This window comes from Notolabrus celidotus, chromosome 23, assembly GCF_009762535.1.
Source record: "Notolabrus celidotus isolate fNotCel1 chromosome 23, fNotCel1.pri, whole genome shotgun sequence".
Classification (NCBI taxonomy): domain Eukaryota; kingdom Metazoa; phylum Chordata; class Actinopteri; order Labriformes; family Labridae; genus Notolabrus; species Notolabrus celidotus.
In genome coordinates, this window is record NC_048294.1 from 1,890,266 (window position 1) to 1,962,354 (window position 72,089).

Sequence of the window (72,089 nt, forward strand, 5' to 3'; positions counted from 1 at the left end):
GGTGCAAATACCTCAAATATCCTGAAGCATTTGTCGACTCGGCCTTGAAGCTTGGGGTTTGCGTCGGGCCAAAGTGGAGAAGGGTTCCATGTGAACATGTTCACGTCAGGGAGGCGAACCCCCGCCTACCTCTACCCTTTCAGAGTTGGGACGCTGTCCCTCAGGCTCGAGGGGCCACGTTCAGACTCACACGGCCCAAAATGAGGCAACGAGAGTGGGTAAAATACCTCCACGATGACCCATGGAGGAAAAGCGTTTTTCCTCTCCAAATTCAAAGTCTTTTCCTCCAGGCTTGAGGGACCACGTTCAGACTCACACGGCCCAAAATGAGGCAACGAGAGTGGGTAAAATACCTCCACGATGACCCATGGAGGAAAAGCGTTTCTCCTCTCCAAATTCGTAGTCTTTTCCTCCAGGCTCGAGGGGCCATGTCCAAACTCACAGGGCCGAAAATGAGGCACCGAGAGCGGGTAAAATACCTCTGCGATGACCCATGGAGGAAAAGCGTTTTTCCTCTCCAAATTCAAAGTCTTTTCCTCCAGGCTCCAGGGGCCACGTCCAAACTCACACGACCGAAAATGAGGCACCAAGAGCGGGTAAAATATCTCCACGATGACCCACGGAGGAAAAGCGTTTCTCCTCTCCAAATTCAAAGTCTTTTCCTCCAGGCTCGAGGGGCCACGTCCGAACTCACACAGCCGAAAATGAGGTCAACCTATAGTTCAGTATGTTCAAGTTGTATATGGTTATGTTCAGTCATGTACAGACAAAATTTTGGAAAAAATAACATGGTTCCTTTTGCTGAGGAAGACTGTGTAGAACTACTTTTTTTCCCCTCAAAAAAAATACTCAGGAATCGTTAGGAGGATTGATAAGGACTTGGATTGATAAGCAGGATTGATAATGGCATTGACATTGATAAAATCTTATCAATTTCCACCCCTAATTAACATACAGCACTATTTAAATTTAGATATAATACAATACATAACCGATACAATACAATACGTAATATCAAATCAATCAATCTTTATTTATAAAGCGCCAAATCCCAACAAATGTTCTCCTCAGACTCTTTCCAAACAGAGCAGGTCTAGACCGTACTCTATGTTCTATTATTAACAAAGACCCAACATCAAGACCGGATCAGATCCAGTCCCATCTTCCAGACAGGACTCAGTCTGATCTCATCTTAATCCATCATGAGCAGATCACTTTGCAGCATTTAGCAAGTTACAGTGGCAAGGACAAACTTCCTTTAACAGGCAGAAACCTCCAGCAGGACCAGACTCATGCTAGAGAGATGATCGTGGTGACACAGATAGTAGTAGTTATAGCAGATGAGACAAGATACAATACATTATGATACATGATATGATACAAAGTTGTTGTTGTTGTTATATTTAGCTCTTGCAAAAATGTTTGTTACATTATTTTAAACAGGTGCAAACAATCACCTGCAGAGATATTGCACTGTAACCACATTGAAGCTTCGTGTAACTTAACATAATGCTATCATCTGCATACAACATGATAATGATAAAGATGGAAGCCTTTGCGTTTTCTTGCACATGATACAAACTTAAAATTTACATTTCATCGCTTGAACCATGACCATGAAAGTATTTGCATCGTCATGATCTCCCTGGTGGAGGTTAGAACACCCGGAGGTTCTGTACAGTGAGGTCTATAAGAAGATAAGGAAAAGTTGTTGTGCTGTGTTTTGAAGGTTACACAGTTTGTTATCCTGAAATGTCTCAGAATGATACATGAGCTCGTTTTTAAAGCGGCTACCATCAAAGAAGACGAATGTTTGGCTCCAAGGTTTTTTTTTACTGCTTTGATAAGAACATGAGGCTCATTTATTTCAAGAAAAGGGACAATTAAATCCTAACTCTCTGTCTTCTCTCTCTCTTCTTCAGTTTGTGGCTCAGCCGAACTGTCAGCAGCTCTTGGCCACGCTGTGGTACGACGGCTTCCCGGGCTGGAGGAGACGACACTGGGCGGTCAAGCTGGTCACCTGCTTCATCATCGGACTCCTCTTTCCTGTCTTCTCTCTGGTACGAAAGGGAAGGAAGGAGGGGTGGGGGGATTTTTATATAAAAAGGAATAAGAGAAAAGGGAGGAAAGACACTTCCCAAAAAACACCTAACAAAGAGACGAAACAGCAAGAAAGGAAGGATTATGACAGCTCCAATATTTTTTACCACCTTACATTAAAAAAAAAAAGATAAAACAGGAGTGTTGAAAAATGGAGAATTGTCTGAAATAGGGAAATATCTTCAGAATCAGAAACTCTTTACTCATCCCGGGGGAAATTCAGTCGTCACAGCTGCTCTTATACTCAATGTAACAGGAAGACTATTTATAGAACATGGGAGGGAAAGAAGAAATAAAGAAGAAGTTAAACTGTTTCATACAGAGATTTTAAAAAGTAACGTATACAAAGAGAAATTTGCCCATAGCAGCATAACTAGGACCTGGTCTAAGCCTGAGTCAGTCCTCACTGTAAGCTTTATCAAAAAAGAGATTTTAACTCTACTCCCAAAAGTAAATGACAGTGTTTGCCCTCTGGATCCTGGTTAGTACGGGATTCCAAAGGAGAAGGGTCTGGTTCTTGAAGGGCCTACCTACCATACTACTTTTGGAGACTTCAGCAAGCCCACATTTTTAGAGACCAGATGATGGGAAAATAAACCAGACTAAAGAGAGTTATCTGTGCTATTTTTTGAGGAAACTAATTGCCTCAAAGTTTCCCCTCTAAGCCTATAGCAGCATAACTAGGGCCTGGCCTAAGCCTGAGTCAGTCCTCACTGTAAGCTTTATCAAAAAGGAAACTCTGCTCCCAAAAGTACAGGGACAATGTCTGCCCCCTGGACCCTGGCTAGTACATGATTCCAAAGGAGAAGGGTCTCGTTCTTGAAGGGCCTACCTCCCATACTACTTTTGGAGACTCCAGCAAGCCCACATGTTTAGAGACCAGATGATGCGAACATAAACCAGACGAAAAAGAGTTATCCTTGCTTTATTATGAGGAAACTTATCAGCTCAAAGTTTCCCCTCTAAGCCTATAGCAGCATAATAAGCACAATAAGGGTCTAGTCTAAGCCTGAGTCATACCTCACTGTAAGCTTTTTAAAAAAGGAAAGTTTGAACACTACTTCCAAAATACAGGGACAATGTCTGCCCCCTGGACCCTGGCTGGTGCAGGATTCCAAAGGAGAAGGGTCTGGTTCTAGAAGGTGCCGACCTCCCATACTACTTTTGGAGACTCCAGAAAGCCCAAATTTTTAGAGACCAGATGATGGGAAAATAAACCAGACTAAAGAGAGTTATCTGTGCTATTTTTTGAGGAAACTAATTGCCTCAAAGTTTCCCCTCTAAGCCTATAGCAGCATAACTAGGGCCTGGTCTAAGCCTGAGTCAGTCCTCACTGTAAGCTTTATCAAAAAGGAAACTCTGCTCCCAAAAGTACAGGGACAATGTCTGCCCCCTGGACCCTGGCTGGTACATGATTCCAAAGGAGAAGGGTCTCGTTCTTGAAGGGCCTACCTCCCATACTACTTTTGGAGACTCCAGCAAGCCCACATGTTTAGAGACCAGATGATGCGAACATAAACCAGACGAAAAAGAGTTATCCCTGCTTTATTATGAGGAAACTTATCAGCTCAAAGTTTCCCCTCTAAGCCTATAGCAGCATAATAAGCACAATAAGGGTCTAGTCTAAGCCTGAGTCATACCTCACTGTAAGCTTTTTAAAAAAGGAAAGTTTGAACACTACTTCCAAAATACAGGGACAATGTCTGCCCCCTGGACCCTGGCTGGTGCAGGATTCCAAAGGAGAAGGGTCTGGTTCTAGAAGGTGCCGACCTCCCATACTACTTTTGGAGACTCCAGAAAGCCCACATATTTAGAGACCAGATGATGGGAACAGAAACCAGACTAAAGAGAGTTATCTGTGCTATTTTTTGAGGAAACTAATTGCCTCAAAGTTTCTCCTCTAAGCCTATAGCAGCATAACTAGGGACTGGTCTAAGCCTGAGTCAGTCTTCACTGTAAGCTTTATCAAAAAGGAAAATCTGGTCCCAGAAGTAAAGGATAGTGTCTGAACCTTGACCCTGGCTGGTACGGGATTCCAAAGGGAAAGGGTCGAGTTCTTGAAGGGCTTACTTCCCATACTACTTTTGGACACTCCAGCAAGCACACATATTTAGAGACCAGATGATGGGAACAGAAACCAGATTAAAGAAAAATATCTCCGCTTTATTATGAGGAAACTAATCAGCTCAATATTTCCATTCTAAGCCTATAGCAGCATAATAAGGTTCTAGTCTAAGCCTGAGTCAGTCCTCACTGTAAGCTTTATCAAAAAGGAAAATCTGGTCCCAGAAGTAAAGGATAGTGTCTGAACCTTGACCCTGGCTGGTACGGGATTCCAAAGGGAAAGGGTCGAGTTCTTGAAGGGCTTACTTCCCATACTACTTTTGGACACTCCAGCAAGCCCACATATTTAGAGACCAGATGATGGGAACAGAAACCAGATTAAAGAAAAATATCTCCGCTTTATTATGAGGAAACTAATCAGCTCAATATTTCCATTCTAAGCCTATAGCAGCATAATAAGGTTCTAGTCTAAGCCTGAGTCAGTCCTCACTGTAAGCTTTATCAAAAAGGAAAATCTGGTCTCAAAAGTAAAGGATAGTGTCTGAACCTTGACCCTGGCTGGTACGGGATTCCAAAGGAGAAGTTTCTCGTTCTTGAAGGGCTTACTTCCCATACTACTTTTGGACACTCCAGTAAGCCCAAATTTTTAGAGATCTTTTTTTTTCCCCCGAGTAATGATGCCGAACAGATTTGATAGGAGGTGAACATTGTGGACTTAACAAACAATGAAGATGGGAACATAAACCAGACTAAAGAGAGTTATCTCTTTATTATGACGTAACTAATTGGCTCTAAGCCCATAGCAGCATAACTAAGAGCTGGTCTAAGCCTGAGTCAGTCCTCACTGTAAACTTGATCAAAAAGGAAAGTTTAAATCTACTCCCAAAAGTAAACGACAGTGTTTGCTTCCTGGAACCTAGTTGGTACAGGATTCCAAAGGAGAAGGGCCTGGTTCTTGAAGGTCCTACCTCCCATACTACTTTTGGAGACTCCAGCAAGCCCATATTTGTAGAGACCATTTTTTTCGTGGAATATTACAGAACAATAGGTGATGGGAGGTGAACATTGTGGGCTTGCCAAACAATGAAGATGGGAACATAAACCAGAACAAAGAGAGTTATCTCTGCTTTAGTTTCCCCTCAGTTAAGTCGGTCAGGATTTTATGACACGCCCTCCCTCTCGTCTTCAATGTTACTTTTAACTCTCTCTCTCTTTTTACCTTCCTTTTAAAGCTATATTTTATGCCATCATAACAGCAATAACAGGGCCAATGAAAATAATGAACCAGCTCTGATAGAAGATCTCAAACAGGATGAACCTTTAAACACGGCCTCTTTTCTTCTTCTGTTTGTTTTTCAAGTTAGAATTCTCATGGGACATTAGAGCCAAAGATGACAGTTTAAAATCTCTGTCTGTTTTTGATTAAAAAAGAAAACCTTCATTGTTCATTGGAGGTTATATAACATCTCAATCCTGAAAGAAGAGAGTCCCACTTTGTCTTTGTTGTTCCTTTTTGTTGAGGCAGCTTTCCTTCCCGTTTATCAGATCGCCTTTTTTAAGCCGCTTTGTTCCCTTCCTCTTTCCGGTTAGTGTTTTTGTTCCTTGTCTCAAAGAGGATGTCGTTACAGATGATTTATGTTCTAATGAATCCCTCCGCCTGCTCCTCAGATCTACCTGTTGGCTCCTAAAAGCGCCGTGGGTCGCTTCATCAAGAAGCCCTTCATCAAGTTCATCTGTCACACAGCGTCCTACCTGACCTTCCTCTTCCTCCTGCTGCTGGCCTCTCAGCACATCGCCCGCACCAACCTGCACATGCAGGGACCCCCACCCACCATCGTCGAGTGGATGATCCTGCCATGGGTGCTGGGTATGTACAAAATCTAAACCCTATACTAATACGCAGTTTTTTGTCTCTCTGTTGCATTCTGGTCATTGGAGAGTGCTTTAAGTACTACAGCTGAGAGCATGCTGATGAATTCTAAGGAATAAATGTACATGAAATTAATATTTCATGTACATTTGAGATGAGAGGGAAATGGTGGAATTACATTACCGACCATGTTATTCAAAAACAGTGCTAGACAAGCCTCAGTAAGCACATCTTTATATGTGAAGCAGGCTGAGGGGTAAAGTTTGGAAGATTTTGAGCAAATTTGGGGCAAATTTGGGGCGTGGCTTAGGGGGTGATTAAGCCACGCCCACAAATATATACTATCCCTCTCTCCACTATCATCTCTCTCTCTCTTCATCTCCCTCTATCCCTCTCTCCAACACGGTCTCAGCAGATGTGTGTCTAACATGAGTCTGGTCCTGCTGGAGGTTTCTGCCTGTTAAAGGAAGTTTGTCCTTGCCACTGTAACTTGCTAAATGCTGCAAAGTGCTCTGCTCTTGGTGGATTAAGATGACATCAGACTGAGTCCTGTCTGTAAGATGGGACTGGATCTGATCCGGTCTTGATGTTGGGCCTTTGTTAGTAATAGAACACAGAGTACATACAGTCTAGACCTGCTCTGTTTGGAAAGAGTCTGAGGAGAACATTTGTTGGGGTTCGGCGTTTCATAAATAAAGATTGATTGATATTGCTCCTCTAGGATCCTGTGTTAAGATTAGGGTGTGTTATGCTCTTAGTGGCAAATTAAACCTCCAAACTCCTAACTTTTATTCAGAGGACTGACCTCATTTCTTTCTAAATCCAAAACCAGAAACCACAAAGAACTTCTTCCAACAGCCATAAAGTGGGTTTTATAGTCACCTTAGAGTTTGGCCTTATCTTGATTAAGGTTCCGTTATTGGCTTGTACCAAGCGGCAAACTCCAGAGTTGATAATTAAGTCAATGCAGCTGTGCAAAAAAACGCAGTTCCCTGAGTGGCCACTTCTTCCCCGAGCAGTATGGGAGTTGTTAGGAAGCTCAAGGCCCAACTCAGCTCCACCTCTTCTTCTGTTTCTGGATTGATCCAGAGTTAGGATGAGTCAGCATTTCCACATTGGTGACGCCATCTTTGGGCTCAAAACAACAACCATGTTTTAAACGGTCTGGTCCTCAAATAGAATCCTCTGGTCTTATCTAAAGTCCAATTGGACAAACTGTCTACACCAGAGCTTCAATCAAACATTAACCACTGGAAAATAAGAGAGAACACTTACCTTGAATGATTTTTGGGGGCTGAATCATCAAGAAAACTTTATATATCTTATAAAGTTTATATATATATTAGACTTACTAGACTTATGTTATTTAAGAACACAACGTCTGTTTGGGATGAAATATAAACTTTTGTTGTTGTTTGTATTTTGGTTTCTTCCCTCCCTCCTTTTTTTCATTTTATTTTACTTTATTTTTTTGTTGAATCTTGATCTTTTTAGGGAGCCTTTTTTAACATCTGGCAAGGGACTATGTATGTAAACTAGGCTTTTGGCTAATTCTGGCATATTTACATAAGTGTTCATTAATATGCACGGTCCTTTTAAATGAAAAAATAGAATAAATAAATGAATAAAAATAGAATTTAGGGTGGAATTTATAATTTAGAGTTCTAGGATTTGTTAGATTTGCACTGGATGAAGACAACACCTGAGATTATAACAAATAACTGCACCTCTCCAGGTGAAATCCGCCCTTTGCAATCCCTCATTATTATTGTAAATGAATTACAATCCTCATAAGGTCATTGTCCAGACCCGGCTGTACTGTGATAGAAAACAAACGCCTCTCAGAGACGGTGCAAACAACCAGATTTAAATCTAATGAAAAAAAGAAAGGTGTCAGTTTGGGTCTCTTTTCAGTTTGATCGCTGCTCATCAAGAAGACTCGGAGTGTGTCTTCACCAGCGTGTGTGTTCATGTGTGTGTGTGACGGGGGTGTTTGTGTGGTTGGATGCTTGTGAGTGTGTGTGGAGGAGGTGGATGTGTGTGTGCGTGGGTGCACGGCTGTGGGTGTAAGAAAAAAAAAAAAAAAAAGAGAGTGATTACATCTCCATATTCTCTCTCTGAGCTGACAGCAATCATTTCCAAATCCGAACCATCACACGCCATAATCACTTGGAAAAACACAAAACCATCTGTTCTGCTTCTCGGTCTCTTCGGCGCTCTCGTCTCATCCCTCCTTCATCTCGGAAACACATTAAGCTACAAAACGCTTTGGATGAAAAGAAAAGACTCTCTCCGTCAGCTGTTTGAGCGGGATAAAAATAAGAGCATGGACCGCTTTTGTTGCACTTGTTCTCTTTGTCTCAAAAGGACAGTATATGTGTGTGTGTATATCTATATATATATATTTAAAATAACATAAAGTCCAGGAGCCCTCTTAGCCTATAGCAGTATAACTAGGGCCTGGTCCAAGCCTGAGTCAGTCCTCACTGTAAGCTTTATCAAAAAGGAAAGTTTTAGCTCTACTCCCAAAAGTGGTGCCAACCTCCCATACTACTTTTGGAGACTCCAGAAAGCCCAAATTTTTAGAGACCAGATGATGGGAAAGTAAACCAGACTAAAGAGAGTTATCTGTGCTATTTTTTGAGGAAACTAATTGCCTCAAAGTTTCTCCTCTAAGCCTATAGCAGCATAACTAGGGCCTGGTCTAAGCCTGAGTCAGTCCTCACTGTAAGCTTTATCAAAAAGGAAACTCTGCTCCCAAAAGTACAGGGACAATGTCTGCCTCCTGGACCCTGACTGGTACAGAATTCCAAAGGAGAAGGGACTGGTTCTTGAAGGGCCTACCTCCCATACTACTTTCTGAGACTCCTTTAAGGATTTGATTTTGGGCTAAGCTTTGTTGACTTACCAAACAATGAAAATGACAACAGAGTGAATTGAGCTAGGGCCTGGTCTAAGCCTGATACGGCCCGTATAAGGAAAGATTTCCAACTCTACTTCCAAACATAAAAGAAAATGTCTGCCTTCTGGACCCTGACTGGTCCAGGATTCCAAAGGAGAAGGGTCTCGTTATTTAAGGGCCTACCTACCATAGTACTTTTGGAGACTCCTTTTAGGATTTGATTTTGGGTTAAGCATTGCGGACTTACCAAACAGTGAAAATGACAACAGGGTGAATCAAGCCAGGGCCTGGTCTAAGCCCGAGTTAGTCCTTCCAGAAAGCTCAAGAAAGAAAGTTTTAACTCTACTTCCACAACTAAAAGAAAGTGTCTGCCTCCCTAGATCCTGGCTGGTACAGGATTCCAAAAGAGAAGGGTCTGGTTCTTGAAGGGCCTACCTCCCATACTACTTTTGGAGACTCCAGGAAGCCCAAACTTTTAGAGACCAGATGATGGGAACAGAAACCAGACTAAAGACAGTTATCCCTGCTTTATTATGAGGAAACTAATCAGATCAAAGTTTCCCCTCTAAGCCTATAACAGCATAATAAGGGTCTAGTCTAAGCCTGAGTCAGTCCCCACTGTAAGCTTTATCAAAAAGGAAAGTTTTAACTCTACTCCCAAAAGTAAAAGAAAGTGTCTGCCTCCCTGGATCCTGGCTGGTACAGGATTCCAAAGGAGAAGGGACTGGTTATTGTAGGGTCTACCTCCCATAGTACTTTTTGAGACTCCTTTAAGGATTTGATTTTGGGTTAAGAATTGTGGACTTAACAAACAATGAAAATGACAACTGGGTGAAATGAGCGAGGGCCTGATCTAAGCCTGAGTCAGTCCTTACTGTAAGCTTTATCAAGAAGGAAAGTTTTAAGTTTTAACTCTACCCCTGAGATTAAAAGACAGTGCCTGCCTCTAAGACCCTGACTGGTACAGAATTCCAAAGGAGAAGGGTCTTATTATTGAAGGGTCTATCTCCCATACTACTTTGGGAGACTCCAGGGGGTCCATATTTTTGGAGACCTATGTTTTAGAGCAAAAGTACAGAACAGATTTGAAGGGGGTGAGCATTGTGGACTTATCAAACAATGAAAATGACAACTGGTTGAATTGAGCTAGGGCCTGGTCTAAGTCTGAGTCAGTCCTCACTGTAAGCTTTATCAAAAAGGAAAGATTTTCAACTCTGCTCCAAAAAGTAAAATAAAGTGTCGGCAGCCTGGACCATCTCTGGTACAGGATTCCAAAGGAGAAGGGACTGGTTTTTGAAGGGCCTACCTCCCATACTACTTTTGGACTTACTTTCCAGCAAGCCCATATTTTTAGAGACCAATGTTTTCGAGGGAATAAGAGGGAACTGAAAGCTTTTTAGGATTTGATGGGGGCTGAACATTGTGGAATTACTAAACAATGAAGATGAGAACTTGATCTGCAAAAACACTCTTAAGAGGGAAACAGAATCAGGTTTAGAGTGTATGGATAGTAGAGTCCTTACTTTAACATATCTTTTTCCTATGGCAGCATTTGTTCATAACCATGGTCACAGGTGTGACATTGGAAATATAACCATATTAGCAGACAGAGGGAGAATACATGAATTATTATTATTATCATTCATATTTTTAGGAATCAGCTGCTTAAAATAAACACGTTGGCACTGACGAGATTGGTGAGCTATAACCGTGTGTACATGTAAATAACTTTCACTGAATGTGTGTTTGTGTTTCAGGTTTCATCTGGGCAGAGATCAAAGAGATGTGGGACGGGGGATTCACAGAGTACATCCACGACTGGTGGAACCTCATGGACTTCGCCATGAACTCGCTCTACCTGGCCACCATATCTCTGAAGATCGTGGCGTACGTTAAGGTAAAGGTTTCGTCGTGAATTAGTGGCTATGATACTTTGTTTACCAAATGAAGTAGTTTTCTTTTACGCTGGTTGCAACTCAAACGAAAGACAAAGAAGAAGCAGCAAAAGCAGCAGAAGAAGACGCTGTGAGAACCAGCTAGCTAGCTCGTCTTTGTCGCTTCTACTGCAGAGTACTGTACCCATGCAAGGAAGACGTGAGTTAGATTTGAAGTTTCTGTCGTGCCTATTGTGACTATTTTTGATGATAATACCTGTGAAGTGAAAATCAGACATCATGGCAGCTCTTTTAAATATCTTATCATGAATATATTTGAATTTGAACGCCGTCATCAGAGCGCTGAGAGCCTGAATCAGAGAGCTGAACACAGCCACACAAAGAGCTCTGATACCAGACGATGACAAAACAACCGGTTAGTGTCTTTCATGAGTGTTTTGATTTCAAAAAGTGACCTGTAAACATCAGCTGTGACCTTCGACCTTTCCTCACAACAAACCCGGAGCCCGTGAGGGTCACGGCATTCAGCCGGCGAGCGTCACTTTGATGCTTTAATGCAGTCGTTTCTCACTTTCACAGCACAGCTCTCAGCTTTAATGACACTTCTTTAGCTGCACGCTCTGCATACATGCAGGATATGTTTATTTATGAGGAGTGAAGGGTGAAACACACACACACACACACACACGCACGCACACACATACACACATATACCAGACGGCAGGGCCATCTGCAGCAGCTGTGAGTCACTGATGGTGGCGGGTGGCCCTCCTACACAGGTCCCACATTCACACAGCTTTATGAGCACACAGACATGTAGATACAGACACACACAACTGTATCCTCACAAGTCGACAGGAAGTAAAACAAATCTACACACACACACACACACACACACACACACACACACAGAGAAAGAAGCAGTCGTCGGCACTTCAAATTGGACTGTTTTTGTCTTTTTACTTGAAATATTAATCAACATTTTAAATTCCTCTGGAGGGCTGGCAGCTCAAGTTCTGCCCCGTCATTGTGCGTGTGTGCGTGTGTGTGTGTGTGTGCGTGTGTGTGTGTGTGTGTGTGTGTGAGAGAGAAAGAGAGAAGATAAGGCGAATGCATCTGAGAGAAGGTGCGACAGTCTATAAATTAATGAGTGTGCATCTGTGTGCATGTTTCTGTTTCTAGCTGCACCCTGTGTGTGTGTGTGTGTGTGTGCATGTGTGTGCGTGTGTGTGTGTCTAACAGAGGCAGAGTTAACAAGACAGACGTCCTGTGGAAGTCTAATGGCTGAATTTTGAATGAGGATGAAGCCGAGCATGAGACAACCGAAGGAGAGAGAGAGAGAGAGAGAGAGACAGGAGGATGGATAACATGAATAAAGCACAGTCAGAAACAGAGCATGCTGGGAAAATTAGCTTTATGGAGAGGTGGAAAATGGAAGTTGGGGAAGAGTCAGAGGAACACAAAGTGACAGAGGAGAGAGGGATGATTAGAGTCGTATATTAGGTTAGATTGTTAGGGGGAAAAAAAGAAGTTGAAGGTCGAGAAAACAGGAAAAACTGAACCGTGAAAAGAAGAAGTGAAAGATCAGCTGAAGGCTCGAGGGGGATTCAGAGGATGAGAGGGAGCTGTCACAGAATCAGGAGGTTTATCTTTTGAGGGACACTCCAACATCTTTTGAGGATTTCAAAGATGGAAGGAAACACAGAAAACGTCAGTAATCGTCCTTGTCGGGTTGAAAGCACCCAAAAGAACAACGTCTCAAAGAACTCTCACTAATGGAAGTTCAGTTATCAGAACCATTTGTGAGTTTGTCCTCCAGATTTGGAGTGACTACTGGGCTGTGATGAAACTGACTGTGAGGGTTTGACATGGAGCAAAAAGTTTGGACAGTAAAATAAACAGAAAAGTCAAAATAAAATACAGAATTTTGAAAATGAATAAATAGATACATACAAAGTAAATTATTTAAAATTAAGTAATTTTTAAAAAGTTACATTTATGTATAAAATAATTACAAATAAAATAATGATACACTTTAAAGAAAAGAATTTAAATTAACAAATACAAATAATTGAAATAATAATGATTAAGATAATAGAAATGTAATAGAAATATTTTCAATAAGCATTAAAAAAAATTCAAAAATAAAAGCAAAAATGAATAAATATGTAAAATTGATAAATAAAAATGGTTAAAATTGAAATAATAGAAAAGTAATAGATATAGATACAATAAACTTTAAATAAAAATAAAAGTTAATGATTAGATGCTTACTACAATTAAAATAAAAATAAATAAGTGCATTTAATTATTAAAATAAAAAAGAAACATTTATCAATAATTGAAATTATAGAGAAGTAATAGAAATATTTGCAATACACTTAATTAAAAATAAAAGAATACATACTCAAATTTCAATTAAAATAAATGCATAAATAAGTTTAATTCATATATTTTAAAAAAAATTCATTCAAGTAATAGAAATAGATACAGTACACTTCAAAGGAAAATAAAAATAGATTAACAAAAATAAGAAAATAATTTAAATTAACAATAATTAAGATTATATAAATGTAATGGAAATAGATTTTATATTTCTTTTAATTTAAATTCAAATCAAATAAATAAGTTAAATTTAATAAATAAAAACAGTTAGAAAAAATTATAATTTAAATTAAAGACAAGTTATAGAAATGTGTTTTTTAGAGAGATGAAAAATGGAAGACACATCCAATCACTCTTGTCTTGTTAAAAAGGGGTTTTGAGGGACCAAGAAAGTTTGGACAGTAAAATAACATTCATAACAACGTCATTTTTGTGCTAAGCTAGGCTAACATCCAGCATCTTTGAGTCCTCTTTTAGAAAAGAACAAACTGCGAGAGGCTCAGCGTGTGTGCAGACGTGTGTTCCTTTCTCACCTCACTTTTCCTTCTCTAGGTGGTCTCTGTAGCGGACGAACAATAAGCTCATTCTTCTCCTCCTCTCTCCTCCCTCCAGTACAACTCCTCTCGGCCCCGGGAGGAGTGGGAGATGTGGCACCCCACGCTGATAGCCGAGGCTTTGTTCGCCATCGCCAACATCTTCAGCTCCCTCAGACTCATCTCCCTCTTCACCGCCAACTCTCACCTCGGGCCTCTGCAGATCTCACTGGGTAGGATGCTGCTGGACATCCTCAAGTTTCTCTTCATTTACTGTCTGGTGAGTGACGCAGGTCTGGTGTTAACTTTATAAAGCAGCTTTGGTTTGGACCGCCCACACGATGCATGTCTTACCTTGAAGCATTAACTTAAAGATCCAGTCTTATACAGGTATTGTTGCTGAAGAAGCTGGTTCCAAGACAAGTTACACTCCTGCAATGTTATGTTGTGATGCTAGCAACTGTGTCCATTTTTTGGGGGTGTTATGAAGAGTTTTGCAACCTACAGAGGATACCCCCAAAAACTGACATAATTAAAAAATGCCCCGGGTCAAGTTGACCCAGGAACATTAATGCTGTCCCTAAGAAACGAACATAACAGAAGGGTTAAATATGCCCCGGGTCAAGTTGACCCAGGAACATTATTGCTGTCCCTAAGAAAGAAACATAACACCGGGTCAAGTTGACCCAGGAACATTATTGCTGTTCCTAAGAAACGAACATAACAGCGGGTCAAGTTCACCCAGGAACATTATTGCTGTCCCTATGAAACAAACATAACAGGAGGGTTAAATATGCCCGGGGTCAAGTTGACCCATGAACATTATTGCTGTCCCTAAGAAACAAATATAACACCGGGTCAAGCTGACCCAGGAACATTATTGCTGTCCCTATGAAACAAACATAACAGGAGGGTTAAATATGCCCGGGTTCAAGTTGACCCATGAACATTATTGCTGTTCCTAAGTAACAAACATAACACCGGGTCAAGTTGACCCAGGAACATTATTGCTGTTCCTAAGAAACGAACATAACAGCGGGTCAAGTTGACCCAGGAACATTATTGCTGTCCCTAAGAAACAAAAATAACACCGGGTCAAGTTGACCCAGGAACATTATTGCTGTTCCTAAGAAACGAACATAACAGCGGGTCAAGTTGACCCAGGAACATTATTGCTGTCCCTAAGAAACAAAAATAACACCGGGTCAAGTTGACCCAGGAACATTATTGCTGTTCCTAAGAAACGAACATAACAGCGGGTCAAGTTGACCCAGGAACATTATTGCTGTCCCTAAGAAACAAAAATAACACCGGGTCAAGTTGACCCAGGAACGTTATTGCTGTTCCTAAGAAACGAACATAACACCGGGTCAATTTGACCCAGGAACATTATTGCTGTCCCTAAGAAACAAACATAACACCGGGTCAAGTTGACCCAGAAACATTATTCCGGTCCCTAAGAAAGAAACATAACACCGGGTCAAGTTGACCCAGGAACATTATTGCTGTCCCTAAGAAACAAACATAACACCGGGTCAAGTTGACCCAGGAACATTTTTGCTGTCTCTAGGAAACGAACATAACAGGAGGGTTAAATATGTCCTGGGTCAAGTTGACCCAGGAACATTATTGCTGTCCCTATGAAACAAACATAACAGGAGGGTTAAATATGCCCCGGGTCAAGTTGACCCATGAACATTATTGCTGTCCCTAAGAAACAGACATAACACTGGGTCAAGTTGACCCAAGAACATTATTGCTGTCCCTAAGTAACGAACATAACAGGAGGGTTAAAAAAGTCATCTTCAGGATCCAACAGAGTGAACCCTCTGCATGCTGAATCCATCCTTCATGGAAGAAGGACAAATTCATTCAAACCTCATTAGCTTCTTCTCAAGGGAACCCCCCAACTTACAGCACAATCCACATGAGAACTGTTCAGCTCCCTGAAGTCCTTAAACTCAGTCCCACAGCGAGCTGCGTGGTCTCTGGAGCCGCTTTATGTAACACTGTTCTGCCTGTACCCTGTCAAGAAGAAGAGCAAGCTTTGCCCTGCAGGAGCAGAAGGTCAAGCCCTGCAACTAAATGTAATGTCAGATCTACAGTGATCCAACAGCTCCGTTTCAAATCGCACAAAGCATCTCAAACGATTCCTAAAGTTTGGTCTGTTTGACCCACAATCATTCAAACTCTAAGATGGTCAGTGTGAGGATTTAATGGGACTTCATGTGTGTCCTGTGTAGGTCCTGCTCGCGTTCGCTAACGGTCTGAACCAGCTGTACTTCTACTACGAGACCAAGGCCTCAGAAGAGCTCAACAACTGCAAAGGCATCCGCTGTGAGAGGCAGAACAACGCCTTCTCAACGTGAGTACCATCCGCTATATAAACTCTATGTCCAGGTTTGGGTACTTTTTACTGTCATCTCTTTTAGGCTCTGAATGATGCTTACCAAAGTTGTATATCACAGACTTGCAGACGAGGAAAAGTGTGAGCAGAGTTTTGGGATTGATGCAAATGGCTGTACCCGTGCAGGGAACAAAATCAACATATTGTAGTTTCTTGGGATTCAAACTTTCAGTTATATGCTGCTCAGTCATTTTTGTGACTCCTGCTGAGTCCTGAAACGTCTATAAAAGATGTGTTTTGAATCCTGTGGTCTGAAAATCCCCAAAGTGTGCTTTAACTATGAACTGCACCTGCTTAAATTGGCAAGTATGATCCTCTGCTTTTAAATAACTCTTTTTATATAGTTCTGACTCTGCTGTTCATTTATGTGGATGACTCTCAGTTTTGGAAACACAGAGTGTGCTTCCAGTTTTCTCTCATTGAACAATTGTTTAGTTTGAGTCCATTGGATGGGGATGGTCCAACATTCTACTGAAGTTCAGACTGAGTTATTTCTGCCTCAAAAGCAAGGACTGTCATGAAATTTAGTACAAACATTTATATCTATCTGGGGATGCTGCTCACTGAATTTGGTGATTCTCTCATGTTTCCTCTTCCTATAGTAGCAGATTGAAGTTGTGTTTCTTGGCGATAGACGATCCCAACCAGTAGGGTTCAGCAGGTGTTGTGCGTCATATTGCCCTCCATGTTTGTTTGTTTTTTGGAGTCACCTCTGATGTCATGATGTCATGTCTGTGAAGTCATTCCCACAAAAATTGAGTGTGTAGTCTAACAGTCTTGTGTGTGTGTGTGTGTGTGTGTGTGTGTGTGTGTGTGTGTGTGTGTATGTGTGTGTGTGTGTGTTCAGAGGATTGTAATGTTAAAAAGAAGTTTCAACTTTCCTTGAACTCTCTCACTCAGTTAAGATCCAAACGTCATCTAGTGTGTTACAATTTGTCTCAAACCACCGTAGCTGTAGACAGTCATGTTACTTTATTCAGTGTTAAAACTTACATTTTTCTTTAATTTCTCTAATGTGACTTTTTTTGTTCTTTTAAACTAGTTTTTTAAAATCTGTTTTATTACACTCAGCCAACAAAACACAAAACAACAATGCAGCCATTACACTCAGAGGCAGATCTTATGCATAAATATTTCATTAAAAATGAATAAATGAATAAATACGTCCATGGTTCTAAAGAGAGAGTAAAAATAAAATTCAAAATTTTAAATAAAGATATAAATACATACAAAATGAATAAATACAAATTAAATAAATCAATAAAAACACACTTTAAAGAAAAAGAAAAATTTTATTAAAAAATAAGTTCAATTAGTAAATACAAATAATATAAATACTATTAATTTCAATAATAGAAATGTTATGGAAAAAGATTCAATAAGCTTTTGAAAAATAAAGAAATACATACTAATATTAAAATATTTAAATAAGTTAAATTAATAAATACAAATAATGCAACTATTAATGATTAAAAGAAAAGAAATAGAAATAGATACATTGAACTGTATTTTTATTATTTTAATCATTATTATTTAAACCACTGATTTAACATGTATTTATTTATCTTATTTATAAAAATTAAGTATTTATTTATCTATTTATTTCTTGTGTTCATATGATCTAGTACTCTTCCTTATTTTTAACTTTTCTTTCCACTCTTGCCTATTTTATTAATTTTCTTTAACTTTTAAGTATTTTATTTATAATCATGCCTTTTTTAATTTTACCATTGCTGTTGTTTTCTGTCTCTCTGTTATTCTGTGAAGCACTTTGGACTGCATGTTTTTATGTATGAAAGGTGCTATATAAATAAAGTTGAGTTGAGTTTAGAGTTAAACTTTAAATAAAAATAAATTAATACATAAATAATTGAAATAAAATTGAATAATATTGTACAGTGTATAACAAATCAGTCCATCAGAAAGTCAACTGTAAAGAGAAGAAGCAACAGGTGCCCCCTCATCTGGAATGCATTAGTTTTTAACCTTGACCTCACAGTGATACTCTCTATATTAAAAAATGTTAAAAACAAACAGAGGAGATCTTCCTGTGAGGAAACGTAACGTTTGTACTTCTTTATTGAAAATAACGTCAAAAGTTTTGTCTCCAGATGAACTCTGAAGTTTGAAATATGAAGTGTTTGGCTTTTTGCAAACATCCATTTAGATGGTGTTCAGATCGATGACTGAATATTTTACTACCCACAGAAGTAGTGTGTGTGTGTGTGTGCGTCTGTGTGTGTGTGTGTGTATGTGTAGCTGCATCCACGATTAGTCAAACCTTCACACACACATACAGACCTGGCTGTAATGCGCCGTTGCACCACATAATGATATGGAAACGATTCTGGGTGTGGAGCAGCTCCGGCTCGCTCAGAGGACACGGGGAATATTAATCTGACGTTTTTTTTGTGTGAGAGACGGGAAAATTTGCAAAATTGGAAAGTCAGTCGAAGGTTTTGCTTATTAAGAGGCAAAGTTTGAAATATGGGAGCTCTGCACACACACAGGAACACACACTTACGCTGATGGAGGTGAAGTGAGAGCCAAGCCGAGTCGGTGGGCTGAATATTGATGAGTCCAGAGGTTTGTTTTAGATAATAGCCGTATTGATTTGTGATCGATCCCATTACACTAAAGCGCTCCGGACAATGGGAGCAGTGTGAGGAGAATCCATCCCAAACTAAAGATCACACTTCTAACTTTGAGCTGTGTTTGTGTTTAGAGAAAGAGGCAATAAGTGTTTTTGTTAAATACATAATTATCAGAGATGATCATGTAGGTGTATGTGTTTATGGCTTTAACACTGAATAGGAAGAAGATATTTAGAGATGTTTTATTGAACCAGAACTTTGCATAATTTTCACCATGAGCAGAAAGTTGTTGGAAGGTCAGACTGTGACTTTTCTTAAGAAATTAAAGAACATATAATATCCGTTTTATTTTAAAGGGGACATATCACGCTTTTTTCATCAACATATATTGGTCTAAGAGGTCCCCAAAACATGTCTTTAAAGTTTATGCTCAAAAAAACACTTTGAAATCAGATTTTGGCATGTCTGAAAAGTCCTCTTCTTCATTCCTCATCAGAACACTCTGTTTTCCCTCTGACCACGCCCCTCCGGAAGTGGATGTGCCTCGGCTCTCCAGCACGTTGATCTAATGTTTACATGTTGGCTGAATATACACGGCTGCTCACAGATCGCGTTACTTCAACCCTCTGAATCTGATCCTGACGGAGAGGCGCCTGCAGCAGGACCTTTCTGAAGGATTGGTCATAGATTTAGTGTTTCTTGTTGTTTTATTTATCAGTATGTAGACGTGTGTCTTGGTACACAGCTACGAACATGTAGCTATGTGGCTATGCTAACTAGCGCTAGCACTTATCCATGATAAATAAAAATCATCCACTAGATCTTCAAATCTGCAGACGTGGGGAGTAAAACTGACCTCTGCCAGAAAGGCAGTAGGACCTTTCTGAAGGATTGGTCACAGATTTAGTGTTTCTTGTTGTTTTATTTGTCAGTATGTTGACGTGTGTCTTGGTACACAGCTACAGCTACAGCTACAGCTACAGCTACAGCTATGAACATATAGCTATGTGGCTATGCTAGCGCTAGCACTTATCCATGACAAATAAAAATCATCCACTAGATCTTCAAATCTGCAGACGTGGGGAGTAAAACCGACCTTTGTGTTTATTAAGACAGCCTACAACTAGCATGCCTCCCTCCTAAGCTCCTTGTTAGCACACATTTGTGCAGGTAATGAAAAACAGAGGAGGGATTCAGTATTATTTTATACAGTCTATGGGCTGAACAAGCTCCTAGCTCTGACTCCGTGACAGACCGGATATTGTTGTTACGTAACAAAAACACGGAAGTCTGAAACGGCTCGTTTCACACACATTTACAGAAAGGTGGAGAAATCAGAACAGGGGCAGAATGGATTTTTTTCATTCTCGGGGGGTTTGTAGACATGCCAGGGAAACATATTTCAGGTAAAGAACCATTGAAAAGTCAATTTTGCATGATATGTCACCTTTAATAATTTAATTTAATAATAGTTCATTTTATTTATAGGCGACTCTCTGGACACCCAAGGTCACCTTAGCAACACTCAACAGTAAAAAATACATACATGGGGATCAGCACCTCCAAGTCTGAGGCCATGGTGCTCAGTCGGAAAAGGGTGGCCTGCCCTCTCCGGGTCGGAGGGGAGTCTTTGCTCCAGGCGGAGGAGTTCAAGTATCTCGGGGTCTTGTTCACGAGTGAGGGGAAAAGGGAGCGGGAGATTGACAGACGGATCGGGGCGGCGTCTGCAGTGATGCGGGCGCTGTACCGGTGAAGAGAGAGCTGAGCCAGAAGGCAAAGCTCTCAATTTACCGGTCAATCTACGTTCCGACCCTCACCTATGGTCACGAGCTGTGGGTAGTGACCGAAAGAACGAGATCGCGAATACAAGCGGCCGAAATGAGCTTTCTCCGCAGGGTGGCTGGGCTCAGCCTTAGAGAGAGGGTCAGGAGCTCAGACATCCGGGAGAGGCTCAAAGTAGAGCCTCTGCTCCTCCGGATCGAGAGGAGCCAGATGAGGTGGTTCGGGCATCTGGTTAGGATGCCTCCCGGGCGTCTCCCTGGGGAGGTGTTTCGGGCATGTCCGACTGGGAGGAGGCCACGGGGAAGGCCCAGGACACGCTGGCGAGACTATGTCTCTCAGCTGGCCTGTGAGCGCCTCGGTATCCTCCCAGAAGAGCTGGTGGAAGTGGCCGGGGAGAGGAGTGTCTGGGCTTCCCTGCTGAGACTGCTGCCCCCGCGACCCGGACCCGGATAAGCGGAAGAAGATGGATGGATGGATGGATGGATGGATGGATGGATGGATGGATGGATAATATCCGTTTTATTTTAATAATTTAATTTAATAATAGTTCATTTTATTTATAGGCGACTCTCTGGACACTCAAGGTCACCTTAGCAACACTCAACAGTAAAAAATACATACATTAGAATAAAGGTACAACACTAGAAAAATGAAAGGGGGAGGGGAAGTCATTCCAGTCCCAGGAGACGGATTAGAGTGCGTATGCTTGGCGGAAAAGGTGAGTTTTGAGGCGGGATTTGAAGGTGGGGGGAGAGCTGGAATTTTGTAAGTCCAGAGGTGGAGGGCCGAGCGGCTGAAGGCTCTCGACCCCATGGTGGTCAAGCGAGAAGGTGGGAGGGTGAGTTGGGTGGAAGAGGAGGACCTGAGACTACGGTAGGGTATTTTAGTATGGAGGAGGTCAATGAGGTCCTGAGGAGCTCGGTTGTTGATGGCCTTGTAGAAGAGGAACAGAATCTTGAAAATGATGTGGTATCTAATGGGAAGCCAGTGGAGCTGCTGCAGGACAGGTGTGATGTGGCTGGTGGAGGGGGGTCTGGTGAGGATGCAGGCAGCAGAGTTTTAAACCAGTTGAAGTTTCTGGATGGATTTGTCTGGTAAACCAAAAAGAAGGGAGCTGCAGGAGTCTAGGCGGGAGGTGACCAGGGTGTGAACCAGAATGGATGTACTGTTGGGGGAGAGAGATGGACGCAGGCGAGAGATGTGACAGAGATGGAAGTATGCTGACCGGGTGACATTAGTGATGTGGGACTGGACTGACAGTGTACTGTCGAGGGTGACACCCAGACTCTTCACATGGGGGGAGGGGGAGACAGAGGAGTTGTCCCTGAGGATGGAGAGGTTGTTTGTTTTTGAGAGGGTGGATTTAGTGTCAATGAGAAGGACCTCTGTTTGATCGCTGTTCAGTTTGAGGAAGTTGTTGGTGCGCCAGGATCTGATGTCATGAAGACAGTCAGAAAGGGAGGTAGGAGGTGAGAGGTGGGAGGTGGGAGGGAGTGAGGAGGTGGGTTTGGTGGACAGGTAGAGCTGGGTGTCATCCGCGTAGCAGTGGAACTGGATATTGTGTTTAGGGAAGATATGACCAAAGGGGAGGAGGGATATGATGAACAAAAGGGGCCCGAGGACAGAACCCTGGGGTACACCAGAGGAGAGGGGGGATGGTTGGGAGATGAATGTTTTGAGTTGGATGACTTGAGTACGGCCAGAGAGATATGATTGAAACCAGTCCAGGGGTGTGTCCAGGCAAGTCTGTTGATGAATGATAATGATCTTGTCCACACAAGTTAATAAGAGAGTATCTTGTTTGTAGGAGAGATAATAACTTGTGTGCACTAGATTACATTGATCCCCCTTTTGGGACTTTAGGGTCTCTGTGGATGGTAATCTGAGTATTTCTTCAAAGTTTGAGTTTCTACACACTTTCATTTTTTGCTTAGACGTGAAAAAAACAACATGAGTGCTAAATAGGACGACGATGCTGACAGCTGTAGATCAATCTGAGGCTCTGCAGGAACACATCAGCCTCATGATGGAGCTAAACGAGGAGCAGATCTCAGCGCTGACGGATCACATGATGCATTATGCAAACAGAGCGATCGCAGCCCCGCGAGCAACCAACAGCCCGCATCAACATTCATGAGTTTACTGAGCCAGGATTATTTCCTCTGTGTGTGTGCGTGTACATGTGTGTGTGTATGTGTGTGTGTGTGTGTGTGTGTGTGTGTGTGTGTGTGCACTCTGTAATTCTCACACACTTTTCAGCATTAGTGAGTTGTTTTGTGCGAGATCATTTCCTGTCTCCGCTCAGGTGTCTCACCTCGTCGTCTCCTCCCTCCTCCTCATCTCGCTCATCTGTTCTTCACACGCTCTTATCACCATTAATGTGTTACATCGTTTTACACCAAGAGGAAGGAGTGTGTGTGTGTGTGTCTCTGTGTGTGTGTGTCTCTGTGTGTGTGTGTGTGTTTGTTTCTACCTCATACTCACACTGCTCGCTCTGATTTCTTCAAAGCACACTGCTCTCTTTGTTTCGTCAGAAATATGGGATCCTTTTACCTGATAGCTTCAAAACAACATACAGATACCCCTCAGGACTGATACCTGCAATGCATTATGGGTATTTTATTCAAATGCGTTGCGTTCGTGGACCAACGTGACCCGATGGAGCTCGGTTTGGAAGTACTCCTGAGCAAGATCAGCATTACAGGAGTGATTTATCTGCACTCTGTAGAGCTGCCAACTCTGAACACCGAAACACCGCTTACAGTGTTTCTATGTCACACTCCAACACACACACACACACACACGCACACACACACACACACACACACACACACACACACACACACACACACACACACACACACACACACACTGCCTCCCACTCTACTCTACAGGAGAAGTAAAAACTGTGAAATGACTGAGTGACTTCGAGGATCGGCTTCAGCAGTTTATAATCCGGCTCAGTGGAGTGAGTGATGAGAGAGAGAGAGGAGAGGGAACAAGGAAAGGAGAGGGAGAGGAGAAGGTGAAGGATGTAGGAGTAAAAGGAAGGAGATAAGGAGAGGAGTGGAAACAGTAAAACATACTGAAATGAGACGTGAGGAGACGAGGGAGTAAAAGAGTGTTTTCATGGGAGTATATAAATTGTCCCGTCCCTCACATCCATACCTAGAGTCTCTAAAAGTAGTATGGGAGGTAGAGCCTTCAGTTGTCAGGCCCCCTCTCCTTTGGAATCTTCTACCAGTCAGGGTCAGGGAGGCAGACACCCTCTCTACTTTTAAGAGTAGGCTTCAGACTTTCTTTTTTGATAAAGCTTATAGTTAGAGCTGGATCAGGCTTGGACCAGGTCTTAGTTATGCTGCTATAGGCTTAGACTGACACACTGGGATCCTGTCTTTCTTTCTTTCTTTCTTTCTTTCTTTCTTTCTTTCTTTCTTTCTTTCTTTCGTTTCTGTTCTTCTATCTTTCTCTTTCATTCCTTCCTTCTTTCTTTCTTCATTTTATTCCTTCTTTATTTTTCTTTTTTCTTCTTTCTTTCTTTCTTTCATTCCTTCCTTCCTGCTGTCAGTCTTTCTTCCTTTTTCTCCTTTCTCTCTTTCTTTTTTCTTTCTTTCTTTCTCTTTCTTTTCTGTTCTTCTATCATTCCTTCTTTATTTTTCTTTTTTCTTATTTCTTTCTTTCATTCCTTCATTCCTGCTGTCACTCTTTCTTTCTTTCTTTTTTCTCCTTTCTTTCTCTCTCTTTCTTTTCTGTTCTTCTATCTTTCTCTTTCTTTCATTCCTTCTTTATTTTTCTTTTTGTTATTTCTTTCTTTCTCTCTTTCATTCCTTCTTTTTTCTTCTTTCTTTCTCTTTCTTTCTTTCTTTCTTTCTCTCTGTGTTCTTTCTTTCTCTCCTTCATTCCTGCTATCACTCTTTCTTTCTTTCTTTCTTTCTTTCTTTCTTTCTTTCTTTCTTTCTTTCTTTCTTTCTTTCTTTCTTCACTTCTCTCTTTTCTTATTTCTTTCTTTCTCTCTTTGTTCTTTCCATTTTCCTTCATCCTTTATGCCTCCTTTTGTGATCCCGTCTCATCTTCAGAGAACATTTGTTGTGATTTGGTGCTTTAGAAATAAAGATTGATTGATTGATTCAGCTGTGGAAATGGGATGTTTGGAGAAAACAGTGTTATAGTGAAAATTGCTACCTATCAAAATGTCCTACAAATGCAACCTATGAACTGTCTCCATGTTTACCTCGTTTTTAATTCCCCTCCTCTGATCTGTCTTCTGTCTGTGTGACAGTCACAGTTACAGATGAGGTTATTGAATATTTGATGAAGCAACAACTGGCAGAGAGAGAGAGAGAGAGAGAGAGAGAGAGAGAGAGAGAGAGAGAGAGAGAGAGAGAGAGAGAGAGAGAGGGAGAGAGAGAGAGAGTCTGCAGGCTGTTTTATTTGTGCTGCATTAAATATTCATCTCCATAAACACACATGTATTGTAGTGTGGTCGCTTTTTCGGCGTGTGTTTGTCGTAATGGGGTGTGTGAACGATGATCGCTGCGTCGGTCCGTAAACAGAGTTTGTGTGAGAGTGACGCCGTGAGTTTCCTGTTGATGTACGGAGGTGAAGTGTGTGTTATTGTGAGAGAGGTGAGAGTGTAAATGAAGAGAGGGAGAGAATTTAATCACTGATGAATGAAGCAGCGGAGCGTGATATTGTGTCGGAGTCATGAAACGGGAGGAGGGAGGGGAGGGGGAGAGGGACAAGGACGAAAAAGGCCTTTTTTTCTGTCCTCTACGCGGCTCCTCTCCAAGTTTCCTCACCTGATTTCTCCACTTCCCTCTCGTGTACTCTCTCTATCATGCTTCCTTTACTTCCCTCACTTCTTCCCAGATATAATACATCTCATGATGACAGACACAGATGTAACTTGGCATCTTATTGAGACACCAAAGGAGCTTAAAATAACTTCGGTATTTGGCGATCTGTGAATTTGAACAGTCTGCAGGTGTGACAGAGAGCAGAGCAGAGACACACACAGCAGGCAGTAAGAAGAGCAGCTGCTGATAGACAGGTTGACAGAAGAGAGAGAGGGGAAGACAGGATCTCAGTGTGTCAGTCTAAGCCAATAGACTGTTGAACAGTAATGGAGGCCACAGACTGCACCATGCTGACCACTGACCCCCCCCCCCCCCATGAACAGATCCATAACATCCCTGCTCTGTCTGTCACACTCCATCATCCCATCCTGAACTCTCTCTTGACTGCTGCTGGCATTATAATGTATAATATACTGTATTATATAATTATCTTGCTATATTATATTTTGTTAAATTACATTACTATTCTAAGTACAACCCATGGTCATATTACATACAAATATTCTTCTATTTATTGCTTAATTTGTCATTACCAACCATAATCACACCATGTCAACCTGTCACTACTGAAACATTTTTTAATACTGCCTGTAATTACTGCTATTTAATTTAAATTCCATTTGTAACATTGTATATATCTAAATTGTATTCTAGCTTTATTATCTATTTTATTTTACTTATTTTTATTTTATTTTATTTTTATTTTATTTATTTAGTTATTTTATGTTATTTTGTTTTATTTTTGTTTTTTTTTTTATCTTATTTTGTACTTATTGAAACTTCTTTCTTGACTGTACTTATGTCTGGGTTGCTGTAACAACTGAATTTCCCCCCCGGGGGATCAATAAAGTAATATCTTATCTTATCTTATCTTAATAGCAGCATAACTAAGACCTGGTCCAAGCCTGATCACAACAAAGAAAAGATTAAACTGAGATTAGGAAGTCTTAAAACGACAGGGTCTAAGGATGAGAGTCCTGTGATGATCTATCCTCTAATGAACTGTCCTGTTCTCTCTTGTTCCTCAGGTTATTCGAGACCCTCCAGTCCCTCTTCTGGTCCATATTCGGTCTGCTGAATCTCTACGTCACCAACGTGAAGGCTCGGCACGAGTTCACAGAGTTCATCGGGGCGACCATGTTCGGGACGTACAACGTGATCTCTCTGGTGGTGCTGCTCAACATGCTGATCGCCATGATGAACAACTCCTACCAGCTCATCGCCGTGAGTCACAACACCAGATTATAATGAGGATAACTTTATTTATAAAACACCTTTAACAACAAAGGTTTACAAAGTGCTTTGACGAACAAAGCACGGCAGGATCCGAGTGACAGAATAAACATTTAACAGAGAGGAGGGGAGGAATTCTAACAATGCAAAAAACTAAATACAACACAAAAGGTTAAAATGATTAAAAGTAAATTAAACAGAATTAAGTGATGAAACAGTAGACCAATGAATTATTGATATAGAGGTTTAAAAATCAATCAATAAATAAAAAATTGATTCAAAATAAATTAATAAATAAAAAATCAATAAATCAATAACTAAGAAATACATAACTAAATAATAGGTTTAAAATAAATTAATAAATAGAGTCAATCAATAAACCAATAAATCAATAATTACAAATAAATAAATAAAGACTTACATACATTTAAAATAAATAAATAAAATGTAAAAAACAAAAAAAAACAAACAAATAAATAAATGAAAAACCTTAATAGATAAATAAATAAATAAACAAATAAATAAATAAATGAATCAATAAATAAATAAATGAAAAACCTTTATAGATAAATCAATAAATAAATAAATAAATAAAGGAGAATAAAAATATTTTCAGAAGAAGTAAACATCACATCAGAGAAAAAAGAAAATTATAGATTAAGAACACTAAAATAATACATTAAGAAATAAATAATAAAACAATAAATAATCAATAAATACATTAAAATGAGTTAGTTGAATACAAAATTAAAATTAATGAATTAATTAAATTAAAGTCACTACGAATGTGAAGTCACATAAAAGCACGTCTATGAAAGTGAATTTTAAGAAGTGATTTAAAAGATGTCCCTGACTCTGCGAGCCTCACCTCCTCAGGGAGGTCTTTTCAAAGTTGAGGGGCCCTGATGGAGACAGCATGATCCCCTTTGTATTTGAGCCTCGACTTTAAGATAATAATTAAATGATTGCACTACAAAAAAGAAAGTTTATCTTTTTTTATTCCTGAAATAAAGAAGATATCAAAAAGTTTTGCAAGTTCCAAAATTTGACGTTGTTTTTACCTCATTGTGATTTGATAATGTAACTTAAACAAACTAATGTGTAGTTTGAAGATCATCCTTTTAATTGGTATTTTTTGTATTAATATTAAATTTTAGTCAATCAGTTACTCTAAAATGTGTTTTTAAAATGTCAGAAAAAGAAATGTACCTCTTCAAGTGACTCATCTTCTTGGAGCAGATAGTCAGTAAACCAATGTTGTTAGCGTCTATGTTTACAAGGACAAAGAAGAGGACAAAATGAAACCAAAATTATAATTGTTTTGTTTTGAAAAAGGTCTGAAACGACAATATTTACGATTATATATTTAGTCAATAACAAAAGCAGTCAAAGAACAGACAACAAGGTGTCTTAAGAAGCAGGAAACAAATGGATAAAAGGATGAAATTCACCAAACAGGAGGATTTAGGAACAAGGTTGTCTGAAGACAAGCCTGAAATATTCTGCTCTAATGAAGTCCAGCAATTAAATCTTAAAAACATGAAACAGTTTGTCTCCAATGTGTGACCATTTCACAATAAAAGATGAGAAAATGAAACGAGATAACGAGTAATATGAATAAGTGTTAAATGAGAGATGCAGTATCATAAAAGAAATGCTCTAAATCAAATTAACATTAACACAATCAAGGTCTTAATGATAGTGCAGCTCTGTTTCTGGAGCTTTATTACCTCATTACTGAACACGGTGCTCTGCTTCAAGCGCAACAATAAAAACAATAAGACAGGACAAACAGTGAGGACCAAACAACAAACAACAAAATCATGAAACAGAAATGTAATAAAGTGTAGAAGAAGAAGAAGAGAGCTGGATGTGCATGAACTCATAATAAAGGTGGAGGTTCAGAGGAAAAGGTGAGCTGTGTTTCTGACCTGGTTTCAACATCGGGGGTTTTGATTTTATTGGTCATATTTTCTTTTTACGGGCTGCAGATGAAGTTTTACTGAGCCTCACCTCTCTGAGACTCTTTGCTTTTTAAGATCAGGGGCATGAATGTTTAAAATTTCATAAAACAGGTCGTCCAGTTTGGCTGAATCAGAGATGCAGGACACAATGATTACAAAACAGTGGCACAAAAATGTCATATTTTTAATTGATGAAGCAAGAATTCAGCAATTAAGCAACAGACATGTCAGGACTTCCACCTTAGAACAAATTTCAGAATCAGAATCAGAATCAGAATCAGAATCAGCTTTATTCGCCAAGTATGCTTGAACACACAAGGAATTTGACTTTAGTAAACTGTGCTCTCTTTGTACAAGGCATAAGAATAGGAATAAGAATAAGAACTACAATAAAAAAATAAAAATGAAAAATAATAACAATAACCTTAGCTATAAATACAAAGAAACAACAAATAGGCTTGACTAATATGTACAGGCTAAAATGATATGATAAAGTGCAGTGGTGAGTTGCAGAGGTAGTTTTCACATTATAAAAATAGAAGTTAAATAGTACAAAAAATAGAAATATGGAATTCTGCTTGGAGAATTGTTGCATTGTGTATCTACATGTATATTTACAGAGAGTATTTATCTGACAGGTATGACACTGTTATGGTTTAGTGTTCATCAGAAATTTAGCACCTTCCTTCTAAATAAGAGATAATGTATGGTTAGCAGGTACTTCTGTTATTACCCGACTACTTCAGAATCAGAATCAGAATCAGAATCAGCTTTATTCGCCAAGTATGCTTGAACACACAAGGAATTTGACTTTAGTAAACTGTGCTCTCTTTGTACAAGGCATAAGAATAGGAATAAGAATAAGAACTACAATAAAAAATAAAATAAAATAATAACATCAGCTATAAATACAAAGAAACAACAAATAGGCTTGACTAATATGTACAGACTAAAATAATATGATAGTGCAGTGGTGAGTTGCAGAGGTAGTTTTACATTATAAAATAGAAGTTAAATAATACAAAAAATAGAAATATGGAATTCTGTTTGAGAATTGTTGCATTGTGTATCTACATGTATATTTACAGAGAGTATTTATCTGACAGGTATGACACTGTTATGGTTTAGTGTTCATCAGAGTGACAGCCTGGGGGAAGAAGCTGTTCTTATGGCGGGTTGTTTTGGCGCACAGTGATCTGTAGCGCCTGCCGGAGGGGAGGAGTTTGAAGAATTTGTGTCCAGGGTGTGAGGGGTCAGCGGTGATGCTACCTGCCCGTTTCCTGGCCCGGGACCGGTACAAGTCCTGGATGGGGGGCAGGTCGACACCGATGATTTCTTCTGCAGTCCTTATAGTCCGTTGCAGTCTGTGTTTGTCTAGTTTGGTTGCAGAGCCAAACCAGACAGTGATGGAGGTGCACAGAACAGACTGGATGATGGAGGTGTAGAACATGATCAGCAGCTCCTGGGGGCAGGTTGAACTTCCTGAGCTGACGCAGGAAGTACATCCTCTGCTGGGCCTTTTTTCTGATTGTGTCTATGTGGGAGGTCCACCTCAGGTCCCGGGAAATAGTGGATCCCAGGAACCTGAAAGAGTCCACAGTAGACACAGTGCTGTTCAGGATGGTGAGGGGGGGGAGTGGGGGGGGGGGGGGGGGGCTTCTCCTGAAGTCCACTGTCATCTCTACCGTCTTGAGCGGGTTCAGCTCCAGATGGTTCTGACTACACCAGAGAGCCAGCTGTTCCACCTCCTGTCTGTAAGCAGACTCGTCTCCGTCCTGGATGAGACCGATGACGGTGGTGTCGTCTGCGAACTTCAGGAGTTTCACCGAGGGGTCTCCTGAGGTGCAGTCATTGGTGTAGAAGTTTGGATTTGGTTGATATTGAAGCTGAAAGATAAAGAGCCTGATTCAACACATGGTTATCCTTTTATTGCCCCCATTGAACCGGAAGATGCCGACAGCTCATCTCCAAAATCAGACGCCAAACAAGAGCAAATTTCATAGCGGCCAAAGATTCGGGCCACCTTGTGGTTTGTAAATTGGACCTTTAAAAAAAACAGATAGGAGGTAAATAGTGCCCATTTTTAGTGCTATAGGAGACCAAAAACTGTTCTTATTGACTTACCCTCAAAGAGTTTATTTATTTATTTATGAGTTAAAGGTGACATATCACGCTTTTTTCATCAATATATATTGGTCTAAGAGGTCCCCAAAACATGTCTTTAAAGTTTATGCTCAAAAAAACACTTTGAAATCAGATTTTGGTCTGCCTGAAAAACCCTCTTCTTCAGTCCTCCTCAGAACACTCTGTTTTCCCTCTGACCACGCCCCCTCAGGAAGTGGATGTGCCTCGGCTGTCCAGCACGTTGATCTAATGTTTACATGTTGGCTGAATATACACGGCTGCTCAGAGATCACGTTACTTCAACCCTCTGAATCTGATCCTGACGGAGAGGCGCCTGCAGCAGGACCTTTCTGAAGGATTGGTCACAGATTTAGTGTTTCTTGTTGTTTTATTTGTCAGTATGTAGACGTGTGTCTTGGTACACAGCTACGAACATGTAGCTATGTGGCTATGCTAACTAGCGCTAGCACTTATCCATGATAAATAAAAATCATCCACTAGATCTTCAAATCTGCAGACGTGGGGAGTAAAACCGACCTCTGCCAGAAAGGCAGCGGGACCTTTTATGAAGGATTGGTCACAGATTTAGTGTTTCTTGTTGTTTTATTTGTCAGTATGTAGACGTGTGTCTTGGTACACAGCTACAGCTATGAACATGTAGCTATGTGGCTATGCTAATTAGCGCTAGCACTTATCCATGACAAATAAAAATCATCCACTAGATCTTCAAATCTGCAGACGTGGGGAGTCAAACCGACCTTTGTGTTTATTAAGACAGCCTACAACTAGCATGCCTCCCTCCTAAGCTCCTTGTTAGCACACATTTGTGCAGGGAATGAAAAACGGAGGAGGGGTTGAGTTGTATTTTATACAGTCTATGGGCTGAACAAGCTCCGAGCTCTGACTCCGTGACAGACCGGATATTGTTGTTACGTAACAAAAACACTGAAGTCTGAAACGGCTCGTTTCACACACATTTACAGAAAGGTGGAGAAATCAGAACAGGGGCAGAATGGATTCTTTTCATTCTCGGGGGGTTTGTAGACAGGGACACATATTTCAGGTAGAGAACCATTAAAAAGTCCATTTTGCATGATATGTCACCTTTAAAAGGACCATGCATATTAATTAACACTTCTGTAAATATACCAGAGTTAGCCAAAAGGCTAGTTTACGTCCGAAGTCCCTTGCCAGATGTTAAAAAGGCCCCTAAAAAGATCCAGATTAAGCAAAGATAAAATAGGGTAAAATAAGATCAGAATAAGAAGGTAGAGGAGAAAACAAAACACAAACAAAAAAACAAACAAAAAAGAGAAGAAAAGAAAAGTACAAATAGCACCATACGATTTAAAATGACTAAAAGCAACATAAGGACATGATATGACCGTCTTTTGAGAAAGTGTCCATGGACATAAAATACAAGGAGCAAGACAATCAGGAAGCAGCAATGAGGAAATGTTAAGGAAGACATGCAGACACAACAGGACAACATTTAACAGTGCTGTACACATTTGCATCAGGCAGTGACTATTAATCCTTGAACTAGCTGCATACGATTCAAATGAAGCAACATATAGACTGAGCAACAGATGAGCACAACGAATAGACAAAGAAGGAAATATGAGGTTAAATCTGAGGTAGGAATCATGGTTTCTGTCCAAAAAGAGCTGCAGAGTTTAGTGCAACATGAATCTGTTGTTGTATGGATGGAAATTGTGCTGAAAAATGTACATAAAAAGAAATGTACCATTTAAACACTACAGGATATCCTTATCATTTTGTCAGGGCTATTCCCATTTAAGGCAATGTTTGAACATTTTGCACATCATTTATAATATTTCAGATATTATTTTGACTTGTTAATGTCTTTAAAGTAATGTTGTTTTACTCAGTTTACCTCATTTTAAAGTCCAGGTTGTGCAGAAGTTCTGATGTTCCAGATTTAACCAGCTGTGTCTCCTCCCCCGTCCTCCAGGATCACGCAGACATCGAGTGGAAGTTCGCCCGCACCAAACTCTGGATGAGTTACTTTGACGAGGGCGGGACGCTGCCGCCGCCTTTCAACATCATCCCCAGTCCCAAGTCCATCCTGTACCTGCTCGTGTGGCTCCACACCAAGCTGTGCCAGAGGGGCCAGCCGCCCGGGGAAGACTCGCATAAGTGTGAAAACCTCAGAGAGTTCACGGTAACAGCTTAATGTTCTTCATCATCTCTGTGGGTCACTTTTAAAAAATACCATGAGACTGTTTAAAAGCTTTGAAATGTCCCGTTAGATTTGAGGCTGCGTGTGTTGAATAGAAGCTGCCCAGGCCGATTCAGCACCACGGACAGAGACGTCACTAAAGCAGCGACTGCAGAGAGGGTTTATTTTCAGATCAGTGAGGTTTCATTTATTGTTCTGGACTGTTTTGGTTTAGGGAAATGGGCTTTTGTTTCCTGGATTACAATCTGTCAGAGGAATGGGCTTTGGGTCAAGTTGGAGAGGTTTCAGACTCCGGCTGTTTCAAAACAAAGAGGTTTGAGAACGATGGCATGGCATGATTTACCACTGTTTGTTCCAATCTTTATAATTTCATATTGCTATGAACTCATCAGTTGATTCTAATAAAGCTACATGATTATATTATCTTTATAGAATTTAACTCCTGAGAAAAGGTTGTGCAGTTTCCAAATTGGATCCTTGGGAAATTAACCTTCTGTTTTTATGTCAATGTCAGGCAGATTTCAAATCCGGTTCTGGAATTTGTTTTGCTTTGGGGACTCCAAATTGCAGATACCAAGTAGGATGTTAACTTTAAAAGGAAGTCTACCATTAGTGTAGTTTGCAGGCACAAGTGTCATGTTCTTTATGTTTGAGATTCAGTCGAGGATTTCTCTCTCAGCGCTTACCCACACAGATTTCCTCAGGTAGAGACATTTAAACATCCCATTCTTAAAGCCCACTTTACTCAAAACTAATATAAATTGGAGGGTCATTGGAAGGTCAGGAAAGATAAGGTCAAATGCACCAGAGACTGTGCCCCAAACCCCAAAGTTTTACACTTAGGTGCCCGCTGCCGCCGTTTTTCAGCAATCAGCATTTCCAGCGCTCAGCATCATCTGATTTCTGTCTCAGCGCTCTCAGATGAAAACAGTTCAACTTTTGGAACACTGCCTCACTCATCAATGTCACTTCTTGATCACCGACCAATCAGAATCAAAAAGGGGCCGGACTTATGTCATCAATTTTGTCAACAACAATGGCGAAAGTCCATACGGAGGAGAAAAGTTGACAATCTTGTTTTTTTGAGGTGCAATTTCCAAGTCTAGAGCTGCTGCTGATGCTCTGACACGATTTCTACCATTAGTTTTTACAGTTTCTTGATGACATGGCGTTGAATGAAAGTGGTAGACGGTGGTAAATACGTCACACCCGCCCCTGTCCAATCAGAACCCTTCCCAACCCCCAGACCTTTAATTTCCGAAATTAAAAAACATCATGTAACCGTGGCCATTGATAGATAACTTAAAAAAACAACATTCTGGAAGACATCTCACAACCCCCCAGGTGGTCCTGACCCACACTTTGGGAACCCCTGCTCTCGAGAACAACTGTAAAAATAACAAATTCAATATCAGCCACATACGATCGGAGGCAGCTGTCTCAAAAACTATCACTCTCAACGATATGTCGGGGAGTTGACGCCTAAAGTAGCATAAATAATACATAAATCCCGGCCCGACAGTCAATCAGAGCAGAAGAACTCATCGGCCGACCCGCTCAGGTAGAGCCGACGTAAACACACTCACAGAGCGCAGGGACAGACATCAGCTGTTTGTCTATAATGTGTCTATAAGAAGAGAAGAACATCAGCGGAAAAACACAACCTGAAAAACATGTTTAACAGCCCAGTCATCCAGAAAGAGACACACACACACACACACACACACACACACACACACACACACACAAACCGTGCAGCTGGCATGTCCACCTCAGCTGCAGTCGGCTGAGTTATATAAGCCCACCAGCCCACATAGGTTCACAGAGCGGCACAGCACTGCAGAGATCTGATGGAGGGAGGGTGTGTGTGTGTGCATGTGTGTGCGTGTGTGTGTGTGTGTGTGTGTGTGTGTAAACAGAGTAAGCAGAAAAACAGCATGAGTTATAGAAAGCAATGATCGTTCTGAAGAGGGGGAGGGAGAGGTTGTTAGAGGAAGATGAGGGAGGATGGATGCATTTTTTGTGCGTTTGTGTGTTCATAAGCATAAATGTGTGTGTGGTTTTTTTTGTGTGTATGTGTGTGTTTTTGGACAGCAGGGAGAGAGTGAAAGACAAATGAGAAGCGTGGATGGAGTTAGACGATGAGTGTGAAACATGATGAAAGGGAAATGGAGACGGAGAGGTGAAACTCTGAATATGAGACTGAATAAATTGAAAATGTGGCGAGAGGATATGAAACGGAAAAAAAGGAGATACAGAAATGATGGATGTGTGTGTGTGTGTGTGTGTGCGCGAGTGTGTGTGTGTGTGTGTGTGACAGTCAAAAACAAAGAGACAACACACAGCCTGTCCTCATCCCAAAATACTTGCATTTCGTCACAGTTCTTCAGTGCTTCACACAGACTTGCGTATGAGATTCAGCCGTTATGCAAAGGACAGATGAAAAAAGACGAGTAGACAAGTGTGGCAGAAGAAGAAGGGAAGAAGTGCAGCGAAGGGTCGAGGCTGGGAATCGAACCCGTGACCATTGAGGACTGTAGAATCAGTGTAGCAGTATAGCCTAACGCAAACAGGTCCAACTGGCGCCCTAATGACTTACGACAGAGCTGTGACGAGTCAACCGGTTAAAGGCATTATATGAGGATGAATTATTTGTGCTGAAATCTGAATAACTCCAGGCACCCTTAGATTATCAGAGAATAAAGAAAGAGGAAAGGAGGGATACAGGAAAGGAAGGATAAAGGGAAGGGGAGGAAAGGAGGGGGAGTGGAGGGATAAAAGAAAAGGGACGAAAAGGAGCAAAGGAGGGATAAAGGAAAGAGAAGAAAAGACAGAAAGTGGAAAGGATGGATTAAGGAAAGGGTAGAAAGGAAGGAAAGGTGGGATACAAGGAAAGGAAGGAAAGGTGGGATACAAGGAAAGGAAGGAAAGGTGGGATACAAGGAAAGGAAGGAGAGGAGGGATAAAAGGAGAGAAAGGAAGAGGGGATAAAAGGAAAGGGAAGAAAGGAAGGGGTCAAGGAGGGATAAATGGAAGAAAAGAAGGAAAGTGGGAAGGGAGGAAAGGAGGGGGAGAGGAGGGAAGGAGGGGGAGTGGAGGAAAGGAGGGGGAGTGGAGGAAAGGAGGGGGAGTGGAGGGATAAAAGAAAAGGAAGAGGGGGAAGAAGGGATAAAGGAAAGGGAAGAAAAGGAGGGGTCAAGGAGGGATAAATGGAAGAAAAGAAGGAAAGTGGGAAGGAGGGATAAAAGAAAAAGGAAGAAAAGGAGCAAAGGAGGGATAAAGGAAAGAGAAGAAAAGACAGAAAGAGGAGATGATGGATTAATGAAAGGGTAAAAAGGAAGGAAAGGTGGGATACAAGGAAAGAAAGGAGAGGAAGTATAAAAGGAAATGGAAGAAAGGAAGGATAAAAGGAAAGGAAGAAAAGGAGGGATAAAGGAGAGAAAGGAAGAGGTGGAAGAAGGGATAAAAGGAGGGGTCAAGGAGGGATAAATGGAAGAAAAGAAGGAAAGTGGGAAGGAGGCATCAAGGGGAAAGGAAATAAAGCAGGAAAAGGGGAAAGGAGTGATGAAGGGGGAGGGAAGAAACGATGGGAAGAGGAAAGGAAGGATAAAGGGAACGGGAGGAAAGGAGGGGAATTGGAGGGATAAACGAAAAGGGAAGAAAAGGAGCAAAGGAGGGATAAAGGAAAGAGAAGAAAAGACAGAAAGAGGAAAGGGTGGATTAAGGAAAGGGTAGAAAGGAAGGAAAGGTGGGATACAAGAAAAGGAAGGAGAGGAGGGATACAAGGAAAGGGAAGACAGGAAGGGTCAAGGAGGAATAAATAGAAGGAAAGAAGGAAAGTGGGAAGGAGCTCAAATCTGACTTTTAGCACTTTTGGAGCAAGGCTCCCCAAAACTGGAACAACCTCCGTGCTGCAAGAACCGACCCCACTGTCACCTTTTTCAATCCTTGCTTCCTTTTCGTTACCTCTCTGTGTTTTCTGTCTTCCTCTTTTATTCCCTAAAGCTGCTTTGATCCTTATTTTTTGATTGTTTGTGCTTTGTGCAAAACTTTGGTCACCCCACTGCTGTTTTTAAATGTGCTTTTTAAAACACCTGACTTGATCCAAAGTTGCATCAAAGTGTGTCCACGCAAGAATCCGTAGACTAGAGAAGGTTGGCTTTTGTTTGGATGTATCTGTGTTTGACTTCCTCATGCTGCAGCACCTGAATGCAACACTGTTTAGTAACTAACCACATTTCCATGAATGACGCTGATAATTACAAGAGCTGACTGTTCTGATGAAGTGTCCTCAAGCAAGACGATTTACCTCCTACCTCTGTCTCAGATGAACACATCAGTATCAATCATTTAAAGGCATCTGAGACAGCTGAAGGGGTTCGTTTAAAAGCACTTCAAAGACACAGACACGGGATCTTTCCTCAGTTTGAACACTTGATTCAATCATTTCCACCATTCCATGAGCGCTCAAAGGACAGGATGACATGTTGGCGTGCATTCGTCACTACGATGATGACGAATCCAAATGAAAAGTTCAGCCAGAGGTGTGAACTCTTCTCTCCTTTAATGTCATCTATCCATTTTGAGTGTGGGAATGATTAACAGGGGTTCATTACTCCCCAACATGAAGGATCCCAGGCTGTAAAAGTCACTCTGTCAGCCAAAGGCAATTTGTTCTCTGCTCTCTTTTCTTCTACTTTGCGGCTATAAATCATTTTTCAAAATAGGGTGTCATTGTTAAAAAACAAGAACATGTTTCATTTCAGAGCAAAAAAAAACAAATTTAATGTGAGGGTGTCGGAGAGGAAAACAAAGTTAATGAGAGCACAGGGTGGCTGGAATTCAGAGGCAGGCTGAGTAATTTCTGAAACTTTTTAACGTCTAACAGAACCTTTTTCTGTTTTTGCAGGAGCGGCACGCTGACAGTCTGATACAGAACCAGCATTACCAGGTCTGTACACCTGTGTCTGAGTCGTGTTTGTTTGTTTACTGTGTGTAGAGGTGTGTTTGTTGTTGTGACAGAGCATGGACCTCAAACAAACTGAGCCGTCCTGAGTCTAAAGCTTTCAAAAGGGTGGGGGGGAGCTGATCCAGGGTCGGTTTAATTTAGACACAGGTTTGTTTTGACAAGAGAAGATTGATACCTGTTTGATGTCTGTGCTGTTGAGATGAAGCTAAGGTCGAGCCACTGTTAGCTTAGCTTAGCTTAAAGGCACTATAAGGAGTTTTTCACCAGCTGAGAAACAGACTTAAACCAACACTGATGCCTCTCTATGTCCTTCAAAAGCAAACAAAACCATAAACAACAACACTGATACCTTCTCTGTTGACATTTGTAATGCCTTAAACCACTGAGAGGGGGTAGGTGTAGCTTTCAAACTCAATTTATTTGCACTTCTTAGCGCTAACTAATGAACACACAAACAATTAGCTAACTAGTTATAGCTTTAATGTTTACCGAGCACAAACAATGAAGTCCTGAAAAAGTAAGTTATGACTCCATCAGGGCAAATGTGATAGAAGATATCCAAACTGTTGTTGGGAACAAAGTTGGTCCAACTTATCTTAAACTTCTGATATGTTTATGAACCGTGTAATCTTGTAGCATCTTACTGTCAGCATCATGTGACCCTAAGTTGTTGGACATTGAACACACTTTTCAGCCGTTTAACCCCTAAAGACCTAGACCATTTTTGGGGGGGCGCTAAATGAGACAAATGAGGTATCAATGGAAAGCTGAGAATGTCCACTGTAACTGCGTTTTTAAAGCTTGTTGATAGGATTAGCGGTTCAAAAGTTATCAAACATTTAAGAACAAGTAGGTCTTTGAGGGATAACAAAACATTAGTAACAGCAACTGAACCAGCTGACCAGCAAGCGTTTGTATTTGGTGTCAGTTTCAAACTCAAAGCTCGACTGAAGGAAGCATTAGCTTGTTTAGCCCCGCCCTTTTCAGGCCCTAAATGCAGAGCTGTGTTTAAGCATGTTGCAGATGGAAAGTTCAATACTGGAACCTTCTTGCACCGCGACACAGAGCTAGACTTAACCGTAGAAGCCGTGTCCAAATTAGGGGCTGCACCCTTAGAAGGCTGTCCTTCCCTGAGATTCATCGCTTGCCATGTCAAACAAGATAAGAGACTTTCATCAATTTCAAGTGGACTTAAAATGACAAGTTAATCACTAATTTCAACTCTGTGGTATAGCTGATGACACAAATACTCAAAAAAAAGCCTTTAACCTTCAAATTATCCATAAAGAAATAGTTTTATATCAGCTATGTTATGCTAATAATAATACTAATATTGCATTTTATTTATAGGCGCCTTTCTTGACACTCAAGGTCACATTACAACATTAAAAAAAAACAGAATTTATATAAAAAACAGTAAATAAAATGCAATTTAAAAAGTTTTAAGTGAATGGACAATCAGATGGATCTGATTCAGTGGTCAGATGGAGTTGCTAGCTAGATATGTTGCCCCATAATAGATGCGACATTTAGTTACAAGAGGGTAAGGTTGGTGATGTCAACAGGCTACGTAGACAGAGAATTGGCGTGCTCATTCGAAACAAAATTGCAACAAAAACAAAATTATACAAAGTAGCAACTTAAGTTAAGATTCAAGATTCAAGATTCAAGAAAGCTTTATTGCCAAGTGAGCTCGCACACACAAGGAATTTGACGTGGTGAATGGAACACTGGTACTTAACAACAAGACAGTAAGGACAATAAATATATAAATATATATAAACTTAAACACAAATCCAAAAATTCTAAATAAAAATACTATCTGTACAAAGAAAGGTATAGAAGTACTTTTAAAGATATGAAGTTAACAGGAAGTAACAAACAGTGATAAATCACAATCAGCAGCACAACAACACAGGGGCCCAAAATAAACCAATACAGGCCACGAAGACCAGGTCCCTCACAGCTGTTGTGTCTCTTTTTTAATATTGCATTGTATGAACATGCTGCAGAGGTTCATCTCAGGAACAAAAAACACACTGCCTTCAATATTTAGTGCATAAAACATTAGCATTCCTGCAGTTTCAACTAGGGATGCACCAATCCTACTTTTAAGTCCAGATACCGATACCTGGGCTTTGGTATCTGCAGATACCGATACTGAACCGATCCGATTCCCGGTATTGATTTAACAATCTCTATTCCTTAATGCGAGGATAAAACTAAGAATAATGACGTAGGAGACGCACATGGCTGTTGTAAACACAGAAAAGCATAGCGCTGAGATGGATCGGCACTATATATCGGCCCCTTGTCACCGATATCCGATCTAGCTTTTTGAGTCCGATCTGGCCGATATCCGATACCAGGATCGGATCGGTGCATCCCTAGTTTCAATGCAAAAATGCTGAGTCATGGCCGTTGCTTTTTGCTTGTTGCTCCTCATATGTCTTGTTGCATATCAATAATAGCTTATTGATACCCTTTCTTTGCACTCTTATTTGTGTTTACGTTTGTTTACCGACACAATCAGATTCAATTTAAACCAACCGTTTAGCTTAAGTTAAGCTAGCTCCACTGGAATGACACACTCCAGACTCGAGTAAGCCCTCTTCAGCAAAATGTATCCCCCTTCAGTGTTGCTTCCAGTGTTTCCCTCACACACACACAAACACACACACACACACACACTGAACAGATTGCATCTCCCCCAGCTGTGTTTTTCTGGCGGTGTCCAAACTCAACCCTGACTCCCCGCGGATCCACAAACTGCCTCTGTGTGTGTGTGTGTGTGTGTGTGTTTGTTTTTGAGTTTAGCCAGCTGTTGCTCCTGAAAACATCCCTCTGTGTCTATTTATATAGAAATGACAGAGGAGCGGAGTGAGCATCAACAAGTATGAAACTCTGAGAGATTTGCATGTCTGTATTTAAACTCTAAAGGTGACATATCATGCAAAATCAACTTTTTAATGGTTCTCTACCTGAAATATGTGTCCCTGTCTACAAACCCCCCCGAGAATGAAAAGAATCCATTCTGCCCCTGTTCTGATTTCTCCACCTTTCTGTAAATGTGTGCTGAAACCAGCCATTTCAGTTTTCAGTGTTTTTCATACGTCACAACGCCATCCGGTCTGTAACAGGAAGTCAGAGCTCGGAGCTTGTTCAGCCCATAGACTGTATAAAATACAACTCAACCCCTCCTCTGTTTTTCATTCCCTGCACACGTGTGTGCTAACAAGGAGCTTAGGAGGGAGGCATGCTAGTTGTGGGCTGTCTTAAAGGTGATATATTCTGCTCTTTTTCATCAACATATATTGGTCTAAGAGGTCCCCAAAACATGTCTTTAAAGTTTATTGCTCAAAAAAACACTTTTGAAATCAGATTTTGGTCTGCCTGTAAACCCCTCTTTTTCAGCCCTGCTCAGAACAGGCTGTTTTCTGTGTCTGTGCCTTTAAATGAGAATGAGCTCTCTGACCACGCCCCCTCAGGAAGTGGATGTGGCCTCGGCTGTCCAGCACGTTGATCTAATGTTCGGTAAGGTCGGCTTTACTCCCCACGTCTGCAGATTTGAAGATCTAGTGGAGGATTTTTAGTTTTCATGGAAAAGTGCTAGCGCTAGTTAGCATAGCCACATAGCTACATGTTCGGCGCTGTGTACCAAGACACACGTCGACATGCTGACAAATAAAACAACAAGAAACACTAAATCTGTGACCAATGGTTCAGAAAGGTCCTGCTGCAGGCGCCTCTCCGTCAGGATCAGATTCTGGATCAGATTCAGAGGGTTGAAGTAACGCGGGTCTGTGAGCAGCCAACATGTAAACATTAGATCAACGTGCTGGAGAGCCGAGGGCACATCCACTTCCTGAGGGGGCGTGATCAGAGAGCTCATTCTCATTTAAAGGCACAGACACAGAAAACAGCCTGTTCTGAGCAGGGCTGAAAAAGAGGGGTTTACAGGCAGACCAAAATCTGATTTCAAAGTGTTTTTTTGAGCAATAAACTTTAAAGACATGTTTTGGGGACCTCTTAGACCAATATATGTTGATGAGAAAGAGCAGAATATGTCACCTTTAACATCTCTGAGCCCCGTCGTAGCGTGTAGAGTAACAGGACGAGCGGTGACAGCACCCCGTTTTTATTTAGATCGGGTTATTTTGAATCTCCAAAAATCCTCTGATGAGATCACTTCTTCTACTCTCAGTTAACGTGGTGAAGCAGCGACAGCGTCCTGCTCCTCGCACGTCCAGTTTCGGGAGATTTTGCGTGAAGAATCTGTTCAACAGTCCCGTTCTGACACCTCAGCACTGGCAGCCGTTAGCGTCACGTTAGCGCCAGTACTTTGTGTTTGGCAGATCCGATTGTGTCTTTGACGAGCCTCCGTGAATTCTGAAGGTTTATTGTAAGAGAGCTGCCCTTCTCTTAAACGGTGTGTGTGGTTTGTTCTGGCCGAGGCGGAGAGTGACAGCACGCCAGATCGTCCTGTTTGGCAGTCGCAGGTGTCGGCTGTGGGAGGATGCAGCGTGTTAGCGTGTGTGTGTACGTGTGCGTGTGTGTGTGTGTGTGTGTGTGCAGGGTCTGAATCACCACCCACTGAACACCAAATGCTGGTTAAAAAAATGTCTCTGCTCTTTAAATCAATAAGAGCTTGACGCCTCATTGGCTGATTTCTTAATGACACAGTATCATTTTAATCAGTCGGGTGAATCATTCTGCTTTGAACATTTCTCAAAATGATTACACAGTCATGCTTTTAATGGCTTAATATTTAAGATAACAAACATCACAGATCACTGGACTGTAGCATGAGGCAGGTAACTCTCTGTTATTGTCTTTAAATTATAATTAAAAAAGAAAACAAATTGAGATTTATACCCAAAAAGGAAAAACTACGATACACCAGGCTTTTTCTTATTACCTTTATTTACATTTACAGTATTTTACAGTAGTTTGATGTCACCTGAGCGTGTTTTAATCAGGTTTTTTTTTATTCTTTTATAGGTGGTATCACTGCAGGATTTTATCATTTCATTATATTTGTATTATCATATTGTATTTTTTTAATTTTTCGAATTTTTTGATTGTTAAAATCTTTTGTTGTTTTTATTCTACCAACATTTTTTCATTTCCTTTTATTTGTCTTCCTCACATTTCTGGGTTATTTTATCTTTATTATTTGTAAAATAATTTGTGACCCTGTTTTGAAAAGAGTTGTATAAATAAAGATTATTATTATTATTATTATTATTACTTACTTACTTATTTAATTTTTAAATTTTTAATTTGAATTTGAATTTTTACATTTTATATACATAGAAGATCGAATAAAACAATTAAGGCAAGTGATGTTTTTCTTTTCAAAGGAAACAAAAGTAAGTTAATAGATTAGCAAGTTAGTTAGTTAAAGCTGCTGTGAGGAACTTTTGTTTTGTATCGATTCTGGCGCCCCCTTGTGGACAAAGTGATACCTCTTATCTCTTGTCCTATACATGCAAAACTAGTGTTTTCAACAAAAACCTCGTCCTGTTGTCTTTTAACAGTCAACTTTATCAGGCAATGTGATTATTTTCCATGAAACATTAAAATAAAGGCTGTTTCTGAAGCGAGGTGTCCATCATCTGGTCTGGCACCTACCCCCTCAGGGCGGTTTCAGGCATTAAGAATGACAACAGAGAAGGTGTCAGTGTTGCTGCTGATGGTCTTGTTTGCTATTCAAGGTCATAAAGAGGCATCAGTATCACTTTCAGACTGCTTCTCAGCCAGTTCAAAACTCCTCACAGGGCCTTTAATGAAGAAAATCTACATAATAAATTATAATTATTATAATTTAAAATAGCAAATAAATTAATTAGAGAAGAGAAAAAAGCTAACCATAATGATGTAAATACAATAGAATACATAGGTTAATATTTAAAATATATAAATAAAAAGAGCAGAGAAAAATACAATAATAACAATAATGTAAATACAATAGAATAAATACGTCAATATTTAAAATATATATATATAAATATGAAAGGTTAAATTAAACATTTTCAGATTTCAAGTCAGTAAAAATAAACAGTTGTGATTACTATTACTTGATATTTCTAAAAAAAAATCAATGTTTTGAAAATACTGGAAAAACAGTCCAACCAAGGATCAGTGAAATGCAGATATTTTAAAACATATAATAAATAAAACCCTTCTTCTAGTGGAGTTAACTTTAAAACACCAATAGATCCCGTAGAGGGAGGTTTTTGAACGGTTATTCTGAACATGTTGAGCAACCACTGTAACTCTCTCCAACAGGAAGTGATCCGGAGTCTGGTGAAGAGGTACGTGGCGGCCATGATACGCAGCGCCAAGACGGACGAGGGACTGACAGAGGAGAACTTTAAGGTGGGTACTCCATGGTGGATTTACTCAACAGGGAGGTGGCCAGACTTTTTGGAGTTGGGTGGCCCAAATGAATGTTTTTGAAGGACTAAGGACTCGGAAAAGAAGTATGTCCAAAGTTGCAATTTGAAGTTAAATTGAAAGGAAACGCGCAAATGGTTAAGCCCCGCCTCCAACAAAGCAAAAAGCCAATCACAGTTCTGGATTTTAGGGTGGTCTCTGAGCATGCTCCTGGATTACAAAACAAAAGGGAGATCCATCTTTGAATTCATTATTTCTCTGTTGTAGTCTTATTTCTGTCCCTCCTCAAACACATAATATCTTAAACAATTAGCATAAAATAAATTACCTGGATGCCCCGCAGCGAGAGACTCTTTGTTTAATAAACAGTGCAGGTTTTATTGACACCAGAGGCGGGTTTGTTCTTCTTACTACAAACATTTATTAAAAGATTAAAAGATATTTAATAACTCTCCATCACGTCTTCTCCTCGTCTGCGGCCCACGATCTGCAGCTCTGATCAATACCAACAGATCACCGTCCATAATCCTCCAGGAGACTCTCTTTACCTTTTTTTAAACTCTCCTGAGCGTTTAATTATTCGGAGCAGTTTTAGCTCCAGAGTTAGTTTCCCATGATGCCTCTGCAGCCCAGCCGGAGCTTTGAAGTGGAAAGTTCCTCTGGGCTTCTCGGTGCAAAAAACAACATCAGGTGCACATGGAGCTGCATCACATTTACAGAGACTACACGAGAGTTATGTGTGTAGCTAACATCAGGTGCATCGTAAAGCAAGTCGGCGTTCTATTCCTTGAGGGGTAAAGCATCATGTGCAGCATTCAGATCTGGATTTGCAATTAGCTGCGATGGTGTTTTAAGAAATAAGAGGTAGTTTGTAGCTGTGTGATGAAATAACAGTAAAAGGAAACTGACTCTGTGTTTGTGTTTGCATTTGTAATCATCTTCTTTAAGAGCTTCAGGCTAAATTAAAGATTGTGTGTGAAGTGGATCAAAACAAAAATCCTCATTACTCCCTGAGGACAGACGTCAACACTGAGCAATAAAGTGAGCATGTTTTCTTTCAGTGCATATTTTTATTTCGAGCTGTTGGAGGGGCTTTTGCTTGACGTTATGCCCCCCCGAACACACTTCTGTTAACCACAGACTGTATGAAAAAAGGATGTAGTATCCGTGATGTCACCCATCTGTTTCTGAAGCGCTGTTTTGAAGCCAATCGGCGGCGGCAGCCATATTGGAAATAAATACTGAACTCAACATAACTTCTGTCCTTGCTTGTGTGAGATAAAGAGGCGGTCGTTGAGCCTCCTTGTCAACAGCTACAGTGTTCCCGCCTGTCAATCAAGTCAGCCGTGCCTTTAATAATGGAAAACTGGTAATCTTAACCCTCTTATGAACATAATTATACACAGGCCACCTGGATTTATTTTGTTTTTATGGCTGAAGAATGGTCAAAAAAATGTGCAATGAGTGAGTGCTTCTGCCCCTTTTTCTAAGATAACCTCAACTTTAAGTATCTGACTGTTATTCAACACTATTGTGTGTTTATGACACTTTCATAACAGCTCATAACTATTATATTCTATAACCAATAATATATATGTGTGTGTGTGTGTGATTTTAAGATATGCTTATTTTTTACTTCTTCAATTTAATTTGAATTGCTAATAACTTTTTAATAATTCTTACTTTATAGGCTCTTGTTTGCTTTATATATATTTTTTGCACTGTCTAGTCTGTTACTGTAACACTTAAATTTCCCTGTTGTGGATCCAGTAAAGGAATCTCTTGTCTTATCTCTTAATAATAATAATAATAATAATACATTTTATTTATAAAGCGCTTTTCTGAAAACTCAAAGACACTGCACAAAGGATAAAAACATCATATAAAACAACAGAATAATAAAAACATGAATAAAATACATTTAAAAGCAATCATATGTTAAAAGCAATTCTAAATAGGTGGGTTTTGGTGAGTGATTTGAAGGTGGAGAGGTTGTGGCAGGTTCTAATGTTAAGTGGTAAGGCGTTCCAGAGGGTGGGGGGGCGGCGACAGAGAAAGCTCTGTCCCCCAAGGTTCGGTGCTTGGTGTCAGGTGGTAGGGAGAGGAGGTGGGCGTTGGAGGATCGGAGGTTACGGGAGGGGGTGTGGTGATGGAGCAGGTCGGTGAGGTAAGAGGGGGCCTGGTTATGGAGGGCTTTGTGGGTGAGAAGGAGGATTTTGAAATGTATGCGCTGTTTGATAGGGAGCCAGTGGAGGTTTTGGAGGACAGGGGTGATGTGGTCATGGGAGCGGGTGTGGGTGAGCAGGCGGGCGGCAGAGTTCTGGATGTATTGTAGTTTGTTGAGTTGTTTTGAAGGAAGGCCATAGAAGATGCTGTTACAGTAGTCAAGTCTGGAAGTGATAAAGGCGTGGAAAAGGAGAGAGATGGACGGAGACGGGCGATATTTTTAAAGTGGAAGAAGGCGGTTTTGGTGATGTGCTTGATGTGCTGTTCCAGAGTGAGATGGGAGTCCAAAATGATACCGAGGTTGTGAACATGTGGGGACGGAGTGAGGGAAGCATTGTCGATGGGGAGGTTGAAGTTGTTGGTGGTTGTGGTGAGGGATTTGGGGCCGATGATTATGAGGTCAGATTTTTCACAGTTGAATTGGAGGTAGTTTTTTTGCATCCAGGATTTAAATTCAGTCAGGCAGTCGGTCAGGGCGGAGAGGGTTGGAGCAGTTATGGAATTGGTGGAGATGTAAAGTTGGATGTCGTCAGCGTAGCAGTGGAAGCGGAGACCGTGACGACGGATGATTTGACCGATTGGGAGGATGTAGAGAGTAAAGAGGAGGGGACCAAGCACCGAACCCTGGGGGAGGCCTTGGGACAGGGGAGCTGTGGGTGAGGTGCAGTTGTTGATATTGATGAATCTTAATAGTGGTTGTACTGCAGAAGTTCTAGGGGTTCCCGTAATGACAACTATATGGGCGCAAAGGTCTATTTCCCCACTTTCTGGTGGTAATTTAATTGTGTAGATATTTTAAACAGTTCAGGAGTTACTGTTTTGAGAAGTATGCATGTCAAATCCTGTCGGCGGCGACGGTTTGGGAACAAGAGGGTTAATATCCTCAAAACTGTAAAATGAAAAAAAAACATCCTCGTACAGTGTGTGCAGATAGAGAATTTAGCTATTCTGTAGGAGCCATATGTGTGTGTTTTATATGTGACGTGTTGGTAAGTGCTGTATATTGATGTGAGGGGGGTGTGTGCACTCTGCTGGCACTTGAGTGGTGGGTACGTCACTGTGGGTGTGGGCGCGGTGGTTACAAGTAATTCCACGCACCTGTAGTCTGTTGGTTTGTTAACGAGGAAGGGTGAGTCGGGAGTGACACTTTCTGTTGACCGCTACGCTTAACACCACATTAGTTTTGCCGTTCTGTACTTTGTCTTGTATTGTATGAAGCATCTGTTCAAGTTGCGCATCGTGAGAAATAAAGAGCATTAACGAGCATTAGAAGTGGATGTGTGTTTCTGTGAGTGCGCGTCACAGGTAAACTCCCGTGCTTAGCCTTCCGCGGCGTGTCGGTTTTGGTTTGGATAAATCGTCAGTCAGCCGCAACATTAGTCAACAGAAATGTTATCGAAGTGTTGATACGTGGAAGATGTTTCGTTTATGGACTCCTGGAGCGCTCGCTGTTACGCGGGTGAGTAACAGTTCATTCATCGCTGGTCTCCTCTGATTCATTCACGCCCTGCCTACTACTACGTTCATTCATCATCACCGCTGGAATTAAGGTACTGCTACACACACTCAACAGGTTCCTTTGGTGAATCAAACTATTCCCCTGGTAGGCATAAGCGATATAGCCACGTAAGGTGGTTGTATTGTTTTTTGTTTTTCAGCCGTTTGTTATTTTCGTGTCATCGGCGGGTGGAGCAAATTGTCTCGGGAGTACCGCCGTGGTTCTCGTTTTAAGACAGCTTGTCTGATTCGGGACCATCGGTATACAGGTACATAAATACCCACCGCTTGAGCCACAGAAGACTAGGGTGAGTTGGTTAGTCTAGTTTTCTGTAGGCAGTTTAGAGGGGAATATTTGGTCTACCTGTTAATTGAGTGTTTTTGTGAAGCTTGTTGTAGTATATGCATCTTATTCTTAAAGGTCAACTGACTATAGTTATGAACGTATTTTGCATGGTTTTTGATAATTTGTGAATGAAAATGGAGTCAGGCAGATCAAATCCCTCTTCTGATGTGGGTCAAAAAAAGGAGGATAAGAGACAAAGTAAACTCACTGCCAAAGCATTTGCGAATAAAATTGAAAGTCTTCAAAAGGAGCGAAAAGTAAAAGTAAATCAAATTAAAGGTGTTTCAAAGGAAATTAAAGGTCTAATGCAAAATAAAGATAATGCTACAAACATTCAGTCTCAGCTTGAAAATTTGCATGTGCTGTTTGATGATGCAGGTAAGCTCCATGATTCTGTAATTCCATTGCTTCCTCAGGAAGAACAAGAAAAACAAAATGTGTGGTTTTCCAGCGTGCATGGACACCATCATAGGTTTGTGGATGAGGTGAAGGAATGGCTTTCTGATGCTCAAATCCTAACCCTGAGGAATACAGATATTTCTACACTCCCTCAGTCACTGCTGCCTGGTGTTGAGTTGCAAGATGCACAAAATAATGAAGAGTTGTTTGTTTCCAATCATGTTGAGGATGATATTAGGCCGAGTGACAGCATCTCTAATGTTGCAAGCAGAGAATCGAACAAAAGAAGTTCAGTCGGAAGATCCAGTGTTTCGTCTACTTCATCTGCATGTATTAAGGCTGAGGCAGATATGGCTGCACTTATGGCTCGCCAAAGGTTGTTAAAGGATAAGCATGTTTTGGAAGAGCAAGAGGAGCAGCTCAGGAAAAGGAAAGAGAAGCTTGATTTGGAGATGGAAATAGCTGCATCTGCAGCTAAATTGAATGTGTTGAAAGCCTCCAACACTTCACGTGTTTCCAGTGCTGTGCGTAGTAGAGTGGATGGAATGAGCTCGTACCTGGAAAGGGAAAAGGGTAGGGTTCAAGCATTGAATGTTGATGCTGAGATCTTTGTGCCTGTGGTTGCAGGCCAGGCATCTCTGTATACCTCTGTAGGTGGCCAGCTTGGACAACATTTGGTGGATGTAAGACCCAAGGTAAGAAATGTGGAACTGCAACCTCAAGCCACATTGTCATACCAGCTGCCAGGACTAGATTCAAAGATGAAGAAAAGTGGTACACAGAGCTTTAATACTGGACCCTATGTAGAACAAGATCTCTCTGCACCTGTGATGAGAAGTAGCACTGATCAGGGACGCTTAATATCAGTCTTGGAGAGGCAAAATGAGATAACATCCTTACTGGTGGAGCAGCAATCTCTCTCTCTTCTTCCAAGACGTGACATTCAGTTTTTTGATGGGGATCCTTTGCAGTATCAGGCTTTCATCAGGGCCTTTGAACATAGTATTGAGCAAAAGACCCACAGTGCAAGAGATTGCTTATACTTCCTTGAGCAGTACACCAGAGGGCAGCCTAGGGAGATGGTTAGAAGCTGTCAGCATATGCCTCATGAGAGTGGATATGTCGAGGCTAAATCTTTGCTCCAGGAACATTTTGGCGATCCATTGAAAATTGCTTCTGCCTACATGGAGAAAGTTTTCACATGGCCGGTGGTAAAATCTGAGGATGTGAAAGCTTTGCAGGCATATAGCTTCTTGTTGCGGGCATGCTGTAATGCTATGGAAGGAGCTGAGTCCACACATGAGTTGGATGCTCCTACTAATATGCAGACAGTAACAAAGAAATTGCCTTATAAGCTCAGGGATCGTTGGAGAGATGTCGTCTGTGATATACAGGAAAGGTTCCATCGAAGAGCCAACTTTCGGGACATTGCTGGGTTTATTGAAAGGCAAGTGAAAATTGCAAACGACCCGATCTTTGGAGACCTTAGTGATTCTCCAGCGGCAGTAAGAAAGGATGTTAGACATGTTAAATCCCAACCTTCTTTTAAGCCAAAGGGAAGTAGCTTTGCCACTACTGTTACTAGTGTGGATGAGAAGGTTGAAGCTGGGACGAAGAGAAGAATCGATACACCCGTGGTAAAGGTTTGCCTGTTTTGCGGAGCTGGACACACCCTGGATCTATGCCTTCTATTGGAGAAGAAGACGCATAGTGAGAAGATGTCCTTCTTGAAAGAAAATGGGTTGTGTTTTGGCTGTTTGTGCATTGGGCACAGAAGTAAGGATTGCATGAAGCGCCTTTCATGTAAGGTATGCAATCTGAAGCATCCCACCATGTTGCACATCCACCGCAAAGAAGGTGAAGATGGTTCAGTGCAAGTAAGGGGGGGAGCAGGAGCCACGGGTAGAAGTGCTTTGATTTCAGTGCAGTCTAGTGGGCTTACTGGGGCCGGTGAGCATGATTGTACTCTCTCTATACTGCCAGTGCAAGTTAAGTCAAAGAAAGGGCAAGAAACACTTGTTACCTATGCCTTTCTGGATCCTGGGAGCTCAGCGTCATTCTGCACTGAAGGACTAATGAACAGGTTGAATATTACGGGTAGGAAAACAGACATTCTCCTTAGAACCATGGGTCAAGAGAAAGTAGTTGGCAGTAATATTGTGGCAGACCTAGAGGTAGCTGGGTTTGGCGCAGACTCTTTCATTGAGCTACCTGAGATGTTCACACAAAAATGTATGCCTGTCCATCAAGGTAACATTCCCAGACAGGAAGATCTTGTAAGATGGCCACACCTAGAGCATTTAAAGATAGCAGAGATTGACTCAGGCGTGGACCTACTTATTGGAACCAACGTTCCCAGGGCCCTTGAGCCATGGGAGGTTGTTCGCAGCGTGAATGGTGGTCCGTATGCGGTTAAAACGATGTTGGGTTGGACTGTGAATGGTCCTCTTAGAGGAGAGTGCATCACTGATAACTGTGTGGAGTATGATGTCACTGTTAACAGGATTTCTGTTGCAAAGCTTGATGAGCTCTGGGAGCAGCAGACAAAGACAGACTTTCCTGAATGTGCTCAGGACGAACAACTCGGGCTGTCTAGGGAAGACCGACACTTTATGGAGTCCGTTTTAGAGTCAGCTAGGTTGGTTGATGGCCATTATAGCATTGGCTTGCCTTTGAAGCAAGGTGACCTGAAAATGCCTAATAATAGGAAGGTGGCCGAGCAGCGAGCACTGAGTCTCAAAAGGAGGTTCAAAAAGGACAGTGCTTTGCATGGTGATTATACCAACTTCATGGACGACATAATTTCTAAGGGTTACGCTGAAAGGGTACCAACTGAGGATATGGGTCGTTGTGATGGGAGGGTGTGGTACATACCACACCATGGGGTGTACCATCCTCAGAAGAAGAAGATGAGGGTTGTTTTCGATTGTGCTGCTACATTCCAAGGAACATCATTAAATTCCCAGCTTCTTCAAGGCCCAGACCTTACTAGCTCCCTGGTTGGCGTCATTGGCAGGTTTCGAAAGGAGCCTGTTGTACTTATGGCTGACATAGCAGCTATGTTTCATCAGGTCAGAGTAGCAAGCTCAGACTTGGACCTGTTAAGGTTTCTTTGGTGGCCAAATGGAGACCACAATCAGGACCTTGTGGATCATAGAATGGTTGCACATCTCTTTGGAGCCACGTCATCTCCAAGTTGTGCAAGTTTTGCCTTAAGAAAGTGTGCAGAAGATAACCGAGGTCAGTTCAGTCCTAAGGTCATTGACACCATTCTGCATAATTTTTATGTGGACGATTGCCTCGTATCTGTTGGTTCTGAAGAGGAGGCAGTATTGCTTTATCAAGATCTCTGTGCTATCTGTGCTAAAGGAGGCTTCCAGCTAACCAAATGGGTTAGCAATAGGCGCACTGTGCTTGCTGCCGTTCCTCGAGAGGAAAGATCTATTGAAGTTAAGGATCTCGACTTGGACAGTGATATCTTGCCCATGGAAAGAGCCTTGGGGGTGCAATGGTGTGTCCAGGAAGATGTCTTTAAGTTTAAGATCACACTCAGGGACAGGCCTCTGACAAGGAGAGGGATTTTGTCGGTCATCAGCTCCATCTACGACCCTTTGGGATTCCTGGCACCTGTTGTACTTTCTGCAAAGAGAATCCTTCAGAGGTTGTGCAGAAGTCAGCTTGGTTGGGATGACCCCTTGCCAGTCATGGTGGCCCAAGAATGGATAGCCTGGCTCAAGGAACTCCATCAGCTTGAGAATTTCAGGGTTGAAAGGTGCTTGAAACCTCTTGGCTTTGGAGAAGTCTCTTCTGCCCAGCTACACCATTTCGCGGATGCTAGCGAGGATGGGTATGGAACAGTGACCTACCTGTTACAGCGTAACATCAAGGGGCAAGTCCACTGTGCATTTGTGATGGGAAAGGCCCGCATAGCTCCATTGAAATCCGTCACTATTCCTCGTCTGGAATTGACAGCAGCAGTGGTTGCAGGCAGGATGGATAAGCTGTGGAGGAAGGTGTTGCATTTGCCTCTGCAAAATTCCGTTTTTTGGACTGACAGTACTTCCGTGTTGAAGTACATCAGGAACGAAACTGTGAGATTCAAAACCTTTGTTGCAAATCGGGTGTCAGTAATACTCACACTGTCCAGTCCATCGCAATGGAGGTACGTGAATACATTGAGTAATCCTGCAGATCTGGCTTCCAGAGGGGCTAAAGTGGGATCCTTCTTGAAGGCTGACGCTTGGGTGTTAGGGCCCAAGTTTCTTGTCGAGCCTGAAAGTGATTGGCCTGAAAACCCTGATGTCTCTGGGAAGCTCTCTCCAGAAGATCCTGAGGTTAAGACAGTTGTGTCTGTGAATGCAATCCAAGCTGATGAGCAGACGGGCTTGGTTATGCGTTTCATATGTTATTTCTCCTCTTGGATTAAGTTGAAGAGGATGGTTTGTTGGCTCCTTAGGTTTAAGACATTGCTTTTGGCTCTTAGTCAAAGGAGGAAGCGGTTGAGAGCAGCTTTCGCTCAGTCTGGCTTGGGTGAAAGGCAGCTTGAAGACAGGCTAAATGAGAAGATGCTGATTTGTTCTGGAAGCGGTGGGTCAAGGAGTACTTGCCTCAACTTCAGGAGTGACAGAAGTGGCAGAGCACCAGACGGAACTTCGTCCCTGGAGATCTCGTTGTCGTTGTGGATGAGTCTGCGCCTCGTAACTCGTGGCTCACTGGAAGAGTGGTGCAAGCTGTTCCTGATAAGAGAGGACTGGTGAGACAGATTCGTGTTAAGACGAAGACCAGCTGCCTGGACAGGCCCATCACTAAGGTGTGCCTTCTTCAAGAAGCAGAGGAGCCATGAAGACCTGAATTGACTCTTGAGCTTTTTGCAGACATGGACTTTATTGTTTTTTTTTTTGACTTGGACATTCGCAAATGGACATGGTAATGAACTTCAGCTAAAACTTCCAGCTAGAGTCTTTGGGGGTTTTTTGGACTCGATGGATTTGTATTTGAATGTAATGTTGTTAACTGATTGATTTTGTTGCAGTTTCTGTCTCCTACAGGTTAGTTGTTGTGTAATTAGTGTTTTAGCATAATTAGGGGCCGGAATGTAGGAGCCATATGTGTGTGTTTTATATGTGACGTGTTGGTAAGTGCTGTATATTGATGTGAGGGGGGTGTGTGCACTCTGCTGGCACTTGAGTGGTGGGTACGTCACTGTGGGTGTGGGCGCGGTGGTTACAAGTAATTCCACGCACCTGTAGTCTGTTGGTTTGTTAACGAGGAAGGGTGAGTCGGGAGTGACACTTTCTGTTGACCGCTACGCTTAACACCACATTAGTTTTGCCGTTCTGTACTTTGTCTTGTATTGTATGAAGCATCTGTTCAAGTTGCGCATCGTGAGAAATAAAGAGCATTAACGAGCATTAGAAGTGGATGTGTGTTTCTGTGAGTGCGCGTCACAGGTAAACTCCCGTGCTTAGCCTTCCGCGGCGTGTCGGTTTTGGTTTGGATAAATCGTCAGTCAGCCGCAACATATTCAGATTAAACTCATTTTTTGAACCAGGCTGTAAACATGTTTATTTCTGATGTAAAGATCGTCTTCTTTTGAATTGGTGTGTATGTGGAGCCAGCCTCAAGTGGACACCACTTCTACCACTTCTGAATTAGCTTCAATTCTCGTGGCCGGTTGATGTTTACTCAAGTAATTACATCCAACCCCTTTGAGCCCTGAAGCTTATCAAGCGTCCAGATTGAAAACCAACAACAAGACTCGCCCGTAGAGATTCTGGGTGTTGCGCTTCACACGGCGCTAAAGAAAGAGTGCTGTTGAGTCTTTCCCTGAACTGACCATTTTTCTCAGTCACACATTTCCCTTCTATTTTTTCCACTCATCTCTCACTCTCACTCTTTCTCACTTGCTTGCCTCTTGACCTCGATCTCCCCTTCCTCGCCACCATCCCCCTGAGTCCTTACCCTCCTCTTCACCCTCTGCCTTGACAAATTGATGTTTCACCTCCTCTCCCTCATCCTGACACCAGTCACCAGTCTTATCTCTTTACTTTCCCCCTCTCCGCCGCTCGCTGTTTCCTCCCAGTTTTCACTTTCCTGAGACTATCACACCATCCTTCAGAAAAAACTTTGTAGCCTTCATGACACATCATTATTTCTTCCTTCCAGTGTCAGTCTTTTTGAGGCCTTTTACTCGTCTTATTCCCTTCTTCCTGTTTGAATCTGATCAAAACGCAAAGATAGTTTTAAGCACTCCTCGCCCAAATGAAGTATTTATTAAGATTTACCAATTTTGGCATCCTAACATGAAAATTCAAAATACTTCTCTCCATTTCTTTCCAGGAGTTGAAGCAAGACATTTCCAGTTTCCGTTACGAAGTCCTGGACCTCCTCGGCAATCGGCGTCCTCCACGGCGGCACTACTCCTCCTCCAGTGAAACAGCGAAAGATGACGGCGCCGGGGCCTCAGAGGATGACAGCGAATCAGGCGACGGCAGTGGAGGCCAAAGGTCAAAGGGCGTGACGTTCATGACTCCGCTGGAGGACGACAAGCTGCCCGAACCAGAACAAGGGGTGTCCGCTTTGGTCCGCTCCATATCAGGAATGACCCAGATGGAAAAAACGGGGGACGACGACGAGGTGGATCTGGAGGAAGGCATCGGATGGGGGGAAGAGGAGGAGGATGAGGATGGGAAACCAAAGAGCAACGGGCTGAAGACAAACGTCATGCCTTCATCCTCCACCTCCGTCCTCCCCTCCCAGTCTTCGTCGTTCGCCATGGCGTTGTCCTCGTCACTTTCTCGCACAAGGACTCGCCTTCAACGCCTCTCATCTCCAGGATCAAAGACAGACTCTTTCAAGCGCCTCTCCTACCTGTTCTCACGCTCCAAACGCAAAGCCCCACCGCTGCCTCTCCCCCTGCAGTCCCCACCCTCCTACACTATCTCTGACGGGCTGCTGCGCCCCTTAGGGAGCCACAGCCACTCCGACTTTGGACTCAGTAACGTGACCAGGAGCGAGACTCACCTGCACGAGGTGGGCCGCTCAGTCGACATCAATAACCCCTCGTTCTCACCACGGAGAACGAATGGGCGGGACTCCCTTCTGACACTTCCCCTCCCACCCCCGTGTCCCTGCCAATCCCTGCACTGTGCTTCCAACATGTCCGAGTCCAGCTCACGCCTCCTGGACTCCAGCGAGGACGTTTTCCAGGGCGGAGGCGTGGGAGGATCAGGCGAGGGCGGTGTGGACGGAGGAGGAGGGGGAGGAGGTGGGGTTATGCTGATGGGCGGCTGGGTGGGACCTTGCGACGATGTCATAGAGGACACCTGCGAGGTCATAGAGGACTCTGTCACCACGCAGCTATAGGAGAAAAGGACAAACTGTTTTTCTTTGTTTGTTTGCTAACGGCTTCACACAGAGAGGGACAGAGAGAGAGAGAGAGAGAGAGAGAGAGAGGGAGGGAGGGCGATGGGAGGGCCGGGAATTCAATGGAATCTGTTCTAGAACTCAGCAGAGCGGATTCTGGAATTCCGACGTGGAGTTCTACTAGAGTGCCGACTTTCCAAAAACGGAGCAGCCTCAGTGATGGTTCTGGTTGGACCTGTGACAGCAGAAGGGATCCTCATTGGCGGATGTTCATAAAGACAGTTTGACATCGTCAGGTTGTCGAGGAAGGGAATGTGTCACAGTCACTTTAGTGAACTCCAAATCAATTGCACGGATTAGCTAGAAAGCACTACGGCCAACAAGATACCAAGCTAACCAGTTATTACTTGGTATAACTAACCAGAGAGAAAGGGAGCTAACTAGGTAACTTGCCAAAGAGGTACCCATCTAGATAATAAGCTAACTAGCTAGAGAGAAGGTCAGGGTCAATAGAATTGCACGGATTGGCTAGCAAGCACTGTGGCCAAAGAAAACCAAGCTAACCAGTTAATAGTTGGCCAGAGAGCGAAAGGGAGATAACTAGGGTACTTGCCAAAAAGCTTAGTATCTAAATAATAAGCTAACTAGCTAGAAAGAAGGTCGGCTTGCAAAGAAATGGACGAGTGAGTTAAAGCTCCAAATAGGGAGCAAGCAAAGCAACCCGTTAGCAAGCTACTGAGGGAACCAAGTGAGTAACCTGCTCATGAGCTAATCCCCGCTGACTTCACTTACTAGCTAGCGGCTGAGTGAGCAAAGTGACTTCAGAGTAAAGACACGACTCAGTATGATACATTGCCGCACACTTTATGATCCCCTCAGGGAAATTTGTAGGAAGGCTAATCTGGTAGGGAGCTATCAGATGACCTTCAAGTGATATAACAGCTACCAAAGTAACTGCTAGTGAGCTACTAGCTAGAGAGTACGGGTGTGCATCTACCCTAAACTGATTGACCTAGCTAGACTTGGTGAGCTAACCACAGAGGCAGTAACTGATCTGCCAAAGTCAGGTCTATAATCTGACCTTGCTTGATAGAGCTAACTAGCAAGAGGCCAGATGTGCAAAGAAAGTAGCTCATAAGGGAGTTAACCCCCCAGCTGTTGTGACGATCACGAGAATCCTAAATTACAAACATGTATTACTAACTGTGCTGGTCTCTGGGAGACTCAGTTTGTGATGGGGACTACATATATCACATTATATCCACGGTCAAACTGTCTTCATAAACATCTGCCAGACATTTCCAGACATGCCACAGAGGAAGAGTACAAATTTCCTTTGGGAGATTCAAACACGCATGGCCATTATGGAATTACAACCAACCAAAGCAACTTTTCAGAACGGGAATATCGTCAAAAGTCCACGTTTGGTTTCAAACACGCGACCCTGTCTTTCCCTTTAACCAAACTTCACTGGATTAAAATGGAATTAAATCGGCTTGAAATCATTGGAATTGGAACAGGACTAAACTTGAACTCTGATTTACCTCCTGCCAAATGGATTGGACATGGGTCCCCGGACTTCTGCCAGACTGGAAATTGTGAGCTTTAACCACGACAAAACGGAATAACCTCCCCTTTAACTCTGGATTAAACTCTGACCGAATCACTGGGATGAACGGAAACAGCATGGAACCATTGCTCTGCTGTCGATAGCCTGCACCCCCTCTCTCTGCATCAACAAGGGCCAAGGAACTTTATTTTATCCTAATAACAGTTATACTAGTAATAATAATAACGATCATAATAATAATAAGTGACTTCTAATAATAGTTATGAGGACTATTCTGGTTTCTTAAGACTGTCTTTGCTTCTATTTGAGTTGCCTACAATATTCTGGCTTCTCGTTCAGCTCTTCCTTAATAAGTACACTTTAACCTGATGAATAAAAATATATGGTGATATTTCTTGTGAAGAGGATAAACGGCGGTGTGAAAGGAAGGGATAGAAAAAGAGGAATGGGATTGAATTCGGAGGGTTTTGTGAGAAAAGCACAGAAAAGGAACGCGACCGAGGGAAAGATTGTGAACCGCTGAGGATGAGATGGAGAAGTGGAGTTTGCCTTTCTATCTGGGAAATCTATTTTAAAGGGAAATTTCACCAGAATTTCATCATGATATATATTTTTTTCTCTTGAGGTCGCTCAGTGCGGCGACTTCAAAAGGTTGGCATGAGCAGAGGCTGTTGAATTTTTACTCTGGTTAATATACGACTGTCAGCGATGAAGTAGAGAAATTATGCATGTTTGATCAAAAAAACCACAGTTACCTGCAACACACACACACCAACAAACACACACACACACACACACACACACACACACACACACACACACACACACACACACACACACACACCAGAAATACAAGCACTTGTGACGAGTAGCTCCAGCCAAAGTTTCGCCACTTTCTTTATTTTTCTGTCTTTCTACCTAGTAAAGTAAATTGCCTTTTTGGAGCCTTCAGCATGCCTGGAAACTCACCAAACTTCACACACTCATCAGGCATGGTGAAAATTTCGATATTCTTTTGGTCCCGTGCAAAAAGTCAAAAAAATGGCTCAATAGCGCCCCCTTCAACACGGTTCAACTTACATGCATGACATTTTTTTCACATATCTATCAGGCCAAGACCTACAAAAAAGATACCTAATATCATAGTGAAATCCCAACAGGAAGTTGGCCATCTTGTTTTTCTTTTTCAGTTTTCCACCTGATTCGCAAGGGTACGTATTTAAAAGATCTTGCCCTAGGCCTTTTCTCCAATCAAGTCCAAACCACACACATTTTGTAGTAGACACATTGACGATTCAAAGTTATCAGAAAAAGGTAGCAAAACCTAAAAATTGAGGGTGTGGCAGACGTTCAGGCAATGCATCAAACGCACTTGTCTCGCCATAAACAGGAAATTGATTGATTGATTTATTTTTTAAATATTTTTATTGAGAAATATGGCAAATTTACAATGACAGATCAACACCGGAAGTCACAAAAGCAAAAACATATATAGTGAGTGACTATTACAACGGAATACTGTGCATCCAATGTATTGAAGTACAAAAATGATAACACAACAAGCCATAATTTACTTTTTTCAATTTTTCAGCAAGCATAGAGAAAAAACAGAAAACAAAACATGACATATCTCCCAAAAAATATCCATATATAGTAATAATTTTAATAACAGTTATAATGGTAATATATCAATAAAATTAAATATAATAAAATGAAAGGAAATTGATTTTTGGTGGCTTTGAAATGCACAAAATCTCACCAAATTGGCCACACGCATCTGCCACAAGTCCCAGTTATATATTTTAGGACTCTCGTCCAAATAATTCTAAAATCTGCTCCAAAGCGCCCCCTAAAGGGTTAAAAATAAAGGTAAAATAACCCTCCCCATAAACGTTTTTTTCAGCTACGTGCACAATTTCGGATATGCATATTCAGGGCATCAGGATGCACAAAAAAGCTTCTAGCACCCATATCCTAAAACTAATAGGAAGAGCACCACCTAGCTTTGAATGTGAAAAATGCCCCCCCAAGTAAGGGTGCACACTGTTACAGTACACAGCAACACCTGCTGCACATCAGGCGGTGGTTGTAAGTGTGTGAGGGCCCGTTCATTGCTGCTTTCTGCTTTAGTTTTACTTCTTTTTGTCTCCACCTTTCTTTCATTTCACTACTTTATAAAATCGCTCACATCCATCCCTCCGACAGACGCTGTGACTTCACCACCAGCTGTCTTGGCAGCACCAACAGAAAGCTTCAACACACCGATGAATCAACGTCTCCAAAATGTCACGGTGTAAAATACAGACCTGATCACTCTCTGAACATCCTGTAATCACAATGTCACCTCCTGAGCCAGGAAGCTCAGAGTGGCAGAGTGAGACGCCGCCAGCTATCCTTGAATTAGCAGCCATGGCCCAGCTGAGTGGGTGCTGTTAACACCTCATCGTCACTTTACATCTGACGTCACATCAGCTAACGGTTACTTCTACTTTGACCCAATCTCCTGCCGCCGCTTAATTCAACTTCCAGCCAACACTTCCCTCTCCTTACACTTTGTGATTTATAGCCACATAAACGAAGGACGACTAATTTCCCCATCGTTTAAATGAAATTTAAATTCTGACTAACCATATTTTGGGAGTTGGGGTTGTAAGAAGACACTCAGAAATTAAAGAATATTCAACACAATTTATTTAACACAGTTAAACACAGGATCTCTATATGATTATCTATATGGCACTTTTCTTTAAGAAGACAAAAATAGGAAATAAAACAATGTTGGACGAATAAAAACAGCCAATGATAAAATATTAGAACAATCAAAAATATAAAATTAAAAAATGAATTTGGATTAAAAAAACTCAATGATTAAAACACGCTCAATGTTAAATTGGTTTGCTGAGTGTGGTTACAGTTAGCAGAGCTAGCACCACCAGCCTTCAGTCCTCCCTACAGGTTAGCATCCACATGCCTGTGCTGGTTCCTCATTGGGCCAGTTGAGTTGTTATATGTCAGTTTAACCAGACACATCAGTCACCTGTGCTTGTTTACATCCAGGTAGTAGAGCTGTATAGCATTATACCAGTTCAATCAATCTTTCTTTATAAAGCACCAAATCACAACAAATGTTCTCCTCAGACTCTTTCCAAACAGGGCAGGTCTAGACTGTACACTATGTTCTATTATTAACAAAGACCAAACATCAAGACCAGATCAGATCCAGTCCCATCTTACAGACAGGACTCTGATGTCATCTTAATCCACCATGAGCAGAGCACTTTGCAGCATTTAGCAAGTTACAGTGGCAAGGACAAACTTCCTTTAACAGGCAGAAACCTCCAGCAGGACCAGACTCATGTTAGACACACATCTGCTGAGACCTACCGTGTAGTGTGTGCCGATCTAGGAATGAGCTTCTTTGAATCAATGTGTATGTGGTTTCCGGTACTTCCGGAGCCAGCTTCAAGTGGACACTCTTGAGTTCTCAACAAAGAGACTGAGTTGATACCCTCTGTTTAATATACTCACTATCAATACAGTCCCTCTTAAAGAAACTGAACCATCCCTTTAAGCTTTACGAGACTCAGTGCAGATAAACCGGAGGAGGGAAGACGAAGAAGAGTCTTGGTTTTTGTGCTTACCTTGGATATCACCACCCAGGCGCCGCACACTTCGACCTGCTGCACCAATCAGGGAGGTTTTATTATCAATCACACTCAATCAATACTGTGACAGCAGCTGGTTTGGATTTGAAAAGGTAAAGGTTTGAAAACAAGGCTTCAGATTTTCATTTTGGAGCTGGAGGAAGTCCAAAGGGGAAGGGACGTAGAGTTTAAAGTCTGCTGTAAGAGTCAGCTCCCGTTATTAACACACGAAGCCCACACGTGTCATCAACCAGCACACACACACACACACACACACACCAATGGGACTCTTAATCAATCACTCTGATTGGTCGATATTGATAAAGCCGGTCTGATCCCAAGGCTTTCGAACCCCCAGTAGGATACGTGTCTCTCCCTGGGGTTATTGATCAGTCAGGATCTATAAGTAAATTCTGTTGAGCCGCTTATTGATCTTTATTTATTGAGATAGGACTTGTACCCTCGAGTGTGTGTGTGTGTGTGTGTGTGTGTGTGTGTGTGTGTGTGTGTGTGTGTTTAGGTGTGTGTTTGTCTCACTTGTCTTCTGAAGAGACATATGTAACACACACACATGCAGAGTTTACACTTCGATAACAACAGACATGAGACAAGGAAAGGCACAAGGTTGATCTCATGCATTATTAAACACACACACACACACACACACACACATTCACATACACACACACACATCACCGCAGGGTTTGAATCTAAATTGTGTCAGGCCCCTCTGGTTCACTTTAATAACCCTGTGTGATCTCTGTGATGTGAATCACACACACAAACACACACTGAATTAATAGTTCTGTGTGTGTTTGTGTATCTTGGAAGTGTGTGTGTGTTGGTGTGTGAGAGTGTGTATAGCAGAGATAACCATACACATGCATTAAACACACGCTTTATGAATTATTAACACATTTAAAGGGTTAATTTAACATTCAGTTCTGATTCAGATGAAGTGGGCGTGGCCTAAGTGACATCACCCACTGACTGATTAAATTATTGATTTTTTTAAAACTTCCATTTCAGCCTCAAGCTAAACATTATCCTTGTTCCCATGTTGACATTTTTAAATTCAACATTTCATGTCAGCAACATGCGAATCAATACCCAAGTTTACATGGACCACAAATAATCTGTATTAAAGCCGGATCAGAATAAATGTGTTGCATTTTAACACCTCAGTAAGTGCAGACCGGTCTGATCCAGCCTGATCAGAAGGTTTTAAAGGAGAGGGGTAACATATTAGTGATGGGAGGTCCAGCTCATTTGAAAGATTTGTCTCTTTTGGCTCCCAAATACTTCTTCATTTAGAATCACTCGGAGCTTTCTATTGTAGCCTAATCTAACAATTATGGATGGTTCTTATGTTGGCAAGCACTTTTTCATTCAGTGTTTGTACAAAAGCCTTATTTTTATGCATTTTTTCCATTACTATTGTTTAGCATTTTAATCAAACTCAAATTGGAAAGCAGCCAGATGCTTCTTCATTTTCAGTTTTTGCTCATTTCTTCACTTTTTCTGGACGCGCTTGCATTTAAATCCAGCTCCCCCGTCTCTCTGTCGCTCTCTACCACTACACTTGCTCTCTTTGGAGTTCCTGCTCCCCTTCCTTCTTTCAAATAATAGTATGATCCTAGTCTGTCCTCCCATGTGATTGGCCCCATGGTGTGCCCTTTAAAATAAAGTCCCGGCTGAAGATTTGTCTCTCCCTGACAGGAGTTCGCTCTTCTGGTTTTATCAAGAGCCCTGTAAACATGATCCAGTTGCTTCTTCCTGGTTGGGGTAAAGTTAGTCATATTAAGCATGTCTGCCTCACTTGACTCGGCTTGACGAGTCTCCCCTTTTGTTATTCCTGGTGTCACAGCAACACAACCCTGGCACAAGCGTGGACTAGGACAATCCAAGCATTGGCTGCCCGTGCCATAATAAAGGAAAGAACCAGGTGGCTGGAAAAAGGCGCACCTTACCTGCAGAGACTTCTTTCCAGGCCACCATTGTCTTGGTACCCCTCAGGGTTTCAGACGACAGTTCATTTTTAAGATATCATAGATAACACGCGACAAAACTCAAAGTAATGTATCCACGGCTTCCGACAACGGCGTCTCTTTCTCTTCTCGCCTCCTGCACAGATGCCTGCCCGAGCAAATCAAGACCACAGCGTTCCCGTCTCATTGGCCAATTGGTCACGTGACCAGGAAGGCCTGCCCACCTGTAGATCAGAGGCGGAAAAACACCAAATATGGCGAGCGCTCCAGGAGAACTCCCCCAGAACACTACACATACAATCCAGAATGAGGCCAAGAGTTGGAGGCAACTGTTAGGCTCCAACGCCGCTTGTCTGGCTCTAACCTTTGACATCTTGACTTTGCAACACCAAAACAGAACCACGAAAGCTCAGGGGGAAGTGTAAACACTGGAGGAGTGGAAGTGGTTTCACAAGCATGCCCATTCAAATCACTCCTTAAGTCTGGTGAGGCACTTTTGGTCTTCAGTAGTTGCTTGTGGATGTCAGAGCAACACCTTTTTATCAGTCAAGAATCTAACCACTTTCACTTTCACTTTTGTTTCTTTGCATTGAGTCGTATTAATCGTACTTAAAGGGAACATTTGGCGTGGCTACTCATCACACAGTCGTATTCAGAAACGCACACACACACGGTGACAACCACAGTCTCACAGATATAAAGTACATATATCATATGATAGTATTCAGGTTCCCCTTCTCACCTTCTAAAGAGATTTTGAGCTTTAAGAATAAAAACCTGTCCTTGTTTTTCTTAGTTTTTTTGGATTTCCACATGGATGAATGTATGACTGTGTTATTTTTCTAGAAGCGGACGGCTAGCGCACGTTGTTGACTCTTTAATAAAGGCATCCTTAGAAAAAAAACAACATGTTCTGACTGTTTATTTGACTTGTTTTTCTGTTCTGTTGTTTAATTCATTAATTCAAGTGTTTTAACTGATAACAGGAATACGTAGAGAGTGAATAAGAGCCGAGCTGCTCAGAGGTGGAACAGAAACAGCTTGAGAGGAGCAGAGAAAGTGATGTTTTAAGTGTTTTACATGAACTCTTCTTCACCTTTTGGAGATAAATTGTTGCCTGTAGCAACACCCAGCGATGTCCCGATCATTTAAAAAGAATCCTCCGAGCACCCTCCCACGTCTCCAGACTCTGACACCTGCTACGAGTCTATAAAGGGCTGCTGTAAATTCAAATTGGTGCTGACAAAAGTCACTCTTAACAAGAAGAACACTTGCTTTGTCTGCTCCGGCGCTGCAGTTTGGGTTATTTTTAGACACAATTTGAGACGAGGGACTCAGACTGAGATGCCTGACTGTCTGCTTTGACAGAGCGAACGCAGCGACTTGGAGAAAACAGGCTGGAGAAAACTGGCAGGATGTGGTTTCTCCTCTTAAATATTCACCTGATACAGGTACATCAGATCAAGTGGGGTGGATTTTCTTTCAAACATAGGAGGAGTTTAGTTGAAATTTGCATGTTTTGGTGTTATTTCAGGCTTTTAATGCCTTTATTTAGAGAAAAAGGACAGGAAATGAGGACGGGAGGTAGGGGGAGAACATGCAGCAAAGAGCCAAGGGTGGGATCAAATTTGCCCCCCCTACATGTACTTCCTTTTTGCATAAAATTATAAGATTGCCTTTGAGTTAAAACGTTTCAGATTGTGAGGTAAATGTGTGTTGGAGTTAAAGGGAACGAAGCACGATCCAAAAAAGATTTGCCAATCACCAATCTGTGAATCACCTCAAAAGGGGTCCTGAATACTGAGTTCTGAAGTCCCTTAAAGAGACAGTAGCTGACATGAAGCGTTTTAGACATAGACTGCATAATAAATGGACGTAGTTTGCGTGACGTCACCCAGCTGTTTTTGAAGCCAAACATCACCGGTCGCCATATTGGAAATGCTGAAGTCATCCATTATGGAAAACTCGTAATCTTAATACCTTCAAAACTGCCGCGTAACGAAAAATTCCCAGCCGTACAATGTGTGCCGATTGAGAAATGAGCTATCCAGACTTGACTCATTTTTCGTACCAGGCTGTAAACATGTTTATTTCTGCTGCAAAGATCGTCTCTTTGAATGGGTGTGTATGTCTTTCCTAGTACTTCAGGAGCCAGCCTCTAGTGGACGCTCAAGGAACTGCAGTCCGCATTGGCTTCAATCATCGGAGGCTGAAATTAGGATTTTAAAGACGCCAATAACTAAATAATTTTGAGTTCTAAATCCTGAAAATTAGCATAATAGCATCTCTATTAAGGGTGTTGGCCATGGGACCAGAGTGGAGGTGGATCACGAAGAACACCTCTTTATGCTTCTCCATGGTGGCGTAGAGTTTCTGGGACAGATCATTGGCTACATTCGGCATCCCAGGCTTCTTCTTATTGGCTCGGCTCACACTGCTCTTGTTTTTATTGGTCTTCTTGGTCATCTCTTTTTTTAGCCAGCAGGGGGATATGATAACAGGAAGTTGAGCCAAAGACAAAGTTTTTCTCAAGTATCAGGATGTAAACATGTTTATTTCTTCTGCTAAGTCAGATATTTTAACATGCGGCTCTATGAGGATTGACTCACGGTTAGATCCAGCCCCAAGTGGACACTCAAGGAACTGCAGTTTTGATGCTTCCGCTATTGCGCCAGTTTTGGACTCTTAACCTCGTAGCTTTATGGAGACTACCTTTTTGTTTTTATGATTTGAAATGTATTCGTTTTTACAAGCATTCAAACAAAGACACAAATAATGACAATGCAATAAAAAAATCAAATAATTAAAATGAAAGAAAAGACAGAGCAGAACAAGCTAAAAACAACAAAAAATGTATGGAGACTAACTTAAGTATCGAGCATGTGCATAAAATATTAAAAATGTCTGCAGCCAAGAAAGGAATCTGCGCCATCAAATGTTCATCTCCACTGATCAACTTCTAAAACATCAGTGGGCCGAAACGCGTATCAAACATTTTCTGTTAGCACTGTCGCTCCATATTTGGATGCTAACTTTGCTATTGTAAAGACGGTACATGCCGCAGTGTAATGGTGGACACGATGGGCCCCTCATAATAAAAACTAAAGGGGGCGGATGACATAAACTTTGTGTTGCGTGAACTCCAACTCCAGTTTGAATACACACTCCAGATAAAAACATGTTTTGTGAAACTCTAAAAACCTCTTCTCAAAGTTCCCTCTCTTGTCTGCGGTGCTTTTAGCGATCAGGTTGCCGTCATTGTTTCAGTTTACAGTTTGTACATTCGCATTATTAGTACAAACTGTTAAAAGCTGCTCTTTTCTCTCTCCTTTATACTGTATGTGTGGAGAGCTTTTCAACAACCTGCTATGTAATCTGAATGCATTATTATTTTATTCAAGGAACAACTGAAAAGGAGAGCAGGAGAGAGAGAGAGAGAGAGAGAAATGAGAGTTTTTTTAACAAAGTCCCTCGCTCGGCCGTTGTGTGGGCTGCTCTGCTGAATAAAAACCGGCTTTCATCTCTCTCTTTCTCTCTCTCTACATCAACCTCCCCTCCACCAACTCAGTGTCAAGTTCTGCTATGAGACACACAATGATCTGTGTGTGTGTGCGGTGGAATGAGGAGCTGGCTGTCCTTTTGGCAGGCAGCAGTATACTGAAGCACCTCTCAGAAAAAACTGGACTATTATTGAACTACTGAGAAACACTCATCTTACTGTGAAACACATTGCTTTCTCCCTTTCTCTCTCTCACACATAAATGCAGTTAAACACATTCAAGCATGCAGAGTCACAGCCCGCTCTACACTTCCACATATGTTTCTCCTGTGTGACCTGGTGAAGTGCAGGAGGAATGGAAGGATGAGCTTAAAGGAGTTCCTCAGGGTACTTGTGTCGGTCCTCTGTAATTTACAAGAATTATAACAAAGCTTTACACAGTTCTGAATTTTACAGGATAACATGTAATTAGTTGGATTCCTGAGGCAATTATTTCATGTAACAATCTCTAAAAACGTCAGAACTTTTTATGTGAATGCAAACAGACTCCGCCTCCACACTACCCGGACTTTTTCCTGCCAGCCCGCTCCAATAATTTCAGCATGAAGTTGGAGGGAGCTCACGTGAAAAGTAACTGTCTTCAGATTGCGCAGTCCGTATTTCACCCCCGGATGGTCCTGGAGCTGTCTCTTGACACCACCAAAGGCTGCGCGTTGTTTGGCCACGGAGGGAGCGAAGTCCTGGTAGATTGAAAACCTCTGTCCCTGGAACTCCAGCGTAGCGGTGCGGGCTCGGCGTAGTATCTCCATTTTGACATGGAAGAAATGCACTCTGAGAATAAGGTCTCGAGGACGCTGACCTTCCCTGGGCTTCGGTCGATGATGATCTGTGCGCGCGGTCCACAAGGGGTTCCTCATCCATGTTGAGTGCGTCCTTGAGCAGCCCCGCAATGAACTCTGTGGGACGGGGTCCTTCCGCCATTTCTTTAATGCCAACAATCCTGAGGTTATTTCTCCGTGAAAAGCCCTCCAAACTGTCACATTTAGCCCGTACCATTTTCATCTCTTCGGACATCCGTTTTACCCCTGTTTCCAGTGTTGTTGTCAGGTCTGAGACACCAGTGGCTGCCAACTCCAGGTCCGCTATGTTCTTGCTGTTTAAGTCACTCGCCGTCTTTAGCCCGGTGATAGCAGGGCGAAATTCCTCCCTGAGAGACTCAATTTCCTCCCGAAACATCCGAGACACCGCTTCCACTTTGGTATCAATCGTAGCGCATAAATCCGCTTTCATTGATATAATCTCGGAACGCAAGCCGCGAATGGCATCAATGACCGTCGTGTCTTCGTCCCCAGACATTTCGTCTATGTCTGGGCCTTGGCGGTCAGGTGAGGCTGGTGCTGATTCAGGGCCTTTGTTGGCCTTAGCTTTCCCTTTCCGTCCTGGCATCATGCTCACTGCTCGACTGCTGAAAAAGTGCTCAAAAGTGTCAGGGGTGCTGGTGGCCTAGCGGTCTGGGCGCCCCGCGTGTAGGGGCTGTAGTCCTCGTCGCGGGGGTTGCCGGTTCGATTCCCGGCTGGTCGACCGTTTCCTGCATGTCTTCCTCCCTCTCTGCTCCCCACATTTCCTGTCTCTCTTCACTGTCCTGTCGAATGGAGGCAAAAGGCCCCAAAAATATAACTTTAAAAAAAAAAAAAAAAAAGTGTCCCAGGTGCTTCACATCGAGGAACAACCGAGTAAAGTTTTGACAAATAACTATAAAGTTGCAGTAAATCCCATATATTTAAAAGCTTTATCGGGAGCGATTGGAAAACACGTCAGCCGCACATTGCGCCACCTCCTGGTCCACTGTCTTCAGATTGACAGGAAATTGAATTTGCAACTTTGTCCTTTCTTGAATTTCTCACGAATTCATCTGTCTCTTGTGAGTCTCGGTTTCACAGTAAATGGTAAGCTACGCCTTGGCTTCACTCCAGCTCACACAAGTGGTATGAACATGAGAGTTTAACAGATTTTCTTGTGATTTACTCGCAAAGAACAGGTCTTGAGTCTGCCGAAATCCCATCATAATGTCCTGAAATCTGTCTCAGGTGAGTCTCAGTTTCACTGTGAATAATAAATAACACTGGGGTAACACCTTGGCTTACCTCACTGGTATGAAGCCAAGAAAGACAGAGATTTTCCTTGGATTTACTTGCAAAGGACACGTCTTGAGTTTGCAGAAAAATCACATGATGATGTTCTGTCTGTGTCTCTTGTGAGTCTTAGTTTCACTGGAAACGGTAGGCTTCGCTTTGGCTTCACTCTGACATTCTTCAGTGGTATGAACCAGAAAGAGAAACATTTTGTTGTGATGTTCTTGCAAGTAACTGGTCTTAAGTTTGCCAAAAAAACATCATGATATCCTGTTTATCGGTTTCTGGTGAGTCTCAGTTTCACTGTAAATGGTAGGCTACGCTTTGGCTTCAATCCAGATTACACCGGTGGTATGAACCCAAGAAAGACATAGATTTTCCTTGGCTTTACTTGCACAGGACAGGTCTTAAGTTTCCAGAAATCCTATCATGATGTCATGTCTATCTGTTTTGGGTGAGTCTCAGTTTCACTGTAATGGTAAGCTACACTGAGACTTCTCCTTGGTTTACTTCACTAGAGAGGAACCTGAGAAAGAAATAGATTTTGTTGTGATTTACTTGCAAGTAACAGGTCCCAAGTTTGCCGAAAACCCTTTATGATGTGCTGTTCATCTGTTTCTGGTGAGTCTCAGTTTCACTGTAATAGTAAGCTACACTGAGGCTTCACTGTGGCTAACTTCACTGGTATGAACCCAAGACAGGCAGAGATTTTCCTTGGATTTACTTGCAATGGACATGTCCTTAGTTTGCCAAAATCACATCATGATGTTGTGTCTATCTGTTCCTGGCAGAGTCTCAGTTTTACTGTAAGAGTAAGTTACACTGAGGCATCACCTTGGCTTACTTCACTGGTATAAACCTGAGAAAGAAACAGATTTCTTGGGATTTACTTGCAGAGGACAGATCTTAAGTGTGCCACAATTGCATGATGATATACTGTTTATGTGTTTCTGGTGAGTCTCAGTTTTACTGTGATGAATAGATAACACTGAGGCTTCACTCTGATATGAACCTGGAAAAAAATCTTGTGATTTACCTGCAGGTAACAGGTCTTAAGTTTGCTGAAATCTCAACATCAAGCACCTCTTGTTAACCGTTACTGGTAAGTCTCAGTTTCACAGTAAATAATACGTCAATGAGTGTCTTACATCAGCAGTATTAACAAGAAAAAGACACTGCATTTCTTGTGATGTGCTTACAATTAACTTGTCTCTTGATTTCTAAAATAACATCATTACACAGATTCATGAAAAGTAGAAAGTCAAGCTTTGTCAGATTCATCTTCAAGAGGAGAAAACAACTTCTAAAGACAGAGGTCAGATTAATCATCTCTGATTATCATGGAACGTCAGGAAATCAAAATGCTGATTGGCTTGCTTGAAGATGCCTGTTTAAAAAGATTACCACTAATTGAATTGATCCTGTTATGCATGCTTTTGCTCTCCATACTCTTATATATTATTTTTCCTGCATACACTAAACCAGAACAATCCTCTTACTTAAATCCAGAACCCCCCCAACAACAGATTCTACATGCATTATGGAAAAATGGGACCAAGTTGTTTGATAACATTACCCTTTAACAAGAATGCGACTGCTGTATTTCATGCAGAGATTGAGAGATTCACCCTGTAATTTAGTTGGATTAATGAAGCAGGCATCACTAATGAACCACTAACGAGAAATCCCACCCGAGGAGGACTAGATCGGACCCTGACACAGGTGGCAGTGAATGAAACATAATGTAAGGTGTCACCAAGGGATGGCTGATCCTCCAACAGATCCCAGAGAAGTAATTGGACGACTGAGCGGTGAGCTGAAAGGTCTCATTATGACATTAGGATCCTAATTATTGAGGGCAGGTTCAGATCTTAATGCAGTGGTGGATAATTAAGTGTGCTGGAAGTGTCTGGAAGCCCGTCGGAGGCTACTGGATAGTTATTTCCATGTCCACTGACCTCAAGCCAATCAAATGAAAGTGGACACGTCATCGTCTAACAAACAGTCTTGAGATATCAGAACCCTGTTGACTGTCCGTGTCTCTTGTAAACAGATGGTGCTGAAACACACACACACACTTACACACACTTACACACACACACATACACACTTGGTTTTCAGATCAATGTTGCATAACCACTAAGGACTGAGTTTTAGATATGTGCACAGCGCCCTCTATTGGACAAAACTGAAAATTACTCTCCATTTAAAGGAAGGAATCCAAAGATGGTCTATTGTTAAGATGGACCACTCATCAGCACATTGGTGGAACACCTTTTTTGCACACTGAGGGTGTACTAGGTTTTGTTTCCACATTTTAAGGGTAAACAAGTTATGAATAAAACACATTTTTAAGTTTGTTTGCATGAAAAAAATGCATTTTTTTTTTTATCAAACTGATGAAAAGATATTCTTGTGTTGTAATAAAATTTGAAGGGATGTGCTCCCTGCATCCTCATGGTTTGGCTATCCACCTGAAATGTAACTTTATTTATTATTATTTCTAAAAGAACATCGTTTGAAAGACTATTTTCTTTAAATCTGGTGTTAGACACTATGAATGATGTTCCCATGCTTAGAAATATAAATATATTTACACTATCATTTACTTAGGGCTGCACGGTGGTGCAGTGGGTTGTGCTGTTGCCTCACAGCTAGAAGGTTCCTGGTTTGAATCCCCGGCCGGGCGGGTGCCTTTCTGTGTGGAGTTTGCATGTTCTCCCCGTGCATGGGAGTGGGTTCTCTCCGGGTACTCCGGCTTCCTCCCACAGTCCAAAGACATGCTCACAAGGTTGATTGATCACTCTAAATTCCCCGTAGGTGTGAGTGTGTGTGTGAATGGTTGTCTGTCTCTCTGTGTTTGCCCTGTGATAGGTTGGCGACCTGTCCAGGGTGTGCCCTGCCTTCCTCCCGAAGCCAGCTGGGATAGGCGCCAGCCCCCCCGTGACCCCTAACGGGATAAGCGGTCAAGATGATGGATGGATGGATATCATGTACTTAGTAAAAATAAGACAAGAGTGTATAGAGGTGTCAACTGTAAATCCTTAAATATATCCCCTATTTAATGTATTTTTTTAAGTCCAGAAATGCATCTTTTACAGAAAAAATTCTGAAGACATTGCTTAGAATAAATTAAGTAATAA

At 41.8% G+C, this 72,089-nt stretch overlaps 1 protein-coding gene across 1 annotated transcript; it reads left to right on the top strand.

Annotated features, from left to right (window-relative positions):
• The first annotated feature begins 1,925 nt into the window (after positions 1-1,925).
• Positions 1,926-59,373, top strand: LOC117807847 (short transient receptor potential channel 5-like). Its single transcript, XM_034677257.1, has 10 exons — positions 1,926-2,060; positions 5,833-6,031; positions 10,694-10,833; positions 13,829-14,029; positions 15,993-16,114; positions 26,417-26,612; positions 32,685-32,894; positions 37,822-37,863; positions 44,173-44,262; positions 55,088-59,373. The coding sequence occupies exons 2-10, from the start codon at positions 5,977-5,979 to the stop codon at positions 56,111-56,113; spliced, it is 2,082 nt and encodes a 693-aa protein (XP_034533148.1). The 5' UTR covers positions 1,926-2,060; positions 5,833-5,976; the 3' UTR covers positions 56,114-59,373.
• The last annotated feature ends 12,716 nt before the right edge of the window (positions 59,374-72,089 follow it).

Excerpts from the sequence above, each read along its gene's own strand:
- LOC117807847 (XM_034677257.1), top strand. The coding sequence starts at position 5,977 with ATGCAGGGACCCCCACCCACCATCGTCGAGTGGATGATCCTGCCATGG. Across the intron at positions 14,030-15,992 it reads TTCTCTTCATTTACTGTCTG|GTCCTGCTCGCGTTCGCTAA; the intron begins GTGAGTGACGCA and ends TGTCCTGTGTAG. Across the intron at positions 32,895-37,821 it reads AAAACCTCAGAGAGTTCACG|GAGCGGCACGCTGACAGTCT; the intron begins GTAACAGCTTAA and ends CTGTTTTTGCAG.